Source organism: Engraulis encrasicolus, chromosome 16, assembly GCF_034702125.1.
Source record: "Engraulis encrasicolus isolate BLACKSEA-1 chromosome 16, IST_EnEncr_1.0, whole genome shotgun sequence".
NCBI lineage: Eukaryota > Metazoa > Chordata > Actinopteri > Clupeiformes > Engraulidae > Engraulis > Engraulis encrasicolus.
Window position 1 is genome coordinate 33,962,588 of NC_085872.1, and position 61,813 is coordinate 34,024,400.

The 61,813-nt window shown below is 42.1% G+C and overlaps 1 protein-coding gene and 1 long non-coding RNA gene across 4 annotated transcripts; one reads left to right on the top strand and one right to left on the bottom strand.

Annotated features, from left to right (window-relative positions):
- The first annotated feature begins 12,317 nt into the window (after positions 1 to 12,317).
- On the top strand, positions 12,318 to 14,248 carry foxl2b (forkhead box L2b). 2 transcript variants are annotated; one of them, XM_063220418.1, is made up of 2 exons: positions 12,318 to 12,500; positions 12,635 to 14,248. In XM_063220418.1, the coding sequence occupies exon 2, from the start codon at positions 12,640 to 12,642 to the stop codon at positions 13,531 to 13,533; it is 894 nt and encodes a 297-aa protein (XP_063076488.1). In that variant the 5' UTR covers positions 12,318 to 12,500; positions 12,635 to 12,639; the 3' UTR covers positions 13,534 to 14,248. The 2 variants fall into 2 exon arrangements, with proteins under 2 accessions (XP_063076488.1, XP_063076489.1); XM_063220419.1 differs by having other exon boundaries at positions 12,638 to 14,248.
- Positions 14,249 to 25,508: 11,260 nt separating this feature from the next.
- LOC134466526 (uncharacterized) lies at positions 25,509 to 57,502 on the bottom strand. Of its 2 annotated transcripts, none has more exons than XR_010038325.1 (3): positions 57,295 to 57,502; positions 30,291 to 30,361; positions 25,509 to 25,875 (listed from the first exon to the last, which is right to left on the bottom strand). It is a non-coding gene; the product is annotated as an uncharacterized LOC134466526 (long non-coding RNA). The 2 variants fall into 2 exon arrangements; XR_010038324.1 differs by having other exon boundaries at positions 57,290 to 57,502.
- Between the last annotated feature and the right edge of the window lie 4,311 nt (positions 57,503 to 61,813).

Consider the following 61,813-nt stretch of genomic DNA (forward strand, 5'->3'; position numbering starts at 1 on the left):
ATCCGCGGCAGCAGCACATACCTGAGATGTCAGCCGGGCGGTTCTGCCTGCCTGCTTCAGACAATGGGCCGAAACACCTGCAAGCCGGCGGGTCACGGGGGGCCAGGGTCAAGTCTAAAGCACAGGGGGCTCTGTACAGGCAACACAGGGATGGGCTCTAACAAACACCCCCCTCCTGAGTCTCCACAGGTGCACACCTCTATTGTGGCAGCCAGGGGGGTCACATCCCTTCTCCCACTCTCCTACCTGTCAGTTACCTGGGACCCTTTGATATGGGCAGCCCACTTCAGCTGCTTCCTGTGTCGGCTTAAAATTCCTCTCCGTGGGCCGCACTGTCAAGCATGGGAGGAAGACTTTAGAGAGAGGGGGCTTTAGAATGGAGAGCAGCAGACAAAAAAGAAATGTGTCTAGTCCAACTTGACAAAATGACACTGCGAGGGCTGAGGTATTGTTTAGCTAGCCACCTGAGGATTTAGGGAAAAGGACCTGTGTTCTAGATCGCTCCATATTGTTTTAGGTAACGAGCTGACGAGTGAACGATTCAAAAGTTCTGAAGCTCCCAAAGAAAAGGTTTGTATGTGTTTTGAGCTGTGCATCCTTATACCACCCCCTTGGGAACAGTACGATGAAGAAGCCTTCTGTCAGTGGCTACGTCAGGGCACAGTCAATACGATGAACCGATCCATAGACAAATCGCAAAACAATGGCACAGATCAGGTTTTATATGGTTTTGACAACTGGTGAAACTGTTTTTTTACATGACATCTGCCGTAATAGTAATAGAGTAATAGTCCATGTAATGGTGCTTGAATGGCCACGGAGTAAAACAGGCCGCTGGGCATCTCTCATATTTCAGCTGCTCTCGGACGGAGGAGGCTGTTTTGATCAGAACCAGAGCTCGGCTCATAGAAGCTTCAATTAAGCTCAAATGCACCGTGAGGTCCGCACTCTGGGCTAACTCTCGAGCCAACTTCACAAGATCCATCACGGGGTAACCACAAGCGATGGGTAAGCAGAGAAGGGGTGAGGAAGAACAGCGGGGTGGGAGAGGGGTGGTGGGGGGGTGGTGGTGAAAGAACGAGGAAAAACACACAAGAGAGAAAGTGAGACAGAGAAGACAGGAAAGTAAGGAGAGGGAGGGAGGATTCAAGAGGAAGGAACCAGGTGAAGAGGTTTAAAGGTGAAGGGCTGATTTTCTATCTTCCTCTTTTCTTTCTTTCTATCTACCCCCTGACACACAGACACACAAACACAGAGGGGGAGAGAGAGAGAGAGAGAGAGAGAGAGAGAGAGAGAGAGAGAGAGAGAGAGAGAGAGAGAGACAGACAGACAGACAGAGAGAAAGACAGACAGACAGACAGACAGACGGACAGACAGACAGACAGACAGAGACAGAGACTTCTTCTATATCGAGATCTTACTGTCAATCTCTGTCTCACATCTAAGACAGATGTTGTCTTGGCAGCATCCTTGATTGAGCTGACGGTCTTATATTAATCTCTATCAGCAAGTCAACACCTGATAGCTGCGCATGCCTCCTTCCCAGCAATGAAGATGGCCAGTTAGGCTCCTCTGACTTGGTCAGCGCCACTTCAGGTCACAACATGTTCATTGCGATATGGCAGAGAAAAGTGTGAGCTGCAACGGGTCTCCGATACACACACTCAGTCTGGTGCAGGAGTCTGAGAGAGTGAGTGCAGGGGTGTCGGCAGATTGACAGTTCAGGAAACTCTCAAGTGTTTGAGACACAGCCTGTTGTTTTAATGGCAACAGCCAGCTGAGGAAAGGTCTTTGATTGACCTGTTTGTTTGTTTTTGAAATCTTAGGGGATAATAACTGTTTTTCAGAAGAGGTTTGGGTGAAAGGCTATGGTGAAATGACATGGACACAAAGATAGATATTAGACACGTGTACATACTAAAGCCTATAATACTGTTTACGGAGTTATGGATAGGATTATAAAAATCAAATACAAATTCAAAGGCCCGTATTTTTGAATTATCACCCCACTGTAGATACATGTAAAAAAATACTCTTTATAGAAAAAGGATTTGTATTATGACTGTTTGCGTTCCTTGACAGTGTTAACAGTAGAATTTAGAGAATAAAATAAATGTTAGGAGAATAATTTCTTTGTGTAAGGAACCTGAGACTATTGTTTTGACAACACAATGGGTTAGAGTCAAGTAGAGTGAAGTATCTGAAACAATAGAGCATGTATTTCTCTGTGTGTGTGTGTGTGTGTGTGTGTGTGTGTGTGTGTGTGTGTGTGTGTGTGTGTGTGTGTGTGTGTGTGTGTGTGTGTGTGTGTGTGTGTGTGTGTGTGTGTGTGTGTGTGTGTGTGTCTTGTTTCATGTAATTGCCCTTAAAGTGGTTGTTTGAATCAATGTCTGAATGACCCTAACAACTAGTTGTTAAACCATATTTTCAACAGTTCTATGAGCCTTACATAGACGACACAATTTATTTATAAACAATATCTTACATAAATAAAACACTTGTGATAGACTACTTCTTCTCATTTCTGGGCAAAAAGCAACAGAGGAAGATTATCCCGTTTCCCATAGCTTTGCGGTGCACAGGGTGTAATAAGTAGCTGATAAAAAAGGCAAAAGCAACCCCAAACTGAAAAGAATTGTTATGTCTACCAAAGCTTATTTTACTAGAGAAGATAGGATGGCATGGCACTCGAGGGAGGATTGCGTTTTCTTACATAGGGAGTTGTCCTCACAAGTCTGTGTTCTCAGTGTTCTTAGCGTAACAGAATCATTACATAATTGAATAAATAAATAAAAACACAATATAATGTGTTGCTTTAATTCATGCATAGTGAATTTGAATTTTTCAAACATGTCATTTTCAACAAATACACCTAAAGATTTAATGGGAATCTATGTGAAAGAAAAAGCTGCAAAAAAACCCAGAGCACAGTCAAAAAAAAGGTTGTTAGGCAGATTCAATTTAGGGATATAAGTTTAACTGATAAATAAGAAAATAAAATATTTTAAGGTTTTAAAGGTGTCCCAACAATCACCTAATCTCCACATGACCTTAGCGGAGTCTGAATAATGTGTTCTTTATGGGTTCACAATGAACTCCCTCTACTTGGGGGTCTGGGTGTTCAAGGATAGATATCTCAAGGTACACGGGTAATTGCTCTCACCACAATAGATGGTGTGGGAGAGGCAGAGGGGGATGACTGTACAGGAACGGGCTGCTTTACCTTAATCTGCTCTTATCTGTTGGGGGAGACACAACAACAGGCTCCCCTCGCCTCGCCTGGCCGTGGTACCTGGAAGAGCGTTCCTTTGCCATGCATTGTGTCTGCCGGCCGGGGCTCATGGCCCACTTCACACCATGTGCAAAAATGACTGATGATCACCTGCAAGCATGCGGGCCGGGCAATGGCCATACCTTTTGCTGGTGAATTCTTTTTCTGTGTCTATGTTATCCTCTAATTCTCAACTTTCACCAACAGGCATATGCAAAGAAACGGTGTATATAACTATACTATATAGACCTAATAGACTATATTTTTAAACGTAGTTATTCAGACATAGCATGAAATGCATTTGTGGTATTCAAAGACTTTTTTAAAAAAAAATGTTTCTTCCAAAACACATCTATTGTGCAAATGGATTGACTTCTGCTGAAACAGAACTGCATATACCCCCTCTGACAAGAGTGACAGAGGGTCAGACATACAAACACACGTGCAGACAAGCATGTCTTCTTGCTTTCCCCTGCAGATGTACCTCCAATCCTATGGCTGTGTCATTGCTGCTCACCTGTAGCCTTCCCTGCCTGTCTGTCTGTTCATCTGTGCCCAATTAGCACGGCCAAGTCCTTAATCCCAGTGTTTGTTTGTGCTGCTGAGCCACGAGTGAGCCCACGTCACAGCCTCACACAGAGGATGGAGGAGACAGACGCAGAGACATAGACGGACACGGAGACGGGCTGGAGGGGTGGGGAGGGGTGGACGGGTGGAGGGGTGCGGAGGTGTTCAGGATTCAGAGGGTTGCTAGGGAATCCGACGCCTCTGTGTCTTGTTAACGACTATAGGTGTTTGTTGTCTTTACCTCTCTTTTTTCCTCTTTTCCGCTGCCTCCCTCCTCCACGCTCCCCGGGAGGTGTGCGGCATGGCGGGTGGGTTGGTGGGTGGCGTGGTGGAGAGAGAAAAGAGAGAGAGAGAGAGAGAAAGAGATTAGGACGAGGGAGAGGGAAGGAGACAGGGAGAGGGAGAGAGTGAAGGCCTGGCCGACGGGGTCCTGCGGTGAGCGCCGTGGCCTTTCCCTTAAATCAGGCACTTGTTTGTGTTTCCTCTTATTGAGAACACATTGGCCCGGGGCAGAGCTGGGAGGCTGGGAGGCTGGGGTCCCTCCTCTCCAGGGTCGCCCCCCCTGTCTCTTCCTCCCCTCCGAGCCCCGGCCACGTCGGGCCCAGCCGGGGGCCCCGTGCCCTGACCCCCCAGAGAAGGGTCCCGCTGCTCCCTGACCCTCTGCTGCCCCTGTTCGGGGGGCGACCTTCGCACCACCAACTTTGCTTTAACCTGGTTTTTGTGCTAAGCCTAGCCCCCCCCCCCCCCCTCCACCCCCTCCATCCCACCTCCACTCCACACCCTACACTCACCTCCCCACATGCTCACCTCATGGACCTGGTTACCAGCATGAGCACCAGCTCCTCCACAGGTAGCGGAGTGAGCAGGGAGCCTGGCGACAAGCAGCTGGGGGTTCAGACACACTCGCCCTGCGCCCTGCGCCCTGCGCCCTGCGCCCTGCTCATGCACAACACCCACCACAGCAGATATCCAAAAGGATGGATGTTTCCCTGTCTTAAGAAATGTGTATTCTGAATGTGTTCGTCATCGTTTTCAGCAAGCCTGTCGTTGCCATGAGGACCTGATATTTTCACAGAAGCACTGCTGTGTAGCCGCAATAATTTTCATACTCGGTTTCAATAAAGCCCTTGTTTCATTCTTGTGTAAGCCGAGCTTTAGTCTGAATGATTTTTTCCTTCTGTATCTTTGATAGTGGTACTGGATGTTCAAGGTGTAGTTTAAGGCATTCAAATTTGGGTCAGTGCATTAACAGCGTCTTGCAGAGTGAGGATGTGGAAACAGTGCTATTTTGGCAATTCAGCAGTTTCCCTCATTGTGCCTTTTGAACATGTACCTCAGCTCAATTATGACACCACGGTTTACCTCTTCATGTCATCCCATTTGAATGGAAAACTATTTGAAGAGGTATATGAAAATATTCATTTCCTTTTGCAATTGATGTTTTATTTTGAGTGCAGTGGTTTGATTGCAGTGATTTGATTGCAGTGATTACTTACACAGTAAAATTAAACAGAATCTACAGAATCTACGCACAGAGAGCAAAACAGCAAATCAGGCCAGCTTTGCACAAATGTAAGCCAGTTATCAACTTCTCATTTCGCAAAATAGGAGGACTAGTTACTCACAAAACATTATGGTAAAACTTTATTTTAGGGATACATCTAGCACTAATGCATACAATGTTCCTGTATAAGTAACTTATAAGGCATGTATAAAGCAAAATCAAACATTTGTTAGGCATGTATTCGCAAATGCCTTGTTCATGCACAATAAGGGATTTATTACCAATTTAACCTTAGTAAGGACCTAGTAGGCCTTAGCGTTTGCTTAGTACATGCCTTACAAGTTACTTATGCAGGCATTAACATTGTATGTATTAGTGCTTATAGATGTATCCCTAAAATAAAGTGTTACCAACATTATATAGATTTACCAGCATTAGACACAGAATTCTACATATTCCTGCTTCGCCACTCTCAAAACCAACAAATAAATGATTGAACAAAGTCATGAGGTGCCATGCCGTTTATGTGTAAAACTTCAAACTCATGATGGGAAGTATTTCTTCAGTGAAAGTAAGAGGAGTAGGGAGAGCAATGATGTGGGAGCTCATAGAGGAAGAGGAGCAGTACATCTTGAAGAGGATGAGAAGTGCAGACTGGAAGATAACCTAAAGAAACCATCAACTTTAGCAGCACGTGTGAGTGAGTAACACCGGAGGGCTATTTGTAACACCAATGAATACAAATGAAGACATTGATCTAAAATTAAGATGATGCACATTTTTTTCTAGGTTTTTCAACACAATAATTTAATCGGTTTCCATAGTTCTTTTTTTTGAAAATGTTATGTTTCCATTTCTGCAGACTACAACAAACAAACTTAAGAAAACCCTTGACTCTATTGACAGCAGTCAGTATTTTTTTCCATTAGATTTAAAAATAACAATACAGTTAGCAGTGACAATGTTTTGTTTGGTTTTGTGAACACTGCCATTGAGATAAGCTTTCTAAATCAAATGAACACAATAAAGTGTAAGTGTAATATATATATATATATATTCAAAACAATTGAGGCCTTGCTGTGGCCTAACAGCAGGGCACTGGGTTACTCCACCAGCGACCCGGGTTTGGTTCCGGCCCAGGTCATTTGCCGATCCTCCCCCATTTCTCTCTCCCACTTGCTTCCTGTCACCATCTCCAACTGTCCTATCAAATAAAAGCATACAAGCCCTGAAAATATATATTCATAAAAAACAAACAAAAAACAATTGAAAGCAGCAAAATCCTCACCAAATGGTCCTCATGTACTTAAAGATCTGCCATGTACGTTTTTGGAGCAAGCAATAAATGTAGGCCTATGTTTTCTTTTCAATGCAATGTAGTGCTCAGTATATTTATGGGCGAAAAGAAGAACTGAAGAACAAACGTGCATGTATACGTATATGCCCCATGGACATACTTCATATGAAGCCTTTATTAATTCTGAATGTGTGCATGTGTAGGTGTGTTTTTGAATGTGCGTTAATCCATGGATAATTGTATACATGTGCATGTGGATATGCACATGTGTGTGTATGTGTGTGTTAACGCGTGCGTGCGTGTGTGTGTGTGCGTGTGCGTGTGTGTGTGTGAGAGAGAGAGAGAGAGAGAGAGAGAGAGAGAGAGAGAGAGAGAGAGTGTGTGTGTGTGTGAATGAGAGAGAGAGAGAGAGGGAGTGGGGAGAGAGAGAGAGAGAGAGAGAGAGAGAGAGAGAGAGAGAGAGAGAGAGAGAGAGAGAGAGAGCGAGAACTTTATTGTGCTTGGTCTTTCATGTGTGCACTTAATTGTCTTTGCTCAGAAGCATGTGATGTGAGGAACCAGAACCAGAGCAAGGTGAGGAGGGAGAGAGTGCTGCTCAGCATGGCGTGGCTTTGCTCAGGAAGAGAGCAGTGCGGCACAACATAAACAGGACATCGCATCATCTGCCTGACACAAGGAACCCCTCAGCTCTGCCACAGAAAAGCCGGACACAGGAAGCCTCCCCATCCCTGCTGCATGAAGCTTCTCTCTCATGTTACACTCCCCTGTGAATCCAGACAAAAAACACACACTCTTTAAGTTGGGGTGACAGTGCTGATTTTTTTTTCAGTTGTCTTTTGCGATTTATTAGTCTTCGTATTTACCAATAGTGGAATCATGGTTAATTACCTTCAGTTTTTGCTAAATATTTATGCACAAGAACTAAGGTGACGCCATTCAGTATGCAAGAGCATTTTAGTGGTTCATCAGACAGAGTTTGGTTGAGTACCAAACATTCCTTTTGTCTCTGCATCTAACAGAGCTATCTGTCGGTTAACTGTCCTGGTCCACACTACTGGCCTGACCCAGACTGGTGCGCTTCAGCTCTTGCCACTTAGATGTCCAACTCAAACAAGCTCTCAGGTGGACTGGCTGCATTGGTGAGAGGTTACACACAGAAGTGAAATTGATTATATTCTGGTAAAATAGATTTAGCGATACCAAATCCAAACGTTCCACTGTCTGAGGCCTATAAAATGATCTAAAATATATTTAAAAAATACAATTACAAGCAGTAATTGTATTTGTGTGAAAACGGGACTGACAGGTGACACTGACATTTGGAACATTGTAATTGACAGGCTGATAAGCAAACAAAACTAACGCGAGTTCCTGAATTATCACTGATATTTTTTTTTTTGAACAATACAATGTCTTTCTTTTCTTTTGGAAAGAGCAGACCTCCAGTAACCTGGATGCCGTATTTTGGAACATTACTGTAAGTGAAACTTCGTGGAGCCGCCTTGTGAGTCAGACTTGATACTTGATGTATAGGGGTTATCTGAGATACATGCCACTTTTCGTAATCACTCTTCCTATCTTCAGAAAAATACCTAGGCTAATGAAATGAACAGCGTCCTTATTTACCTCTGCGCAGCTGCATGGTTGGCATAATATTTACAAATTAGTTTATAAGATATGACCATTTATCTATTTTAAGAAGGGTGATGTGGCAACTCATATGACATTTCCTCTTTATCAGTAAAAATGAAAAATACTTCAAATTTGCATATCACATTTTTAAAATCACATGCCTGCAGTTTTCATGAAACTGTGCAAGTTATCTGCATTTGGTGATCATGAATGAGCTGGCATTTGTCTGTGACTTTAAAAACAACAACATAATTCAAACTGGATAACACAAGATGTTCTGTTTACATATTACTGCACTGTAGCACAATCATAGCGACCACTTTGTATTCAGCACGCCTAAATACCTCTAACCTTTTTGTAATATTTGATTTTTGTCAATATTTGTTTTGTGCTTTCTGTGAAATTCTTACTTTATGCGCTAAGTTACTACAATACTTACTTTCTGTAATACCACGTAAAGTAGTGTCAAGCATGTTATTAAGGATAAATATTTAATATTGTTGTATTAAATAAGTTGCAATTTGCTATAACAGTTTCCAGAGGTAACGAGACCAATTATAAGTAGGGCCTATTGTAACTTAGTTGCAATAGTCATTAGGGCTACTATTTAATACTAAAACATTTTTTTAAATGAATACATGAATGAAAAGCCTTAATTTCAGTGCTATAGTTTGTGCAATTTTAATTATTAATGACAAATATAGCCATGATATTGCAATATAAACACTATAAAAACACCATAGCATGCTTAAGCAGATGACTCCAGAGGAGCTGGTTAGGTTAGGAGTGGCTGTCTGGGGACACTGGACTTGTCTCCATCAAAGGCTGCAGTGTCAACCATGGCGCTTCACCTGCTCTTCCAGCGAAACAAAAGAGTGCATGCTGGCCAAAAATAGCCGTGGTGAGAGCACTTCCTCCACAGCTCCAATAGTGGCCATCAAAGCCTTGTTTGTACGGCACCGTCTCCCCATGGGTGCTCGTCTATGATAAGGATCACACCTCCAACCTCACATTGCATATCTCAACACTATGGCCTGTATATGCTCTTGGAAATATAGTGCAATGGAAGGGCACTTCTGCTCGCCTGTTGACTTCTTCTTTACTGACCTCACCTGCATGGCTTTTTCAAAGTTTGAATAAAATAACGGACACTGCCTCAGCTTCTCCATTTTCTTACATTGCAATCAGATGACAAGGTATCTACTTATCTTTGAACGTAGGACATAGCCGTTATTACCTAAAACATGCAGAGCTGTGTTCATCTCTTCCAAATTTCACATTGAGTTCAAGGGGTCATGAATTAGCTCTTCCATTACCTCACTGACTTATCCAGATCACATGAGTTATCTGTTATCAGGAGGGTAATCAGGCACACTACCCAAAAAAGGGGTTTTCACCTAATACAAGCCTTGCATAATGAGCACAATGCAAAGAAATGCCAAAGAATCTACTGCATGCATTGCCGACTGTCGACTGACTATTGTGCGGCGGCAACGTTCACTGGGTCTGGGGTGCAATGCATTATAATAATTTGACAGGGGAGTTGTTAGGAAAATGCCTTAGAACTTCCCATAAGTTTCCTCAAGGTGATAAGAAAAGTAAACACGGCCTCTGTGCTGCAGACAAAAGCCCGGCCACCTTCAGGAAGAGCTGTGGAGCTCAGTGGGCTTTGTAATTTAAGGCAGGGGTCAGTGTGGGGCTTACAAAGTGAGGAAGCCCCCCACACACACATCCCACTCCACTCCTTCGGCATGAGGGGGACAGGACAGGTCAGCTCCTACTTAAATAAAGGTTGGGTCACAAGGCCCTGCTCTGAAGCACACTGGCACACACTCTGGACATGCATGACCTGGGTGAGGGTGAGAGTTTAACCGTTTGATCATTTCAATCTCGACAAGCTCCTTAACACTGATGATGACTAATCTGATGCCAGAGACACCTTCTTTATGTCCTGTCATGAATAAATATGGCCACTATCATGAGCAATGTAGGGCCTATAAAGGGTGATGGTTGCCTTCATATTTATGCATTGCAGATTCAATAAGTATATATATATATATATAATTATTTTTTAATGAGTTAAGTGGTGTTAAGCTCTGATACTTTAATGTCCTCCAAACAACATTTAGTGATATTTTATCTTTTTTTTCACTCATATATTTTCATGCAAATATTGTTTTGTCTTCAAGCATTTTAAAGGATCTGGAACCAAAGTTTTGGCTATGCATTTTGGTAATCACCACAACATAACTTATTATGTGCCATCTGTGATCAAAAATATAGGCCCCTAATATAGGCCTAGCCATATTTGATCTTGAAACAACAAAGAGTTACGCTATTTCCAAGGCGTGTTGGAAGATTTCCTCACAAACTTATTTTTCTTGTCTTAAATATTATTTTGAGTAGCCTATGATATGCCTGAAAAATGCCACTGTAATCAATGCATTAGTTGAAGGGTTAGTAAACAGCGCGTGTCGTCTGTCGTGGCATTGCAAACTAATGAAAGGATTCCAAGGGCGCTTTCTTCGGATTATTAAGAGCATCAGGTGAAAATAACATGCATATTCAGACCTGATGACCTAAAGTGCGTAGTCCTGCACATTCTTGCCCACCAACTCATAAACATCCTCATTTCAAAGAGTAAGGCAGGAAGTTTCTAAAGACTCACATCCGCGTTCATTTGATACATTTTCAAAGCTATAATTTAAAAAATATTGATTTGGGTAGGATGGTGCATTTGGCTCCCCATTTCTCCTCTTTAAGACAGCAATGCGCACGGTTATTTGTAATTGTAGGATAAGTAGCCTATCCAATATTAAATGTTTCTTTCTAATATAGATCCATATCTGCACGTGATGTTGTAGTACAAGCGATCCAAGAACAAACATTTCGTAAGTAGTTGACCGATGTATTTAAGGAGAAATAACATTACTCACTTCAGAACAAAAAGCCTATACCTGGCAGCCTGTTTAAGGTGGCAACATATTAATAAATACTCTTGGCTATATTATACGGCTTTTCGTAGATTTATAGGATAGGCTGGTGATAATTTAAACATGAAATGATAACACCAGCCTACTACAAAAAAATAGGGTTATTGATCTGTAATAAGCTAGTTTTGGGGCGTCTTTATATCCGATTGATGCTTTGTGAATAATTGTATCAACTTACCCCCCAACGATTCGAAATTCAGCAAGCAATGAATTATTTGTTATCGATACTGGCAGTGGCACGCACAGTCGAGAATCTATTTACGCGCGAGATTACGCGGGTGGTAATGGTGGAATTTTAAGAAGTGATTCCTACTCCTTTCCTTACAAAGTTGTCTAGAGCAGCTGGGTAATAGCTAGGAGGCGCGCGGCAGGTCGGCGATGAAGGCGTTGACACACATAACAATGCTGCTGCACCTGCGTGGGCTAGGGAAAAATGCCCTGCTGAAAACCCGGGGGAACAGCATGGGTGGCCAAGGAAACCTTACTCCTCCGCACCTTTTCTGATTCTAATGGTACTGTATGTTATGGAATTGCAATTAATATGTATGACTTAAAAATTAAGGAAAAGCATAGGCTATAGCATAAAGGGATCCGCAACAAGTAGGCTAAAGCCTCATGGAGCAAAATGTTAAAACTAGAATAATGGTGTAATGTCGTTGAATTAATCGGTCCAAGTGGAATGTTAAAGACAGCATCTCGACCATATCAGCTCCTGTTTAAATATGCTTGAATCCATTTACTCTATCAGTAGTTGTTACCTATAGCATAAAAACAAAAAACGTTCTTGCATACTCTATATATGTTAAAACACACCTACCTCAAAGTGCACACCGAAATGACAACGGGCATTACATTTTGAATTGAGAAGTAATTGCTAAAACATTTCGGGCGACGTAGTATTGGTCTAGGGGAAACTACTCTACCCTCTTCTATGAGAGCGACAGAAATGACGAAAGCGGAACCAAGCATCACACAAATTGGTGCGCATATATCCACTGGATACTTGAGCGAAGCTGACGAAGTCGTCAGAGTGCCTCAGGAGAGGATAACTAAGCCGGACCTTAAAAGTGGGAACTTTATTGACAACGTGCATTTCGGAGGTGCAAAAGACAGTCGAATGAGGGTCTTTTCTGGAGAGCAGAGAGGAATCATCATCACATGCGTCTGTTTATGGTGGCGCACATAACCGGTTTGTAGAAAGGCATGCAAAACGGAGACAAAAGCTCAAAATATAAGGTGGGTTGCGTAGGCTACTTGTGTTCTTTTGCTGCACGTTCCTCAAATCCTTCTTATAGCTGTTACTTAACAGATTGATGTATGTTTTTCTTTTTTGTTTGATGTTTTGTTTTGTATTGTTTGTTTTGTTTCAGAAGCGATGGCATCTTACCATAACCTAGAAGATGACGCAATGGCTTTGATGGTCCATGACACTAGTACAGTCAAAACCGAGGAGTTTATCAAAGAAGAACCGGCTCAAGAACAGAGTTCGGAGAAAGTGGACCCATCTCAGAAGCCCCCATATTCCTATGTCGCCCTCATCGCAATGGCTATTCGAGACAGCTCGGAGAAACGGCTCACCTTATCGGGCATCTATCAGTACATCATAAACAAGTTCCCTTTTTATGAAAAGAACAAGAAGGGCTGGCAAAACAGCATTCGACACAACTTGAGCTTGAACGAGTGTTTCATCAAAGTGCCCCGGGAAGGCGGAGGCGAAAGAAAGGGAAATTACTGGACCCTAGACCCAGCTTGCGAGGACATGTTCGAGAAAGGAAATTACAGAAGGCGGCGGCGAATGAAGCGACCGTTCAGACCTCCCGCGGCTCACTTTCAACCTGGAAAATCTCTCTTTGGTGGGGATGGATACAGCTACCTATCCCCTCCCAAGTACATCCAGTCTAGTTTCATGAATAACTCTTGGCCGCTCAGTCAACCGCCGGCGCCAATGTCCTATGCGTCTTGCCAGATGACGGGTGGCAATGTGAGTCCTATAAATGTCAAAGGGCTGTCAGCTCCATCGTACAATCCTTACTCTCGAATGCAGGCCATGGGTTTGCCGAATATGATGAACTCGTACAACACAATGAGTCACCACCAGCATCCTCACCAAGCCCAACAGTTGAGCGCCGCTACTGGTGCGCCATCCCCGGTTTCTTCCAATAACCCGGCGGGCCTGCAGTTTGCCTGTGCCCGTCAGCCTAGCGAGTTGTACTCGTACTGGGACCATGAGGCCAAGCACTCATCGCTGCACTCTCGGATTGACATATAAACGGAGTGTCTTCGAGGTAAATCCAAATCAATGTAAAGCATAATCGAGCGCAAACGTCTTGAACTTTCATCTAAGTATTTATATGTGACCTCGTAAGTTGATCGATTTCCAAAGTGGGCAACCTATAGAAATCAACATGCAACCAACATAGTGGAAGTCTTAAAATTACATTTCGCCTCGAAGAAGAGTCCAAGTAGCACATAGTTGAACGACAGAGAAGGCCTTTGCAGCCTGCATTTTGATAAAGGTCTGTTTCGCGATATGTCCTACTTGCCCCACAAAATATGAACAAAGGGTCCACTTTACAGTTTTACGCAAACAGGGTACAAAACCTGAAACCGCACACCTTCGTAGAATTATCCACGAGCAAATTGGTTTACACGAAAATGTTATGGTAATTGTCTGAATGTCAGTCTACCTCTAGGTTGTGTTTTTAAAATGCATGTCTGGCTTGTAGGCGAATCCAGACTATTTGAGATTTTAGCCTGTTGTTTGTTTAAAAATCAACTTTTCTCTTGATGGTAATGCAATGCGTTTTTTTCCTTTTCTGTTTTTTTGTTGTTGATGATGATGTTGTTGTTAGAACCCTTTAGTTCGCGACTGACGTATTGACTTGTTTTCTTTGTCAAATCAATTGTTGCTTTCTAAATTGTTGGGACCATGTTAAACCAGCACTTATTTTATAAATCGAAGTTCTTAATAAATGCGTTTTTTTCAATCGGAATTTTGTGGTATCGTTTTCAATGTAGCCTACTTCTTAAAATTCATGCACCGATTGACTAAATTAACTGTGTCAGACACTGTTATTCTGCCACTGATTATTTAAAATTACGAGCCTATTATTATTATTATTATTATTATTATTATTATTATTATTATTATTATTATTATTATTATTAGGCCTACTAATCATATCATCTGAACACCAAAGGCATTTTTCACAAACAAATAGGCCTGCACTGACATAAGGCTACAACATGTTGCTTTAATTTTGAATTAATTTGAATGTAACATTGTTTTCTGAATTTCTGTGCAATTGGTTTCTATTCTAATGTAGGCTTAGGTGTATCCTACCGGTAGGCTAATTGTTTTATCAAGTTACATAAGTCGTCAGTGTAATGTCACATATCATGCAATAATACTCCAGGTCGCGGTGTCACAGAGAAGGTCCTACATAGGAGAGGAGCAATATAGGCCTAATGCGAAAGACAGCCTGGTTGCAATGTGGTGCAAAATCCCAAATCAGCTTAGCCTACATTTCGATTGTATTATTTGCTTAAATAGTTGCTTAAATCCTTAAAATGTCCGTCTCAGATGTTTTTGGGCATCTTTGGCGCGTATTTGTGCTGCGACCGCGGTCGTTGCGCACGAGTAGGAAGTTGTTCTATACACCAGGTGTTTTGACATGTTCAACTGCGTAATGCGAAAATATACAATCAATCAATCAATCAATCAGTCTGTTAGGTTTGGTTTGACTTTCTAAATCTCTGTATTCCTAAGGGTTTACTCCAAAAACAACGAAAAAAGTTGAATGACAGGTCAGCAGCAGTAGGCCTAGCCTACTTGACAATTTTAAGTGTTTTATCGTCTTTTGCATCCACATATTGTAAGCTGTATACTAATTTCCTAACATGGTACCTGCTATGATGGTTTAACCCTCATTGCAATTTGGTCAATTTTTGAAATAATATCGACATACGCTGTAGAGGCTAAGCAATAAAATAGCTTAATGTGTGCGTAAAGGCGCATGCCAATGTTTGCGAAACACATTGCCTGTGCCAATGATCCGTCCATTTGATTTATGGTGTTTGTGTCAAAAAGAAAACTGCGTGCGGAGGCCATAACTGTCTTCGTATTTCCGTGCTCTTGCGGTAGACTACACGGTAACATCAGGTCGCGCTTGTTTCACTCTGGGGATTACGCGTAATCGGCTGTTGAAATATGGACCTTGCAATATGGCAACTAATTTAAGTTTGGACATTATAGGCCAACAATCTAAATAAGCATATGTAATATAAACAAGCATATGTAATATTTGGTAGATTTCTGAAATGCCATCGCAATGATTAGGCCTATCTTATTTATTTTGTAAGTGAATGGCATGGATGGGTCTAGGAAGGACACGTAGCCTATGGATTAGAACATCTTTCGAAAAACAAGGGTGCTAATTGTCTAGGCAAAGATACGTTTCCGATATGACACGTTAATACAATTAGGTGGTTAAATAATGGACAACAAGGTTTTAGAAATAATCTCTGTGTCTAACAGATAAGACATTCGGTGAATTTCAGGAGCGTTTATTGTAGCAACACATTTTCTACTGTTCCATCATTCAACATAGATTTCGCACTGATAATGTGTAATAGGCTACCTCTTTTGGCTAATAATAATATAGTAGGCCAAGCTCAGTTGAGAACAACTGTACTGTGGTAATCCACACTAAATGTAGCCCGAAAATGAGCCCAGTTAAAACAAACATATTGAGAGAAGTTAAACAAAAGGAACATAACAATAACAATATTTTAAGAGCCCCACAACTTTACAGCAAGGCCTACATTACCCTAGTCACTTCATGAAATGATTGACAATGTAATATTTTTTCATCACAGGCCGGAACTTTTATTTTATTTTATTTTTATGAAATAGGCCTACAGCCCTATTATTATCTATACTGGGACATGGAGACAAATTAACAGAAACTACATCATGCATAATTATTAAACGCACAATCTGAATCATCTAGATAGTGCCATTAGCTGTAAGCTTTTATATATTCAAGTTTACAAGAAAACATAAACCATGTCATTGATGCTAATAAAGCAAGCCCATGTGTGGGTCGGTTATAAGTTGAGGTGATTTTTGCATAAAGTACCTGTCAGTCTTAGACTACTTTTTCTCCTTTCCATCGTCTTTCATCAACCATACTGTTTTTACCATTCATCCATTCTCGCAAGTCAAGTAAAGCTTCTTTGCACAAAAATAGACCTGAAGTGTGCGAATTGTCTTCTTTTTATACAGAATTTTTTACTGAATCCTGCACCTTCTAAACAGATGAGCGGTGGCCTATCACAACTTAAGTTACCATTCATTGTAAAGCAAAAAAAAAGTGTCAGCTCTGTATTGGGAGCACATAGCAGGTCCCCTGAGACCTATGCAGTGTTTATGGACTGGCTGAGAGGGTCTGGCAAAGTCCATCATGTCTGAGCAAGATATATCCAACACGGCAACATCAGAGGGGTGATCGGATAGGGTAGCCGGGTATTTAAGTGGCGAGGGTTTTCTCTCATTGCTGGATTCCATTGCTTCTCAGATCTGAGGCACATGCCCATTTCTTTGCTCAGTTTTGAAACTTGTTCATGAAAATATGTCATGTTTGCATGCAGGAAATAACCCCTCTGTCTGAAACTCTCCTGTTTTGGTCTTTCACTTTGTTGGGGGGGGGGTCTCTGCACTGTTTGCTGCAGCCTAACCACTGTGTCGGAGTAGAACAGTAGGATTTTGGGTTTTCTATGGTAGCTAATGTAATAACCACAGCTTGCATCCATTACTCTTCACATACTGCAACTTCTGGCAAGGTTGCCTTGTCCTCAGCAAACTAACACTGTATATAGGCTAGGCCCATCATCTACGCCATGGTGTGCCTCTGACAATGAAATCACTGCATGTCTGTCACATCATCTGGCTTCTCCTGAAGATGATGCGCCAGATTTAGCAGGCGTGTGCAGGCTACAACAATACAGACAATGGTGTGTGATATAACTGTTCCGTCTAACTATCTAAATGCAGTGTTTCGGGGTGATAGCATTGCCTCTTACAATTGAATTCTTGACATTCTTGGACTTGTTTCTAATTTGGCGTCCCCAAGAGCTTCAAGCTGGACTCTTCCCTCTCCTCGTTCTCAGCACGCTGTTTGAGTTGGACTTTGCACATTTCACCTCAGCCCCATTCAAATGAAAGAATAGGGGTCATCATTATTTATAACACTGTAAACACCAATAGGAGCTCGAGAGAAAGGCAGAGTTTTGAGAAATCCGGCTATTGTCAAGAACCTGACAAAAGACATACACAAGAAAAAATCTCACTGAAATCAAACATGTTTGTTTAAACCAAAGCAATTAAGGCCACTACATGTGGTCAGCTCACAAATTCTGGTTCGGTGTCAACAGGCCACACATTTCTGTATCAGGTGATTGTCTCTGTGTGAAAGTCCTTTGAAGCAAGTATGAGTATGAGAGAACAGATTTGCTTCCTTCAGGCCGCAATGCTGAGTGAATATAAGACACTGCAGGGGCAGCATATGCACAGAGGCCTTAAGGAAGGAGAAACAGCAAAGGCTACCAATTAATCAATCAATAAATGACTCAAACTAACCTATCAATCAACCTATCAGTCAATCAATCCATCCCAGGAAAACCAGTATCTTCTAGCAATCCTCGAGCCATCTCTCCGTATCATTGTTCTCCCTTTATCTTTCTCAGTTCTGCAACTTATTACTGCTGGGTGCACTCTATATTTTTAGTTTACACTTCCTTATCCTCTTGCTGACTGCGTGGTGCACATGGGTATGATTTGCATCCTCTTAACCTCCTCCGCCTCGCTCTTTTCCCTTCCTGGCTCTCTCTGCCCCCTCTCCATCCCGCCGCCAGGGGGTAGCCCTGGGAGGCTCCAGATGAATGGTTGGGGTGAACAGCCAATGACAAGTGTCAAAAAGCATGTGCTACGGGCCAGGGCAGGCTGCGGGGCTGCGGGAGTGTGAGGTCTGTGCCGTGTCCCGGAGCCAGCCTGTCTCCCCCCCCCCTCATTTCAGCGATGGGGTTTTTCGGCCACAGCTTCTCTTTCTTGCATGCCACGCTGTGTACATTCTGTCCCCGTATTCCGATGTGTCGTTCTGATGACAATTTGTCACAGATTTGGACTACTCTTCTCAGTAAGGTTTTTTAAAATTTTATTCAAAACAAGTCAAATAGCTAGCGCTCCATGTTTTGGCCTCACTTTGATGAAAAACAAATATTTCAAGGATGCTAGTTCCCTCTGAAGTGCTGATTGCTTGTGGGGGTACTGGTTTGGATGTAAAACACACGGACGCACACACGAGAGAGAGAGAGAGAGAGAGAGAGAGAGAGAGAGAGAGAGAGAGAGAGAGAGAGAGAGAGAGAGAGAGAGAGAGAGAGAGAGAGAGAGAGAGAGAGAAACAGATGAGTGCCATCATGCATGGATATCAAGGGACAGAGAGATGAGACAGGGGGAAAGATATAGCTTTTCATTCTACTCTACAAACCCTGTGTCTGATACTGTGAATGTGGTTTAAAGAAATAAGTCATTATTTTACAAACTTGCGCAATTACAAACTTGCCTTTCATATCTAGACATAGAGATGAAATAGGACAAGCCGAACATGTTTTTTCTTTTTGAAAAGTGCTTACACATTTCCCAAACTGAAATGAAATTAAACATGTTGTGGTTGTGTGGCTGTGGTCACATTGATCATGGACAATAGCCACCAAAAACTTTTGGTTTTATAACATTTGTTGATCAATCATAAATTCACTGTGTTTGGCACAAGACGAGGCAAAAGCATGCAATTTCTATAATATAGGCTACCGTTCTCTGCACCTGCATGTGGCACATAGTTTAGATGTCAAGTGAAAACACTGTTAAAAATGTGTGCAGTGTGGTATTATTGTTTGTATTCTTTGTATTGTCAACAGTTGTCATGGGAAAAACACAAAAAAAATTCACTACAAAACTAGTCTATTTTTTCTGTCTTACTTTCAATAAAGATGATTTTTACAGACTAAGTGCATTCTCTGTTATAGTGTATGCCTTTGGTCTGGTATCTTCACATTCTGGTAGTTGGCCTATCTTTGGAAAAGCTGTGAAATGAACATTTCAAGTAGCCTACTTTCCCAGAAGTTATTTCTGTTCTCCTTTACTCAACATGTTTAATTAAATTGAGTGTTGGCCTTTGTATGTAATGTGCCAACTACATTTAAAAAAAAAAAAAAAAAAAAAAATACTGATAATTGTGTGAATATTTACCTTGTCATACGACCAACAAACACTCTTTTGCTATTTGAGCTAGGCTATAATAAAAAAAATACTGCGTAGTCACGAAAGGGAAAGAAGAACCCCATCACTGGGGACGTTTTTGGCAGAACAGCCAGATAATTTTTAATACCCTTAAGCAATAATGATGGCAATGTATATTCACTCTGTTTTCATCTCCTAAGACTCCCCCACCCTCCACCCTCCACCACCACACCACACCCTGACTCTCTCATCCATTTCCAATATCTAAGTCCAAATGTTACAAGCTATATCCCTGAACCACACACGAGCAGTCTGGGATTGATCTCTGCGCTTGTAATCAGTTCCAGAGAGTGGCACTCGCGTGCTAATTCTCACAGTAAGACATAGAGCGCCATCTGCTGGTTAAAATAGGCCAGTTACTGTAGTGCAAGTGTTGTCACAGTCAAATCCATCACATCATTCCTCTGCCCATTTTTGATTAATAATAGTTGTGAATGCAACTGATATTTTATTGATTAATGGAGCATAATGGGTTCAGCAAATCTAAATATGAATATAAATTATTTTAATAGCCAATGGCTTTTGGTTGCTGAACATTTCGCAGGGACCCCTTCTAAGATATTTTGTGGGCCCAACTCCATTAACGTGCACATTTCTATGCTGAACAGCAAACTCAGTATTTATCAACAATTATACTTAATGACCAGACATTATTTATAGCATTACGATGGCAGACTCCAGCAAGACATGTGTCAGAAGGGGGCCTCTACCAGTGCTACGCCCCTGCGGGTGGGTCTCAACACAAAGGGAGGAGTGGAAGAAGGCATGATGGTGTACTGGAGCTGTGCTTTTTCTTAATTTCTTTTTAAAAAGATTGACCTGAAGACCCTGTGCTGCAGCATTTACTGCAGGGGGGTTCTTTTCTGATTTATGCTCCCCATAAAGACCAAAACAAAGTTAATAAAGCTCCGAATGAGGGAATACAGTGTACTGTAAACATTTCATATAAAATTTTCCTAATTGTGTTTTTTATTAACTACATATTCCAGTCTTCATATCCACCTGCTTCTATTTTTTCCTGAAGTGGAAACGGTCAAAATCCAAGATGGCAGATATGCAGTTATTCTAACAATTGAACGCAATTGAAAGAAATGTGCCATAGGCCTACATGTTTTGAATTGGTGTTTTTCTATATCTCTTGGACCCCCTGAATACAAAACAATCCATTTTCCCCCTTAATATTTCGTATCAAATCCAAGGAATTGCTGAAACATATGGCAAAAATGGCATATTTGGTGTTTTAAGGTATCTAAAGCCATAGCTTTTTCTTGTAGGCCTATTTGTAATATTCATGATGGATACAGGACTATTCAGTCAGCTATTACCTTAATGCAAAAATGATTTAATCCGTTGTAAAAATTCAACTTGACATCTAAAAAAGCATTGAACACTTCTTTATAAGACCAGCTAATGTGTCTCATCCCAAATCTGAGCTGGCCCCTCTGATAATTTGTGTTTTTTTTTAGGACCCCCTCTGAATACAAAACAATCTGTTTCCATTTTCCCTTTAGTTTTTAGAAGCAAAAAATGGCCGACATTATAGCAAAATAAGGACATTTGGGGGTTTAAGGTCTATAAAACGATTATGTTATTATGCCAAGGCCTACTGGTAATATAGGCTACTGTATTGATAGGCACATAACTGTCATTACGTCATTACATTATCACAATGTTTATGTCATCTGTTGTCAAAATTCAACATGGCGTCTAATAACCCCTGAAATAGCAAATATCCTAAATGTCATCTATACCTTAACTGACCCCTTTTCCAATTCGTTTATTTACTTGTAGGCACTTGACACATTTCTCAATAGCCTAGCAGGAGGTGCAGATAGGATTTAAGACAGAAGTGGAGACCACTGTATAATCAAGTTGCCCAAGTCTCGGAGGAAGTGCGTCTGAAATTTGGGGTGACACACTTTACATCTTGTGCGCAAATGTTGGCTTGCAATTGTGCAAAAAGCAGGCCAGTTGCCTCCAACTAAACTCTCTAGTCTACACTGATCAGGAAGTAAAAGAAAATCCCATCAATTCAGTTCATAGAACAACTACCTAAAAGAATGGGTGCTTGGTATTTGTATTTAGTACTTGAGTTCTGGGTTCAAGAGGGTTCCTCTTCTTCACTACAAATGGCTTCAGGATGACTTGCCCTGAGGCCAACCGGATGAGCCATACAAGAGACCCACAGAGATGTGATCTCAATGGACGCTACTGGTGGGTGATGCATAATGTTAGACACCATGGAGGACATAAGTATGTTGAGAGTTATATGAGGGACGTTCAAAGTGTGAGAAGCATATGGGTTGGCTTACCGAAGGCAAGGCCATATCAGGGTGTGACCCATCGCTAGAGTTGTGGATATACTCTAACGGTCATGCCAAAGACCCTAGCTCTGTGAGGAGAGAGCATGGCAAGATTGTTGGCATTGGAGTAATGCAACATCCCGGATAGAACACAAGGTTCTCTTTCAGTCGTTCATTCGGCTGCTCTCCTGCGGGTTTACTCATCCTACTGAGTACAATGCCGCATCCCAGATAGAACATACAGTAAGCAGGGCTGGACTGGGGGAGAAATAGGGCCCGGGCACTTATGACTTAAAGGGCCCCCTCATAATTAGCGGTGCAGAACTGAATCACCGGTGGGCCCCGCACCCTTGTGGGCCCCTATTTTCAGAAATATTTATTAAATTAAAAAATATATATAGCCCTATATATATTTCTGAAAATAGGGCCCCAAAAGGGTGCAAAACCCACCGGGAAATGCCCGGTATGCCAGATGGCCAGTCCAGCCCTGACAGTAAGGTTTCATAGCCTTCAGATAAGATGAGGCCGACCCTGCTCAGAAGTAAAAAAAAAAAAATAAAAATAAAACACCAAATGGAGAAAAATCTATATGAAATGTTTTGCCAGACGATGTGTGGAGCTAAAATCTTTGGGTGGAGAACATTGGATGGCATCGCCAGGCTATGGATACAAGTACAGTACAGGCCAAAAGTATGGACTCACCTTCTCATTCATGCATTCTCTTTATTTTCGTGGATTTTCATTGTGTATTTCATGCAGGGCATCAAAACTGTTTTTGAACACATGGAGAATTACGTGCTTACCAAAAAATATAATTCTAACTGTTGTCCAACAGCAGTGTCAGCTGTCTATCCACCTGACGTCAACACGGCAGAACTGATGGCCCCACACATTTCAATAAGCTTATTTTTGTCTATTTCCAAATAAAAATGCCCAGTCAGTCATGTCCTCCAATAACTCACTAGAATTGTAGAAGTAGAATTTTGAGACCTTAACCTAGTTTTAAATAATTGCCAATACAAGCATTTTATAGACATTTTCTTGATCTGATATTGAGTCACAGCCAGTTACTTGGAGAGGTCAAACCTGTGTTGGAGGGAATCTGTTGTAGGGTTTTTCACCTTTACTTTTTTTGTCACTGTTTCACCTAGATAACCAGCTATGCTGTCCAAGTGACTCATTATCAGATCAAGAAAATCTCTCTTGTATTGCTTGTATCAATTAAAACGGACTCGACTGACTGGGTATTTTTACTTGAAAATAGACAGAAAAATAAGCTTGTTGAAACATATGAGGCCCTCAGTTTTGCTGTGTTGACGTCACTGTTTGGCATTTTTTGATATTTTTTAAATAATTGTTATTATTTTTTATATTTTTTCATTCAACATTGAAGTCCTCCAATAACTCACTAGAATTGTAGAACTAGAATTTTGAGACCTAAAACCTAATTTTAAACACTTGCCAGTACAAGCATTTCACAGACATTTTCTTGATCTGATATTGAGTCATAGCCAGTTAATTGGAGAGGTCAAACCTGTGTTGGAGGGAATATCTGGCAGGGTTTTTCACTTTTACTTTTACTTTTTTGTCACTGTTTCAACCAGCTATGCTGTCCAAGCGACTCATTATCATATCAAGAAAATCTCTCTTGTATTGCTTGTATCAATTAAAAATGACTGACTGGGTATTTTTACTTGAAATTAGACAGAAAAATAAGCTTGTTGAAACATGTGAGGCCCTCAGTTTTGCTGTGTTGACGTCACTTTGGCATTTTTTGATATTTTTAAAATAATTGTTTTTATTTTTTATATATTTTCATTTTTTTGTTACGCGAAACATTATACATGTGTTCATTCACAGTTTTGATGCCCTCCCTGAAAATGTACTAAGTTCTGTAAATAGCCACAAGAGATAGAGAATTAATTAAATGAGAAGGTGAGTCCTTTTGGCCTGTACTGTATGTGTTTGAGTAAAACAAACATTATTGTTTCATTCTGAATTTCGAATGACAATACCCATTTGCACCGACAGGCAGCAATGCCCAGCTACCTGTATAATCCTCATTTGGAGCATTTATGTTCTTAAATTACAAATGGTCTAAAGAACACAAAAGATGCAATGTTTTCGGACCTAAAAAAGGTAAATAAAACAAGATGATATTCACTTTAAAACAACATAAAAGTAATGTTTTAACTTAGGAAGAGTTCAAAAATCAATATTTGGTGGAATAACCCTGTTTTTTCACAGCTTTCATGCGGCATGCTCTCCACCTTTACATTGTTCTTGGACGACTTAATTTTCCTCCCTGTGCAAAAAGTCAAGTTGCTGAGTTTTATTTGATGGCTTGCGACCATTCCTCTTCCACTTGCTCTCATTTCAAAAGTTTTCAACGGCAGGCATGGAGATTGAGCTAGCCATCACAGGGTCTTCATCTGGTCCTCCATCCTCACACTAATTAATAAAGCTGCATGGCTTGGAGTATATTGTCCTGCTGAAACTGCTGAGACAGCCCTCAGGGTTGGGGGACGATGTCAGAGTAAAGGGAAGCCAGTTTTATTCCAACTTTGTATGTGGCTTCAGTAACAGACCTTTCCCAAAGATGAAGCTGACCGATTTCAGCCTTGCTGAAGCATTCTCAGATCATCACTTATTCTCTACCAAATTGCACAGCAGGTACAAGAGACACTGAGGTTTGTAGATCTCTCCAGGTATCTACAGTAGCTAACCATTGGATGACCAGGTGTTGGATTTGATGTAAAATTTGGCCCAAGGATTGGTGATCTGAGGGTGCTTCAGCAAAGCTTGAATTGAGCAGATTCATCTCTTCGAACGTCGCATCCCTGAAGCCACATACAAAGTTATCTTGGGCTTTACTTCTGTTCTGACAATGCCCCTGAACACTGAGGACTGTTTTTTTTAGAGAGAGAGAGAATAACAATGCTCCAGCCACTCAGCTTGGCCAATGAAGCTGTGGATGGAGGACCACCAGATCAATATCCTGACACGGCCAGCCCAAACTGCGGGCCCTAACCCCTTGAAAACCTCTGGAATGTGATCAAGAGGAAACTGGATGGTCACAACAAGCCATCAACCCAAACTCAGCAACTTGAATTCTTGCACCAGGCCTGGATAAAAGTCATCCAAGAAAAATATGAAAAACATACCAAAACGCATGAAAGCTGTGACTAAAAATCAGGCTTATTGCACCAAATATTGATTACTGAATTCTTCCTATGTTAATAGATCACTATTTTGTTGTTTTTAAGTTAATATCATCTTGTTTTCTTTGCCTTTTTTGAAGTCTGGAAACATTGCACATTATGTGATTTTGAATAAATGCCCTAAATGACAAATAAATGCTGTAAATGACAATATTTTCTTTTGAAATTCATAAGAAATTTAGTCTGTAGTTTATAGAATAAAATACTAATGCTTGAAAAAGGTAACAATAGCAAGACACTCTCCTCTATCGTTAAACTTTGACTTTTTTCGCACACCTCAGCTGGCAGGTGCGTCGGAGATGGCCCATGGGTCACTCAGCAAACAACTTAAAGAAACTCCCGCACACTGACCATTTCGCTGTTCTTTCTTTAATAAACGACGTTTCGGTACTATACCTTCATCAAGAACTCTCCTCTATCAAAAATAAAAAAAACCTTTTATTACATGGCTTGGTTACAGAAACCTTTAAAAAACTCCAACATGTTTCGGTCCTCTAGCCTTCCTCAGGGAGTCAGACAGTTCTCAAACAGAAGAAAGAGGTTTTTTAAAAGTAGGTTAAGGGGGTGGCGCTGTGGCGCAGCGTGCTAAGCCCCCCACATTTGGGCTTGCATGCCCACCCATGGGGAGTCCGGCCGGGGTCATTTCCCAATCTTCCCCTGTCTCTCTGTCCCATTCGCTTCCTGTCACCATCTTCGACTGTCCTGTCAAAATAAAGGCATAAAAGCCCCTAAAAAAATATTTTAAAAAAAAAAAAAAAAACGTTAACCTATGAGAAACCTCGACATTGCAGGTGAGGTGAGCTGCTCAGGTAAAAGGTGTCATATATAAAACCTCCAGCAGGTGTCCTCCTTACTAATCTCAATGGGAAATAAAATCATTGGCTAATTCAGAGTATCCCGTGTTGAAGTTAATAAGCATTGTGTGCAGCAACTTCAGAAAAAAATGAAACTGGAATAACAAAGGAAGAGAAAAAGGTATATAAAAATAGTAGAGAAAGGCTCCCACATCGAAATAAAATCAGAGAAACACACTGAAATCAAGGTCCTCATTCAGTTCTAGATATTTTGTGGCTTGTAATTTATAAATCCAAAATGTCTCCCTCTGGTTCAGCTGTCTATGTGGGATATGATCAATAATAGTGTTTGCTTTACTTTAACACATACCCATCCACAGTAAAATCAGAAAAACTGAACATTTCGAAGTGGTCTCTCAATTTTTTCAGTGGTGGTATTTTACATGTCTTAAGGCAAAAGAAACTCTGAAGTGTTCAAGTTAAATAGTTAGACATAATGAACCTAATAGGCCTACATAGGCCTATGTGGTATTTTCGCATTTGTCTTAAACTGAAAACAGGTCACGCTGACATAAGAAAATAAATTGGTATAATGTATTACTAGGATTCATAAAGGAGCATCACATGGGGGCCCGTGAAATAAGCACACTTTCAAGTGAAGACCTTAGAATTAATGCCAGTCTGTTTGCCCCATTGTTTGTTTAACAAAATTCAAACCATCAAAAGACATACTCTAGTAGCCCCAATAAAGTCTTCCAACATTTAAAAGTAGCTCTGGTCCTAAGGAGACAGTTTATAAGTACCACGGTCACCAGGGCTTGACATTAACTTTTTCGCTTGCCGGCCACTGTGGCTAGTAGTTTTCCAGAGTCACTAGCCATCCAGCTATTCTACTAGCCACAATTATTTTATCATGACACTGTACATTTAATCTCAAAAGATGAGGTGCAACAAGATGAGTGCATGGGTTTCTACATGGAAATAAAACCAACAAATAGAAGAGATTTTCCTTGAACTTACCATTAATTGATACTCTAGGGGCAAAGTGCAGAATATACTGTATGCTATTCTGATATGTCATACCATAGAATAAGCTACCTGCCAAATTGGCTAGTGACACTGAAATTGTTACCAGACACAGACAAGTTTTACCAGCATTTGGCCGGTTGGCAGGTGCCAGTGTCAAGCCCTGACGGTCACCACTGTCAAAACCAGCAGCCAAAGCAATGGAGCCAAAGCAATGGAGCCATGGGCTTGATGTAGTGTCCACACATGACACTAGAGGGCAACCTATACCATCGGAAAAACATGGGTCCTTTTGAATGGAAGTGAAACGCGTAGGCATTGTAGCCAAATAAAAAGTAAAAATTGTAACCTTGACTGCCTCAGAATTTCTCTACCTGGACCATGGAACACAGTACATTGTGGAATTGTGTCCATAAGAGGAACTTTCCAAAACATCCTTTTTTTGTCCAGTAGGGCAAAAGGGCAGGTGCTTTAGCACCATCACGTCCCTATCTGTGCACACCTATGTGCAGGGAAACCTAGAGGGGGGGACACAGGGGTCATTTGTCCCGGGCCCAGGAAGAGAGGGGGCCCAGAATTGGATCCTCATTACATAATTGTATGTATTAGGTTTGGGGCCCTTTCAGATGCCTTTTCCTGGGCCCAGCCAAATCTGTCAGCAGCCCTGCCTACAGTGTGTGTGTGTGTGTGTGTGTGTGTGTGTGTGTGTGTGTGTGTGTGTGTGTGTGTGTGTGTGTGTGTGTGTGTGTGTGTGTGTGTGTGTGTGTGTGTGTGTGTATGTGTGTGTGTGTGTGTGTGTGTAAAGAGATTTGATGGTGACAGTTGCGTTCATATAAGGAAAATGAGATTTTTTTTCTTGTCACATGGGAGAGACATCTTGCTACAAAATATCTGGGGCTCTGACGCAGTTCACAGCATACTTGTGAGCTTGGTGAGAGTGGGCAACAGGAATCCCAGAAGACGCCAGCGTAAAACGTGTCACCATCTGCGTCAGATGGCAGGTTTCTTCCCGAGCATCACGCAAACACTTCCCCTATGTGGGAATGTACATCCATTTCTGTTGCAGGGTGTAACACGTCGCCTAAGAATTTCGAGTCGTGGACATGGTGGCTTCCATTTTACTATACAATATTGTTCACCTCTCGTTATGTGCTCAGTATCGTCTACGCTATCTGGCGTTAATGGTGTGCATTTCATTTTAATATACTGTAAGTGTGAAAAATCTCCATCAGGCCTTGTCTGTTCACTTTGCCCTGTGTGGTTATATTTTATTTCCCCATGTTTTTTTTGTTGATTTTTTTCAGGATAAAATCTCAGGACGGATCCAAGCTTTAATTCCCCTCGAAAAATGAGATGTAATGTATACATACACGTACGACTGTGTATGTAAATCAGTCACTGATGAATGCCTTCTCTAACCAGGTGGAAAGGAGTACTCCCCCTCATGACCAACCGCGGTATCCATCACCTTGCTGTGTGTGTGTGTGTGTGTGTGTGTGTGTGTGTGTGTGTGTGTGTGTGTGTGTGTGTGTGTGTGTGTGTGTGTGTGTGTGTGTGTGTGTGTGTGTGTGTGTGTGTGTGCGTGCGTGCATGCGTATCCGTACATGTGTTGGGGGTGTTTTTTGGTTGAATCACTTCCGATTGCTCATCAGCAAGTGGGAGGTAGCAGGGTAGTTGTTGGGAGGTGCTAGGAGAGGAATGGTGTCTAGCCAGGCATATGGCACAGCAGATATAGGCTTCTATTGGTATGCCCATATGTGGAACTGGCACAAAGGTGAGACAGATATAATAACTATTGAAATGGACAAGGGTCAGTGACAAATAAGAAGTGTTGGGAGTAACTCATTACAAAAGAAATTCATTACTGTAATAGATTACTTTTTGCTGTAATGCAATAGATTTTAACGTAAAGAAGCTATTCCTGAACTTGCTTTTTAAAGGGATATGCCACTATTTTGGGGCTTAATACAGTTAAAATCGTTGGTTGGGGTTTATAAAGGTGGTAAAGTGTCTTATTTTTAATTGTAAGCGTTGTCTTGCTTTAAGACAAGTTAAAAGAGGGAATATGTCGCTAAGCTAGTGAAAGTCAATGGATCCTTGTAGCATGCTACACGGGTCCATTGACTTTCACTAGCTTAGCGACATGCTCCCTCTTTTAACTTGTCTTAAAGCAAGACAACGGCTTACATGAAAAATAAGACACTTTACCACCTTTATAAACCCTGACCAACGATTTTAACTGTATTAAGCCCCAAAATAGTGGCATACGCCTTTAATATGCATGCTGCCGAAACACTTCCTGGATGGGAGGTGACAGAATCATGACTCATGAGTTGGATTTACACTGTAAATGTCTAGATCCATCCAACAAAACGGCTTCTCAAATGTCCATTGCTCCACATTGACAATTTAGGAGCACAAGTGACTAAATTCTTCAAATTACTGTGAAAATGATATTCCATTTCTTGTAGTCATTGTTAAACAAGACAAATGTAGGATTATGCAAAACTAATCTACAGCATGCTTTGTTAAGAACTGACCCTGTTTTGATATGGTTGAAATTTGCAGTGCAAAGTTTTCACCGGGACACCACATTGACATTTTACCATTATACCCTCATTATTCCATCAAAGTTGATCAAATCAAAATAAATTATTAAAAAGATATTATTATTATTTTGTTGGTGGGGCAGCGGACATAAGTGGGGGGCATGTTTTTGATTACCTGAATTGCCTTCCTTATGATGGGATTGGAAATGTAATATGACAACAGGCTCAAAAGTTTATATCATGGCCCTGCCGTGGCCTAACGGTAGGGCACTGGGTTGCAACGTTGGCGACCCGGGTTCAATTCCAGCTCGGGTCATTTGCCGATCCTTCCCAGTCTCTCTCTCCCTACTCGTTTCCTTTCTCTAAAAAGCCCTAAAAAGGTCCTCCACACCGAAAGAATGATGAATTGTGTATTCCGTTTCCGAGCAACCCCGTTGTTGTGTGCAAGGTCCTTGAACTACTCAAGGTCAAACACAATTCTGAGCGAAGGGGGCAGAGTGAAAAGTGCCATCGAAACAGCAGTGGTCAGGTAAATACCGGAATCTAGCAACTGTGACACTGAGAGACAGTGACGTAAATCAGTGCAATCCATTTAAATTTCACAGACAGCAGGCCTTCAGTTGTCGAAGGTTAATAAATGTAAATGTCCACTTATTAAAGCTCATGTTAAAAGGTTAAAACACACAATGGTCCTTCTCGGAAGAGGGCACCATCAGCATGAAAGAGATAGATGAGAGGAATAAATATTAATCAGCCAGACAGGATGTAGCTTACCGTATCGTATGTGGCCTACCATGCAATGGCCTTTCTCTCCCCGTGTCTCTGTCCCCCTTTATGGACATCATCTAATAAGAGAGCAAAACAATAGCGTTCATTTCACCCCAGTGCTGAATGAATCCCTGTCCAATAGCGATTTATAGCAAAACCAAAATATCATAAATGCCCCTAACTAAAATAAGCAGGTGTCAGTGATGAAGTACTTATAGTTTTTCTGTCTGTAAGCAGGAAGGTCTTCTGTGCCATCAGTGACTTATCAATGGAGCTGTTCTGTAATGTTTGTATTCACTTGAAAACCCTCATTCATTCATTTATTCATTCATTCATAATATTTCTACAAACTAAATGCTGTTTGTAGATTTTAAGTTGAATTCAATTGATGCTACAACATTATTTTGGTTTTGCTTAATAAATCATGAACTAGAAAATAACACAGAGCCGCAAATAATTTCCGAGAATGTGTACAACAAATCTGATTGACTGATGGGAACAGAGGGAATCTTCTCGCATGTCTGTCCAAGGGCATGGACCCTTCACTTGTTTACCACCACACATGCTTAAAGTGATACTGTCCCATTTTGGAAATAAGCCTATTTGACAATACCCCTTGAGTTAATAATAGGGTTTTACCATTCTCCTGTATTTTCAACTGTTCTCTGGGTATGGCAGTGCAGATTTTACCTTCATGCTAGCAGTTAACATTGAGACTCAATGTTAACTGCTAGCTTGGAGGTAAAATTTGCACTGCCATAGCTACAAAACAGCTGAAAGTACAGGAAAGCAGTAAAATCCTATTATTTAACTCAAGGGGAGGTGTCAAATAAGCTTATTTCCAAAAATGGGACAGTATCACTTTAACACCATTTAAAGCCAATTTGTTTATCTTGGTCTCATCAGACCACACGACATGGTTCCAGTGATCCATATCCTTGGTCTGTTCATCTCTCTTGAGACCAAGATTAAAAAAAAAACTTTAGATGGCGTCAAGGATGTGTGGTGGTAAACAAGTGAGTTTTACAAAAAAAAGTGCATCATCTGGCTAGTCTACCATGGTTGTGGGACTGACATCGTTTGGGGATGTATGAATGCCGATAACATTGGAAATCTGAATTACACCTAAAGAAGCATGCATGCCAACATGCACTGTGACTACTGAAGCAGATCATGATGCTCTCTGTAGGATTTCATTCAAAACTCACACCCATCTATTTTAGCAAGGTGCAGACTCAAAATGTAAAATTTCAATGTAAAGAAAGGTTGAAATATACACCGATGGCCTCCCTTTTAATCCCTTTTCATTTCGAAATGAAGAAAATAATGTAGTTGCTGCCAAAGGTGGTTCTACAAAGTATTAAGCAAAGGCTGTGAATACTTATATTTAATGAATACTTAATTTTAATAAATTTTCAAACACTCTCAAGAACTCTTTGTTTCACATGGTCATAATGGGGTATTTATGTTACGGACGGACGGACGGACGGACGGATGGATGGACGCATGGATGGATCAGCTGTTCTTGTTTGTTGACCTGGTGTCCCACACTTCACTCTTCAATATACCCGTAGATACCCATGCTACGTTTTGGTGTTAACTCACCAGTTTAATTCTAACTCACCAGAAATAAAACCCCATTCATTTTCAATGGGGTTTCATTTCTGGTGATTTAGAATTAAACTGGTGAGTTAGCGACAAAACGTGGCATGGAAATCTACAGGGTATATTGAAGAGTGAAGTGTGGGACACCAGGTCAGCAAACAAGAACAGCTGACAGCAAAGCATCAAGGATATCTGGCCTTTCATTACTCCCATGCACTGTTTCTGCCATTGACTTCAATGTTAAACGCATCATGGCCGTTATTAAGACAGAGAGAGTCCTAACCAAGTATTGAACATTGCATGTTATGTAGAAAGTACCACATTTCAACTGATTTGATGTGCACTGATGTGAAACGAATTTTGATGAAGAAAATTGTGATTTTATTACAATATTGTAATGATGCAAATTCCCCAATTCATGAGTTTTTTGAGCTGAAAGACCAAAATATGTAAAAATAAACAATTTAATAATTGGAATAGTTAAAAAACTGGGGCATGAATCTATAATCCATGACAGTTTAACATTATTGATGGAATTATGGAAATAAATCAACTTTTTCACGCTATTCTAATAAAGTGGCCTGGAGCTGTAAGGGAAACACTGAGCCCATTTATATGCACACCAATAAACCGTTTATAATCAGGTTTCAGGTTACCTGTTTATTCAAGTGCTCATATAAACAGAGTTTATAATAATCGGTTTATTGCAGTAATCAGTTCATGAGAAATCTGATTCACACAGGTAGGTTTTTGGCTTACAAACTGATTTCTCAAAAAACACCTTAAATAGGTTATTCTTGGGTTACTATTATTTACTCACTATTTTAGAATAGAAAGTAGTCAATCACAAGCTTTGAATTCCTGGTTAGTGTCACAAACGTGGGTGGAACACATGCAACTGCAATTGTAAACAGCAATTAACAGTTTACATTACCACAATAATCAGGTTATTGGAATAAACAGGTTATTGGAGTAAACAGCCTCAATGTTATGCACTATAGTGAGCCTTGTGCTCCCTGATGTCATGTGCCAGCTTATCATTCATGCTATGAAATGGAAGCACCTTTTCCTCTCTGAAAAGAAACTGAAATAGTCCCTGACCTGCTAATGAACACAGCATATGTGAACAGACTACAGTATTAGTATTGTAATAGTATTTTTTTCCAAAAATTCATCAGATATTTTTAACTCGCTTGTTGAAATGAAAAAGTGTTGAACGTTGGTCCCCTTCAAAGGGTTGGCCTCCAAAATGTAATCAGTGCATGTTCTCATTATGGAACATTACCACACAAGATTTGGGCCAAATTTGTCCACCCACTCAAAAGCTATTGTGCATGACCATGCCGTGGCTTAACGGTGGGGCACTCGTCTGCTGCGCGGCCGACCCGAGTTCAATTGCGGCCCGGGTCCTTTGCCGACCCTTCCTCGTCTCCCTCTCTCCCAGACGTTTCCTGTGTCTCTCTCAAAACCGTCCTTTCACTACTAAAGTGTAAAAGTGAAAAGTGTCAAATGTAAAAGACCAATCAGATATTGTGCAAACAAAAAGTCTTTGACCAACAGACAAGGACTTACGGACCCACAGACTACGTAACGCATGGCAGGAACAACCAGAGAACAGCATGCCTCTGGTCAGGTACCTTCAGTGAGTAGAGGCATAGTACACATTTCCATCTAAGAGTATTCTTAATAATTGGAGACATCAATAGTGCAGAGGGACTGTCTGGCATTTATGGTGGCAGATGATCCCAGTGAAGACACTAGAGACCTCATTCATCGTCAAATGCATGCGTCTGTGTCAGTGCACATGTGCGCATGTGTGACAGAAAGCAGGGGACTGAGTGAGAAAGGAGAGAGGAAAAGACATGACATGGCCTAAAGGATTTAAAGGTCAGTCACGTCATGGAGACACCTTGTAATTTGGGATTAATCACTGGAGCTGTTTGCTTGCCTGAAATCCTGCTCTCACTTACTGGTCTATGCCCACCATCATTTCCTTTTCATCAAGATGCAGTGCCAGTTCATCATTTACTCCTGTGCTCCTTTAGCTGAAGGCACGCTTGGTATTTTCCATGACACACATGCTAGAAAGAGCCAGTCTGAATGGGGCAGACAGTTCATTGCTTACAAGACATCTGAGAGACAGCTGAATGGGAACAGGATTTCATTCACAGAAAAAAATGTGACCAGCATAATGCTGACCTTGCCTGTAGGGAGATTGTTTTTTTTTGCCCTTCTAACACAGCTTTCTTCTCATATTCAGAACAAATACACAGGCTATTTTTAGTGGGTTTTGTGTTTCTAACAAATATTCAAAACATTCTGTTTTACTTTAGAAGCCCTTAAACAGCGAAAGTCCATAAATAGGAAAGGCACAGCTACCTCACCACATTAGGAGGGCTGCCAAACTGGAGGGAGAGGCAGTCACACAGTGTTCTATTCTAACGGGAAGTCGGCCGCAGACATAAGGCATTCCAGGCCAAACTGCTGAGTTTCCTCTTGTCTAATATTGTAAAAGTGAACTATGATGTAATGTGGGAAGTTCAAGTAGACTTCGGGCCCAGCCCACAAGTCCAGCCCATCCCAATGGTGATACAAAAACGCCTTTCAACTACTGACATGACAGAAATAACAGCTGCAGAACACTAGGAGAAGACTCCTAAATGCCTGAATAGGACAGTAATGTCTAGCCTATTCATTGTGCTTAGATTTTTTTTTTAAAATGTCAATGACAAAGGCGCATCAACAATCACAACTGATTGTTAAATAACCTGAGATGACCACTTTGAAGTTTATTAATTGTAGGCATACAAAAAAAATGTGCAAATTGGAATGGCTGTGAACCCAACATGAATGGCAAAGAGATTACTGTATTCCACAGCAATGTCAGGATTTGGGAAACTCACTCACTGCTTTTTAAAAATCAAAATTTCCTCCAATACAACAATTTCATTCAGTCCAATTTTTCCAGACAGAACCAAGGCCAGTAACCATACTGTACAATTGAAGACGATCCTGCCTTTATGTCCACAAAACAACCAACCAAAGGCAGTGTTTTTCAGGCAAAGGCTGAATAGAGCGACGCAACATAGATAAAGGGGGGCAAGTTCGAGGCCGATTAGTCACCAGGGCAATTTCAGTGCCAAAGCAGTGTGGTGACAGAAGTGGTGAGCCAAGGCCAAAAAGCAATAAGGGAGCCGAGACTGTCCAAAATGAATGACTAGAAGGTTTTGTCATAGCCGACCAATAGGATTTCAGTCCGACAAAACTGTGGAACCATGACATCACTGCTGCATCTGGGCCGAGTTCATCAGGAGGGCTTGACTTCAGGAGACATTAAAAGGAAGGGAATGGCCAAAATACCACTGACAATAATGAAAGAAAGGGGCAAATGTAATGTTTTTAAATATATTACTTTCTTATACTGTTTACATTCCTGCTCACAGTAGATCATTTACAGCTCCCGATTTTCTAAATTCTAAAAATGCTTATTAAGGATAATGAACATTGATTGACGCCTGCTAAGCAGTCACTTCTACAACTACATACTGGGTGGAGCCCACCTGACATTGAATACTTTTACATGAGATATTTAATTCGGAATTAACTACCGGTACATTTAATTCTGAAAAAAGCTTAATTCCGCTTTGAAAACGTCATGTAAACACCTCTTAATTCGGAATTAAAGGAAAGATCAAAGTAAACTCGATGGAAGTATTTAATTCTAAAATATTAATTCGGATTTAAAAGCATCATGTAAACGCAGTGACCGAGATGAAAACATGGTAAATAGGGAGGCAGGCGGTGTCCTTTCTTTACGTATATGCAAAGAATCCCACAGAGGCGCTTCCCTTCTATTCCAGAAAAGTGTGTGGAGGGAGCTGGGACATGACAGGTTGTAATCAAAGATGAATCTTCTGTTTTGGATAGGGTTCAAAAGTTTAGATTAAATCTGCTTCCATGATCTATATCACACAGATACATTTGTTTGCTAGATAAAACATGGTGGCCCATAAGCAGCACATTTGCATTCATTCAAATTAAAACTAGGCCTATGCAGTCGTCTCCGACTGCTAAAGGTATATCCCCAAAACATGATGCTTCCAGTCCCCCATCATTCCCACCACTTCTGTCCACCTATTTATAAACTTAGTTATATATAGGCCTACATAGATCAGTGTCGTGCATCAGCTTAAAACCAAACAACTATTGTGAAAACAAAACTAAACCATTTGGGGCAAATCCACCCACCCGGTCCGACGCTATGGGCCAAACAAAAGTTCGGCCATCTTGAATTCAGCCATCTTGAAAGTGTTGGCCGCCAAAATCAAATCAGTTCATGAAGCTACCCTAGAGCATTAACGCACCGAATCTGGGACAAATCTATCGATCTGTTGAAAAGTTTGCGTCAACAAGAAACACATTACGCGGCGGCGGATGCGCACAAAAAACATTACATCCCCAATTCTCCAAGCTTCTGGGATATAAATAATAATATGACACACAAAGTAATGGTAAAACAGAGGGTATATTTTGGGGGCTCTAGTTTCTGTCGGGGGCCATTCTTCACCTTCTCCTTCACCATCATCATCACAAATGGCTCTATGTGGAAGCATCTTTCCACTGGAGGAAAAACTGCATTTTCAAGCATTTAGAATAATACCCAAAGTACTTTCAAGACACTTAAGCCTTGGCCTTAGTCCCTATAAAAAGTCTACAGACCCCTTTTCAAATGCTAGTTCAAATGTTACGTAAAAAATTATAGAAATAATACTTTTCCCACTTAAATCTAAACTATTATCCTGTACAATGGAATTAAAAATCAAACTCAAACTTAAAAGAGAAATAAGAGAAAATAAAAAACTTCAATTAGCATGGTTGCATAAATATGCACACCCTTAATCTAATACTTTGTTGCAGCGCCTTTGTCTTCTATTACAGCACTAACTCAGCCTTTTTTGTGTGAGAGTCTATCAGCATGTTGACGTGACGATATTTGTCCTCTCATCTTTGCAAAAGCACTCCAAATCTAACAGATAGCAAACGCATCTTGTCTGCACAGTCCTCCTCAGATCGCCCATCAGATGCTCCATGGGATACAGGTCTGAACTCTATCTGGACCATTCCAAAACCTCATTCTTGCCCATAGCAGACCTATTCCAGGAAGCACATATGCTTACTGGCCACATGCATACCGACATCACACACACTCTTCATCATTGAATACCAGCCATTACCCTCAAGTAGGCATTTCAGAGTTTCTTGCTTCAACCACAACAGACTTAAACATGCCTTCATACATCAATCTATTATTTTGCTAAATCAGTTGTAAGACGGCATAATGTTATCACTCCATGTTGGTAATATCTTCAAGTTATGTGGGTTGTATGTAATGTATGCATGTATGTCTGTATATAGGCCAGTGTCCTCTGTTTTTGTCAGTTGTGCAATAGTCTTGTGATGTGATGTTATGGGTATGTCCTGTCTTAAATGAGTCTTGCTCAGGGATGCAAAATGAATTTCAGTGAAAACTGACAATTAAGTGTAATAGTATCGCATCGTATCATATCTTATTCTGGTGAAGCCATTCTTTTGCTGATTTAGGTGTGTGCCTAAGGTAATTGACGTTCTGAAAGATTAAGTTCCTCTGCATGCTCACCTTTCTACCAGGGGGAGCGAAGGTTTTGTGCCTATACCTAGGCCCCTGTGGAACTGTTCATAATTCCCTCCTCCCTGACTAAAGCCGCAGTTCCAGCTGAAGAACAACAATCACATAGCATGATGCTGCCACCACCATGCTTCACTTTACGCGTGGTGTTATCTTGGCGATGTAGTGTTATTTTTGTGCCAAAAATGCCTTTTGGAATTAGAGTGCAGCAATAATGAGTACACCCCTTTTGAAAAGTGACATTTTGAACAATATTTTAATATACAAGTTACTAAAAATGCTCATAGAGTAAGTGAAATACAACATCTTTTGACCTTACGACAGAAAAGTAAGGTCAATAGGGTAACTTAAATGACATATTTGTCCATTTTTGTGAAATTATGGTGGTGCAAAAGTGAGCACACCCCTGTGTTAAACTCCTAGAGAGTGTCTGAGAAGAGGCCATTGGCCAAAAACATCTCAAAATTGAAAGGGATTAAAAGTGAGATCATCGGTGTGCATTTCATCATTGTGTTACATTGAACTTTTACATTTTGAGTCTGTGCCTGGCTAAGCTAGATGTGTGTGAGACTTGAATGAAATCCTATAGTATACTATAGACTAGAGAGTATCATGCTTCAGTAGTCACAGTACATGTTGACAAGCATGTTTCTTTTGGTGAAATTCAGCTTCCTGCTGTTGATGGCATCCATACAGCTTCAAACCATTTCAGTCCCACCACCATGCTTGACTTTAAGCATGGGGCACGTTTCTTTGTACAAATCATTTTTTACCACCACACATGCTTGAAACCATCTAAAGCAACTTTGTTTATCTTGGCGTCATTAGATCACAGGACATGGTTCCAGTAAACCATATCCTTAGTTTGTTTGGCTCTGATGAGACCTTGATGAACAATTTTGCATTAGATGGTGTCAAGCGTGGTGGTAAGCGATTCGCACAAAGAGAAGTGCCCCATGCTAGTCAAGCATAGTAGTAGGAGTGGCATGGCTTGGGGCTGTGCACTGTATGGTGCACTGTATGTCCAAAATGTTCAACTTTGGTTTCATCAGACAACTAGAAGCACTCAGAGCGCAGGCCTCCGCCAAGGAAGCTGTTTGATAGAACATTTGTGGAGTCCCCGCAATTCACTTTCTGGTCACTAGGGGCATCTAGATATATAGGCCAGCAATGGTGAATCTTTTATAAAATTCTGGTTCTGGTTTGTGATCCGGATAACCACCAGAATTGAATCAGTTGTTCCTTGGGTCATTGCTAACAACTCCACAAAGTTTCGCCCAAATCAGTTGATTAGTTTTTGAGTTATCCTGCTGTTAGAATCTTTTAAAACGTCCTGGTTCCGATTCGTAATCCGGACCACCACCAGAATCACTTGTTCCTTGGGTCATTATCAACAACTCCACAAAGTTTCGTCCAAATCCGTTTATTAGTTTTTGAGTTATGCTGCTGACAAACAAACAAACAAACAAACAAACAAACAACAAACAACCTTGGCGGAGGTAATAACACACACATGCATTTGGGAGATTACAGAAGTCTCTTTGCAAAATGTACTCCACCAAGGTTGAACGTTTTGGACATAAATTCAAAGGGTATGTTGGGCGCAAACCACCAACCAAATAACACCCTACCTAAAGTGAAGTATGGTGTTGGAAGCATTGTGCTTTTGTGCCATTTTTCTTCAGCTGTAACTGGGGCCTTCATTAGGGAGGAGGGAAGTATGAACATTTGTACAGGGGCCATGGAAGTGGCACAAAACCTTTGACCCCGTGGTAGCCTATAAAGGTGAAGATGCAGAGGAACTAATCTTTCAGAATGACAATTACACTAAGCACACGCCTAAATCAACAAAAGAATGACTTTACCAGAATAAGACTGAGGTTTTGGAATGGCCCAGACAGAGTTCAGACCTGTATCCCATCGGACATCAGTTGGGTAATCTGAGGAGGACTGTGCACAGGAGATACAGTACACTCGCAATCTGTCTGATTTGGAGGGCTTTTGCAAAGAGGTGTGAGCTAATATTGCCACATCAACATATGCCATGCTGAATTTATTTGTCTTTCTGTCATTTTTTGCATCACAAAAACCTGATATTTGAACAGGGGTGTGTAGACTTTTGACAGCCACTGGACATCACAAGTATCTCTTAACATGACAAGCCATCTCAAGGCAAAATAAATTGTGTTTGATGTTAACTTTTAAAAATATTCAGGGTGTCAACATTTTCGGATCCATCGTATCTTGTTGTGTATGCAAAATTAATTATGTTTTGCTGGATGTAATGTTAATGGAGGTAATGTTCCAAGTGTTTTCTGCTGGCTACATATGATTTGGTGAAGCACAATCACAATTCCTGACTATTGACATGTTACCTGACCAGGGCCGGTTCTAGAGCAAAATTACCAGGGGGGGCCGAGGTGGGGCCATTATTTTTTCAGGGGGGCACATACATCGGCAAAGGAGATACATTTTTTATGTTTTATGAATATATACTATACAAAAATGTATATCATGTCACAGTCATTGGCTGTTCATCACAGGGGTCACAACAGGGGCCAGGAGGAAATCTACAGGGGCCCTGGCCCACCCTGGCCCCTGTCTAGAACCGCCCATGAACCTGACCTGGAATATTGTTCACCGTCTTCATGTTGGTATTTATCTTGAGCATTTTATCAATAAAAACTTAACATGAACTTCAATACCTTTTTTGCTGCTTCACCTGGGATATAAACCTCGGACAGGGGTTCCCAAACAGGGGTTACCGTGACAAGGCCTCCCCCATATATCGGATGATTCCAGCCAAGGCCCCCCTCACATGTGTCGTGCCAGACATTTCTATTTTCTATGCACCTCCTTTCACAATCATATTCTAGGTCTACACTGTGTGCAGAATTATTAGGCAAACATGTTTTTTGACCATATTGTCCATTATATGCATATTTTCCGCCACCAACCTCTATGGACATGAACACCTATTGGATTTAAGCATTCCAGGTCATGCATATTGGTATAATAAGAGACAGTGTGATCGGAGGGGCCCAATACCCTATATCAGGGCAAAATTAGTGTGCATAATTATTAGGCAACTTTGTTTTCCTCTGGGAAAATAGGCCACAAAGGAGATCTAACAAACTCTGAAAAGTCTATAAACAATTTTGAAGTCTTCCCGAGGGATGTGGTTGTCTTGAAATTGCCCAGATATTGGTCATATCCGTCTAATGCACCGTTACGAAGTCATCAGTGTCACATGCATTGTGCTCACAAAATAACTGCCGGATTGAGAGGAATTGAAGGTCAAACTATCACAAAATGATTACCCTGCAGTGCTGCTATATCCCAGAACTGAAGTGTGTCCACAAGAACATTGTATTCAGCACTCAGAGACATGACCAAGGTAAAACAGGTTGAAACCTGAAGACCACTCAACAAGAAATGCAGTCAATACTGGGTCAAGAAAGGTCTTTAGACAATTTTGTCTATGGTTTTATGAACTTGTGAAAGTGATTGTTAATGGACCAGATCGATGAGCCCATGGCTAGATCGGCAATGTGCACACTCAGATGAGTTCCTGAGTTCTACTCAAATGCCAGCAGAATACTGCATAAATACCATTGTCTTCTTGAAAGTTGCAAACTTTTCCCTCACAGATCCAGCTATGGGCTCATCCACCCTGTCTGTCAATAGTCACTTTCACCAGTCCATAATACCTTTAAAAACTCTGTCCTAGGGTATTTCTTGACCCAGTCTTGACTTAATTAACTTGTTAAATGGTTGTCTGGTGTCATCCCTTCTTACCTTTGCTATGTCTCTGAGTGCTCAACAACCTGTTCTTCTGGACACCTGATGTAAGTTTGCATTCTAGAATATGATAGCAATGCAGGGTAATAATTTTCTTGTAGTTTCACCTTAAATTCTTCAAATTTTTGGCAGTGACATTTCATGTGAGACAGATGACTTTGCAACGGTGCATTTGATACTTCTGTGCTAACGTTACCAACGTCTTGCCAATTTCAAGAGAGCCACATCCCTCTGGAAGACTTCAAAATTGTTTATAGACTTTTCAGAGTTTGTTAGATCTATTTTGTGGCCCATTTTCCCAGGAGAAAGCAAAGTTGCCTAATAATTATGCACACCGGATATTGGGTGTTGGGCTCCTTTGATCACACCCCCATCTTATTATACACATATGCATGATCTGGAATGCTTAAATCCAATAGGTTTTCATGTTCATAAAGGTTGGTGGCAGAAAATACGCATAAAATGGACAATATGGTCAAAAAACATGTTTGCCTAATAATTCTGCACACAGTGTATGAGGCAGGGCTAATAGGATATATAGAATAATAATGATAATAGTAGTAATGTTCAGAGATACAATAAATTATGATGTTGAGAATATTGATTAGTTATTTTGCTTAATAAATTATTCACTTGGTAGAGCTATGAGCCCGGCCCGGCCCCCGATCTCCCTCCTCACGATTTGATTGGCTGGTCCACTTTGGATTTTCAGCGTCGCCAGGGGTTACCAGGGGTTGACCAGGGGTTACTAGACTGCCCCCAGGAGAAAATTCAATTTGCGGCTGCTAGGGGCGTCTAGATTTCTAGGGATCTATTGCCCTGGCTCCACACTTCTAGCAGAGGACAAGAAATAATAGTAATTTGAAAAAACAACAGGATTTCTGCAGCTTCCCTGCAGTATAAATTTAACAAGAGCCAACTAAGAGTCCGTTTACATAAATTCATTTCACCATTTCATTGTGTAAGCGTCTTGCAAACTATTTACGTTTACAAACAAAGTTTCTGTCCTCTCAATAAAAACCTACTCTGTTTACAAAGAAACGTGGATCTGATGATTCACTAGTCTGTGCTAATTGAAGTGAGGCACTCCTGTTTGTTTTCATGCATAAACGGCATGACGTGTGCCATGTGCGTTACGCCCTTTTTTGGGTGAAAACATTAGGGGGAAAGCCAATGCAAGCCAAACAGCCGTGTCTGAAGCATGAACTGTGTTCATTTAGGCTAGCCGATGTAGTATGCAAGTTAGAGACATTTGGTTTGTTTTCCCCCAAAAAGGGGCGTAACGCACATTCACGAGCAAAGTACCCGGACGGCTGTTCATCCGTATCTTCCCAGCACTCAAGTCACATGACCAACAATACCAGCCCAGCAAATCAGGGAGGAGCACGTCATATGATTTTGTCCAACCAAGACGAGCAGCTATGCTCAGCACTGCGGATCCTCATTTCTCAACGTTTCTCACTGCTAAATCAGAATCGTATTCGAATGAATACGTGGGCTCTGGCATCTTTGCATTCTTCCACCTATGAAGTCGTTTTCCAGTATTTCAATGTAAATGGACAGTGCAATCTGCAATAGAAATGCGATAGAAGCAGATTAATGTAAATCTACTCTAAATACTTTTTTCAAAATATGGCTGTGTGTAAGTAGCCTCGCGAGCCATCCTACGTACTTCCGCCAAAGGATTGGCTCCACTACTGTAGTCTGGCCGTGCTTCTCTGTGGAGTGCTTGCAGCAGTAGAATTTTGATTGCAACGCCCCCCCAGAAAACAGCCAATAATCGAATACGCCCCCCACGTGGGGACGAAAGGGGGAGAACGCTCGTGACAATGACGTACACATCTGCGCCAGAGCCATTGGTCTGCGCTATGTTGTTGTTGAGTAACTGCCAGCGATTGGGTGAGAGGTGTCCAATAATTTCAAACTATAACTGAGTGCAAACTTCCTGCTTTCTACAATCGCTTCAGAGCAAACAAATGCCAGACCATAAATACGAAATGAAATGGTAGTATTATGGGATGGTCAGGACCAGGCTAGTGTGTAAGGGGTGTCACGGTATGAAAATGAATTATAACCACAATTGTCATGGTTTTCGATATTATCACAGTAATTTTGAAATGTTGTGTTGAATAAGTTTAGAAAGCATTGATAGTCCTACATAAACTCAAATAGTTCCAATGAGGTGCAAGGAGTGCCCGTTGTATTCAAAAATTAACAAGAGTCATCCGGTGTGAAATGGTTTAACAGCCTGTAGCCGGGCTCAGCATCTTAACATTTAATTTCACACTCCTGCTCCTTTAAATCAACTGCTTTTGATGGATTTAATTTTCACAGGTATTATGGCAAGCTTGCAATCGGAAACTCCGGCCCCAGTATCGGTAGATGCGGTGTCTGGGGTGTTGTTGATGGTACATGCTGACTGTGTCACTGTGCTTGCGTTGGTGGCTTGTGGTAGCGAGTGTGGTCTGACAGGGCCTTCAATGTGCAGGATAGTGGGGTGTTTTTTCTGACACATCTGACATGTCAGGCGCCTGGTGCATCCACTGCTCACATGGCCTTTGGTGAGACAGGCAAAGCACATTCCATGTTTCTTCAGATATTCAACCTTGTCCTTGTGCTGTTGTAGCGCCATCTGGTGGCATGATTCCATCGTATGATCTCCTTTGCAGAAGAGGCATGGTTTTGAATAGGCCGCTTGTGAATGCTTCTGTTGGAGGCAATCAGATGTGTTTCCCCCTCTAGGGGTTGCTGCGGGCGCCACTGGGACGACGGTGGTTGCGAAGCTTTTCTTTGGTGAGGGCCATTTTTGTCCAGTTGGTTTTGCTGCTCTACTAACTGAGTCCTGAATGGTTCCAAAAACTGGATCTAATAGTACTTTGGCTTGCTTTTCAAGAAATTCCACCATGTTATGGAATCTGGCCCGGCGTTTTGTCTGTTCCTGTAGCTCACATGCTTTGCTTCTCCATCGTTCCTCAGCTTGTAGGGTAACTTTGACAAAATCAACTGTAGGTTGGAGGGCGTGTCGAGCTCAGACATATCGGGCAGGCCGCTAATTATGTTGCAACAGTTTCTCAGGTATAATGCATAACTGTAAAGTTCTTTACCATCTTCTGGCTTAATAGCATTCCAATTTAGAGCTTTCTGAATGTAAGCAGTGCTGAGGCGGTAAGGGTCACCAAAATGTTCATCAAGGAGTTGCCTTGCCTCTGCATAACCTAATTGAGCATTCATGTGTAGGCAGCTTTGGACCAATTCTTTAGGCTGGCCAGTTGTGTACTGTTCAAGGAAAAACAGTCGTTCTTGGTGATTAGCTGTCATTTGTTCAATGCGGTTCTCAAATGCGTGGATAAAAAGGTAAGTAGCTAATAAGATCGCCATTGAATGTTGGTAATTTCCTGGTGGGAAGAGAAGTTTGTATCTGGTGCTGAATGATCAGACTGGCAAGCTCACTTTGAGCATTCACAGGATTGCTTGACTGTCATTTGGCTGTGGGACTAATGGTTGAGTGACAGGTGGGGTATTGGGCTGCCCCATTCTGTGGCTACTGAGTGAAGGCCGATTTACAGTAATTATGGCTGGTGCTTGTGATAGCAATGGAGTTTGTGTCGTTCTTTGTCGAGGCGCTGTCCTTGGTACTGGCGTTGGCTGTTGTATTGGTATTTGTGGTGTTGTTTGTCCAGTTGTTGATACAGCAGTTTCAGTAGGCATGTTGTGTGTTTGGCTTGTTATTTTCATGTGCGTTTGTTTTGCTTCCTCCTTCATCATTCTCTGCAGTGGTGTTTTGGGAATTGCTCCCAGTCGTGTAAATTCAACAGGTGATTGATCTTCCATCATAACTGATTTATCCGGGTGACTCTCGGTATAGGCGTTCATTGCGTCACCTTGCAGTGGCTGCAAAATGTCATGCGAATATTGCAGCTGTTCAGTTGACGCCATTTCAAAACTTTCATAAACTTGTAATTTTGCATCAGCTTCTGATAATTGTATGTCAAGATCAAGCTGCTCCATTTTTCTCTGAAGTTGCTCCTTTGCCTTTTGGAGCTCATGTTGTAATTTCATGCCACGCGATTTGGCTTCAAGCGCTGCCTTTTCTGCGGCCGCCTTTGCGCGCAGGGAGGAGACAGCCGAGACCTTCGACGTTTTTGACCCAGTTTTGGAGACACTGTCTTCTGGGTTAATTTCCGGTTGTGCATCGGACTTTCCTTTTTTCCATTCATCAATTTCAGTACAGAAACTGTCAAACACTGCCATCTTAGGCTCGTACCATTCGGTCTTATCCTTTTCCTTTTCTTCCTCAGTCATACACTCTTGGACAGATACATGCGCGTCATAGAACTCATTCATCGCTCTTCGTAATTCATCAAATCTTTCATTGATCGTTTCATCATCTGCATGAGTCTGACTTCATACAACTGCCTGAAGTCTTCACACAGGACAGAATCCCAGTTTGCCATGGAAACATTACGAAAGAAGAAGACATACAAAAATGGGCTTACCTGAAAGATGTTCAACTCCCCGCCATTGATGCAGATATCGGTCTGCTGATCGGAGCTAATGCCCCGTGGGCACTGGAGCCTTGGAGTGTCATACATAGCCAAGGAGATGGTCCTGCCGCTGTGAAATGCCGCTTGGGGTGGTTCGTCCAGGGTCCGTTGAATGGTGGTGCACCTACAGATGAACAATGTGTCTCCACAAACAGAATTTCTGTGGCAAGATTGGAGGAGCTTCTCGTCAGGCAGTACAATCAAGACTTCCCTGAGAGAACATGCCAAGAGCAGACAGAACTTTCATTCGATGACAAGAGATTCCTAAAAATTGCAGATGAATCTGCAGAAAGACGGACATTACGAAATGAGACTACCTTTCCGTAATGAGAACCTTGTTATGCCAAACAATAAACCGGTGGCTGAGCTGCGAGCTGCTACCCTACAGAACAAGCTCAAAAGGAATGAGGACTTTCGCACTGACTACACCACATTCATGAACACTATGCTCAACAGTGGATATGCTGAGAAGGTGCCAGTTGATCAACTGTCCAGGTCTGATGGCAGAGTGTGGTACATACCACACCATGCGGTATACCATAAGAATAAGAACAAAATCAGAGTGGTATTTGACTGCACAGCATCGTTTCAGGGTACCTCATTGAACGTCCAGTTACTCCAAGGCCCTGACCTGACCAACACTCTCCTCGGGGTCATCCTCAGATTCAGACAGGAGCAGGTTGCCATGATGGCCGATATCGAGAGCATGTTCCACCAAGTCAGAGTTCCCAGCAATGATGTGGACTTCTTGCGGTTCCTGTGGTGGCCCAATGGCGACGTACATCAGCCCCTTGCCGAGTACAGGATGGTGGTACATCTCTTCGGCGCAGTCTCGTCACCTAGCTGCGCCAACTACGCCCTAAAGAGAACTGCCAAGGACAATGAGGGAGTGATGAATCCAGAGGTGTTGGAGACCATAAGGAGGAACTTTTATGTCGATGATCTGCTGAAATCGGTGGCATCGGAAGAACAGGCCGTACGCCTTATTCGTGACCTGAAGACAACCTGTGCAACAGGAGGGTTCAGATTGACGAAGTGGGTGAGCAGCAGCCAATCCGTGCTTGCTTCAATCCCAGTGGAAGACAGAGCTTCCAAGGAGATCAAGGACGTCAATCTGGAGAAGAGTGAGACACCTCTAGAGCGCGCCCTCGGTATCCAGTGGAACATCAGCTCGGACACCCTATGCTTCAAGATCTCACGAAAGCAGCAGCCATGTACACGCAGAGGCATCCTCTCCATTGTCAACTCCCTGTATGACCCCCTTGGCTTCCTGACACCCATGGTTCTCCCAGCCAAGAGAATCATCCAAGAACTTTGCAGATCCAACCTTGGCTGGGACTCAGAGATTCCAGTCTCCTTCGCCAAGAGATGGGAGACCTGGGTCGGAGAGCTGAGCCAGCTGGAAGATCTAAACATCAGCAGATGCTACATACCCAAGGACTTCTCCAATGCGTACCAAGCACAGCTACACCAATTCTGTGATGCCAGTGAGGTAGGGTACGGCACAGTGAGCTACTTGAGACTGACAGACTCCAGAGGTCTCACCCATGTGGCATTTATTATGGGGAAAGGAAGAGTAGCGCCACTGAAGCCTGTTACCATCCCCAGACTAGAGCTGGCAGCAGCGGTCCTGGCAGTGCGCATCAACAGCATGTTGGAGAAAGAACTTGAACTCACACTAGAGGCACCAGTCTATTGGACAGACAGCACTACAGTCATAAAAATACATTCTGAATGACACCAGTCGCTTTCAGACATACGTAGCCAACAGAGTGGCCACCATCAGAGACCTCTCAGAAAAGTCCCAATGGCACTATGTAAGCAGCAGTCTTAACCCCGCCGACGACGCCTCACGTGGCCTGACTACTGAATCATTCCTGAAGTGTGAAAGATGGCTGAATGGACCTGACTTTCTGAAGCAGCCTCAACACTCTTGGCCAAAACTTCCTGAGACAGCTCTCTCTCTTTCTGATGATGACCTGGAAATTAAGAAGACTGTTGCAGTCCTCAGTACAGCAGCAGATAAGGTATACGATTCATGTCATCAAGTTCATAGAGCACTTCTCCTCCTGGAACCACCTGAAGAGAGCTACTGCAAGGATGCTCCAGTTCAAAGAATTCCTAAAGCAGTTGATCAAGGGAAAAGGAGACGTGACACACACCGGCCAAAAGACACACGACAACAGAAAAAGTACAGAACACAAAAGAAAAAGTATACTTACCTGCCAAAATCTGTCCATTGACGATCTTGCACGTGCTGAAAAGAGTCTGCTCCAATATGTCCAGAAGTGTCACTTCTCAGAAGAGATCTCACTGCTGGAGAAAGGCAAAACACCTGTTAAGAAGGGCAGCAGACTGTGCAAGCTTGACCCCATCCTTGTTGACGGAGTGCTACGAGTAGGAGGGAGATTGAGCAAGACAGCCATGCCGGAAGAATTCATACATCCTGCAATTCTACCTAAAGCCTGCCATGTAACCAAACTGCTCATCAGACATGCTCACCTCTCAACGGGCCATGGTGGACGGAATGAGACGCTGGCCAAACTCCGCCAAAGATTCTGGATACTCCAGGCCAATGCAGCTACAAGGCGTACCATAGGGAAATGCATCTTCTGCCGCTGCTGGCACACTCCACCTGCCACACAGAAGATGGCAGACCGTTAAATGCCGTTAAACCGCACCTTGCCAGACCACCCTCCATTCACTTATGTCGGAGTTGACTACTTCGGCCCTATAGAGGCGAAGCGAGGCAGAGCGAAGGTGAAAAGGTACGGAGTCTTGTTCAATTGCCTTGTAAGCAGAGCTGTCCACCTGGAACTAGCACATTCCTTGGACACTGACTCATGCATTGCTGCCATCCGACGCTTCATGTGTAGAAGGGGCCAGGTCAAGGAGATTATGTCGGATAACGGCACAAACTTTGTAGCCGCAGAACGTGAGCTGAGAGACTCCCTTGCAATTCTGAATCATAGCAAGATCCAACGAGACCTATCCTACGAGGGGATCAAGTGGTCTTTCAATCCCCCGTTCGGGCCGCACCATGGTGGCGCATGGGAAAGACTCATCAGAACCATCAAGAGAGTCCTTTACTCCATCGTTAGGCAGCAAGTGTTGGATGACGAGAGCCTGCAGACGGTTTTCTGTGAAGTAGAAACGATTCTGAACGATCGACCTATCACTGGAGTTTCCAACGACGTGAATGATCCAGAACCTCTTACACCAAACCACCTGCTCCAACTAAAGGGTAAACCCCTGCTGCCACCAGGAGTGTTTGCGAAGGAAGACTGCTATGCCAAAAGAAGATGGCGACAGGTCCAGTACTTAGCTGACTTGTTCCTCTAATGCAAGAAAGACAGAAATGGAACCTGGTGAAGAGGAACCTCAAGCCGGGCGACCTAGTCTTAATCATGGACGAAACTTCACCACGAAACTCATGGCCAAAAGGAAGGATAACAGAGGTAATCTCCGACAGCAGAGGACACGTCCGACGGGTCAAGTTACGAACAGGAAGCAACGTCCTGGAAAGACCCATCACGAAGCTGTGCCTTCTTATGGAGGCCTGACCTCTCTACTCTTTTTGAAGTTTCATATTTTTGCCCCTTTTTGAGGATTATATTTTTGTTTTGAAGAACATCATTTTTGTTTTTTCCGCCTTTCGAAGATGAGAATAATTTTTTTGAGTTTTTTGCCTTTCTAAGATGACTTTTTGATTTTTCTGCAGATATGGACTATGATGTACGCATATATACTTAATGGACTCTAAACTCTTAAGATCCTGAATTATATTTGATGGCTCCATTCGTATTTCTGTAATTGTCAGATAGTGTAGACAATTAGGGGCCGGGATGTTGGAGCCATTTTGCTATTTTTTCTATATTTTCTATTTTCCTCACTTTATGGTGATATTTAGCTATTTAGATTTATGTCTACATAATGATAATGATTAACTGCGCAATATTTAGTATATTTACTATGAATTTGGGAGCGTCACTGGTGCTTGGGCTATAGTGGGCTCTGATTGGCTGTTCCTCCCTACTCTCGCCTATCTAACCGGAGCACAGGTGGCTCAGTAATGAATTGGATTTCTGATGGCGGGTGTAGGAAGGGAAACAGTTTTTTGACGTGTCATTTCGACTTATTTACTTAGTTTGAGAATAAACAAGATCTGTAATGTGAAGAGACCTGAAAGAAAATAAATTTGAACACTGAGAAGTAAGAACGCACGTCTGAACTTAACTGGACCTCTCCCGTCAAAGCGACTCCAGCTGAGGCAGCCAGGAGGCCGCTACAATTAGTCAAAAAACTCCTTTAAGGCCGCAAAACCGAAATCTTTTATTTAAAGGCACAATACATCAATTGTTTGTCATTCTTAAAGGGATACTGTGCAAGAAATGGTCAAAAAAGGTACTGCAACTATGCTGCTCATTGAAACTGGGCTGCCAATTGCCAAATTTGATCTTTACATAAAAGTTTACTAAGAAATAAACAAATATTTTCTAGTGTGGTCCAAGTACAGTCATTTTTGCAGCTAAAAATGGCTATTTTTGGAAATTCAAAATGGCGGACCATGGAGAAGATCCCCCTTTTCATGTATGAAAAGTGCCATTTTTCCAGTCATAGTGAATACTTACAATTTGATGGTGGTGGTAAGTATTCATGAAAAAGGTAACATTAGTGAATGGGCAGCATGAATCCTGGAAATAAACAACTAAAAATCTCACACAGTGTCCCTTTAAATTATGAGGAGGAAATGGTCACAGTTTGTACTTTTCATTCTATCACAAATTAATTTGTTCAGCAATTCACTATGATTCCAGCATTGACATAAAGTGTTAGGCGAAAAAGAGTGCCTCTGTGGCAACATCAGCAGACTTGGATGGGAGGTCAGTAGGGCTCACGGTGTCACGTGTATGGTACGGTTAAACGTAACGGTACGTTTTTTTTTTTATTCAAGCGGTAATTATTGTCAGCACTTTTTACTTTTTGGTTATTGTGACACCCCTAGTGTATGTATTGGTGGCTTGGTGACAGCAAACAAAAGTATGAAGAGGCACTGAGCATCTCACACACTCCATGAAAACTAGAGCTGACTGGCGTCAGACTGATAACACGTCAGACTCCGGTGAAGTACTCATCGCTGGTGGCCAGTCCTATATTTATGATGTGCCACATATTAAAACAGAGTGGATGATCCCACTTAATTCAGTGAGTCACAAGGATTTCTGCCACAGCGAACTCTCCGGAGTGCTTCCGCCAAGCGGCTGTGGAGCGCCCACGTCCGTGTCTGTTTGCCCGAATAGCTGCCAGCATTTCCTGCCCAGAGAGAAGAGGCTGTGATCGTCAGGGGGATAGGCAACCTCTCCTGACACCCTGCTCAACGGAAATAGAACCAATGCTCATCCAGCTGAATAATGTCTTAAACACCACTTTGTCTGACTGGATGCCTGAACAGTGCACTTTTCATATAAGTTGAGCGTCTAGGAGATCTGTGATGATTTTAAAAAGCTACTGAGTTAGGTACCATGCACTGAGCCAAGATACACAGTGCAGAAAACACAAGATTTAACACAAAACTCATCCTCGCTGAAATGTCATTTGAAATTAGCCGCGGCGATTACTGTACATCACACAAATGAGAAATGCAGCAAATATAATGTATCTCAACATTCTCACGCATATGTGATTGTAAAAGGCATTTGTTGTTTGTTTTTTGGATCACCGCCGTGTGTGGATGTGTGGATGTCTGTCTTTGTGTGCGCGCACGTGTGGGCAAGTGTGTGTGCGGCGCGCCTCTGACTTCACACTGCAGATTCCAGCCCATCTGCTGCCTAGAATGCATAAATAAATGTGTCTATGACAATATTTCAGCTCGTTGCCAACTCGATTCCTCTCCGTTTCCTCCAGAACACAGGCTTTTTCATTTTAATTTTGAGGTTCAGACCACAATACAGTATAAACAGAGCATATTTGTGTGTCAGAGGAGGAAGAAAATATTTTTGCTTCTAATTTGCCATGAACAATGGGGCCTAGCAAATGTCAAATGAATGAAGACAACAGAATCATCGTATTAACATAACATTTTCAACCAGCACACCACTTTTGTTTTAACTTATGTAACATATACATGTTTTTTTGTTTATAAACACGGTGTTGTGAGGAGGGGCAAGACACTGGCAGCCAACCACGTGAGCTAATTTTTTGACAGACATCGGTTTCCAACACACACACACACACGCGCATGCTTTAATTGCATGTTTGGTCGAGGCACAAGACATCAGCTGACAATGCTGATGGTGTGTGGATGATTTACACAACGACAGGTGTTGGCCATTCTTGTAGCCTTATACAGTTATGGCGCTAATGAAACACAATGACGCAACCAAAATCTGGCACTACCCAACAGTTAAACACACCCACACACTCAACGACAGGATGCACTAACAATTGCCAACTATGTGGGATAGCGGCTTAAAATTGCTCCAGATATAGGCTACTGTATATCGGAGTTCTCATGACCACATTCATGAAATCAAGTCAAATTAAAAAACAAAAACAAATTAATTTGTTATAACCTAACAAATATATTAACTCAGTCACACATTATTTACTTTAGTTTATGCCATGCACGCTATATGGAAAATTCACTGCTAATGACTGAAATACATGGTGTAATTCATTTCCTTGTGGCCAAGTATAATTTGTCAAGTGATTAGAGCTCTTCTTTCCAACATGCCACCTTTGCAGAGATGTAATTGTACACTAGGCCAGTTTAGTGCCTTATTGGGGGCTGCCCCTTGCACTGGTGAGGCATAAATGCAATTTTGTTGACTGCAGTGTGCAGTGAACACTTGTGTGCTGTGGAGTGCTGTGTCACAATGACAATGGGAGTTGGAGTTTCCCAGTTGGGCTTTCTTCACTTAAATATGGCTTGGCACTCCACTCACAAACAAAACAAAAAACACAGAAACACTAACAAAAACTGGCACTGTCAAGGAACTAAAGCACCCCAAAAGCTATATACTAAGCAAGGATGCAGTAACAATTTGCAACCACGTGGGATGGGTGCTTGTCAGTCACATGGTTGCTTTCAGAAAACTGAATTTCAGCAGACTTGAGATTAGGTATAAATCTCTTAACTTAACCAATTAACAGTAACAGTTTTGGCATCTTTTACTCCAGGAGTATTCCTCTGGGGAATTCTTTCCCAGTTTGTGCTAAACTAACATGCATGGTCTTGTTAGAAAGGTACGACTCTGGCGTATGTCACTAAATAGTCAAAAGACCAATTTAATGTACCGTGACATATACTTCTAAATAAAACACTAAAATTCTTGGGAAAAAATGAGGAGAAACTGAATGTTAATCCAAATAAATGTGAGTGTAGCCCACTGTGAAAGCAATTCTCCCGCTGAAACACAACATAAAACCTGCCTCAAGCCTTAGAAAAAGTCCAGCACAAAGGACCCACTTGATATCAATGAAAACGCGTAAAGACATGCACCGCCAAAACCACGTCCGGAGCTCCCATAGACTCCCATTCATTCGGGGGTTCCGAAATAGGCAAGGTCGTGGAGGGGTCCACTGAAAACGCGTAAAAACATGCACAGCCAAAACCGCCTCCGGAGGTCCCATTGATGGCCATTCATTGAGGGGTCGGAAAAAGGCAAGTTCGCGGAGGGGTTTCTTCTAATTTTCAGGAGCGGGCTTTTCAGGACAAAAAAGTCTCACTCTGTGGATGTCTCACTCCTAACGAGTCTAACACATGACATGGCCGATCAAGAACACACTTTTTCGACGGAGGTCTGGTCCTCATCCTGGAGGTCAGCAGAACTGGAAGTTTTGAGGTTTTCACAGAGGTGTTGCGGCGGTCAAGTCCAGGCAAAGTGGCTCTCAGTCGGGCAGCAACTAAGGCTTAGTGTAAGTGAAAGTTTCCCCCCCCCCTTCAGCAGAACTGACCATCACCTGGTAGTATTTGGGTTTCACCGAAGTGTTGCAGCAGCCAAGCCGGGAAAAGTGTCTCTCGGTCGGGCAGGCTACTAGCCCACACCTCCTGGGAGGTAATTTACTGACCTGATTCCCCGTTTCCCTGGCCTTTTATTTGCCAGTACTTGTAGCAGTTCCATGTGGTGCATAATAGTGGTGCCTTCTGCTTACACTGCACACACTGTTGCCGCCCCTCTGTTCCATCTTCCCCGAAGTGAGAGGGCATATGCAGCGCAACAGGTGCTGGTGGTGGTGCCTGTGGAGGGTGGTCAATTTCCCCCTGCCCAGCATCCTGGAGCTGCAGAACCAGGTTCTCCCTGAAGGCCGTCAGAGACAAGGGCTTTGCTCCCCTGGATTTCATCACTTCTTTGAGGAGGATGAATGTGTTCACTATGGCGATGGTAATGAAGTGGTAGAGGAAAGGTCGGTACCATCTCCTCATCTTGTGCAGAATGGAGTAGTAGCCTATCAGGGCATCTGAGAGGTCCACTCCGCCCATGTTCATGTTCTTCACCCTCCGCTGTATGGTGTTGCCGTTGCTGTGGGCTTGGTGAATGCTGGAGCACATCCGAACTGTACCGGTGTCTTTCCATTGTACGGACACCAAGCTCCCCTCCCGTATCCAACGTATCGTACCCCTTGGGTGGCGACTGGTGATGGCACCGGCTTGGTGCTTGGGGAAACTGATCCTCTGCTCGCGAATGGTACCACAGGCCCACTGTGGTTCTCATCATCCGGCAGTTGCTGGAACAGCATTGGGCTTGTATAACAATTGTACAAAGAGCTCAAGTTGTACACAGTACCCAAAACTGGAGAGGATACTAGCTCCATGACGACATTGTAGCTCAGATCTTTTCCAGATCCTGCTAGGTTTTTACCCTCATAAACCATGAAGTCCCAGGTGTAGCCAGATCGAGAGTCTGCCAGCACAAACAGCTTGTAGTCCCATTTCGATGGCTTATCTTTACAGTATTGGCGGATTCCTATTCTGGATTCCTATTCCATGCATTCGTCGATGGCGATGTTCTGGCCTGGCTGGAAGTTGGCCATGCAGTTCTGCCGGATATCGTTGTACAGGGGCTTTATCTTCTGAAGTCGGTCGACCCCAGGGCTGCCTTTCCCATCCGCATTGAGCTCGTCCTCTTCAGGGTCAGACAGGTGAAGATTGGTGGAAATTTGTCTGAATTTACGTCCAGACATGGTTGAGCCGGCCCATGGGAAGCTATACAATGCTGACCTCCTCCAGTAGTCTGTAAGGGGTGGTGCGTGAACAAGGCCCATGTAAATGATCAGCGATGGGTAGCTGAACATATCTGCCATGGTCAGTTCTTCCCAATCCAGCGCATGCTTCCGTCTCCCAAATTTGATGGTGTTTTTGAGGACCGTTTGTAAAACTGCCTCAGAGATGAATAGGCGGAAGAGATCCAAGATGCTATCATTTCCCCAAACAATAACTCGAGGACCAGGCGTACGAGTTGGCAACTTTCTCCCCCTTCCTCGTGGCCGGCCTACTCCTCTTCCTCTGTCTCTACCCCTGCTACTGCTGGGAGGCCTCCCTCGAGGCCTGCCTACTCCTCTCCCACCAATCCTCTTCGCTGGAGGTGCATTTTCATCTCTGAAATAGAATGTCAGTCAGTGACAAAGCACCGAGCCTTTCAAAAAATGTTACCCCGTCCGAGAAGCCTTTGGGCCAACTGTCTAGTTGTGGGTCAGACCCAGCCATCGCCAGTCAACGATAGCCACTGTAATACACATTGGTACTTACGTTTCCGAGTCAGAAGGTCTAGGGAAGCGTTCTCCAGATCTGAATTCACTTCAGAGTCTGAATTGCTTCCAGCCTCCCATTCAGTCTCTGTTTCGTCTCCGTCGACGGAGCTTGTTCTTTCGGCACTCACCTCAGCGGTGGTGTGCATTCTTTTCCGAGGGTTTTGTGACATTATGCCGACATTAGTCAACTTTTTTCACTGAATCACGCCAGAAAAACATGGCAACGCTCGGGCAGCTTGTACACTTTTACACAGCAGCTGCAATCACAAGCTGCACCTGGTAAGTACCTGGAACTGCAAGCTGATTGTACAGTTTCTATCCGCCGGCGGGTGGCAGCGTGTACAATGATCAGTGTTGTAAAAATACTTCACTACTGTACTTAAAGGGACACTGTGTGAGATGTTTAGTTGTTTATTTCCAGAATTCATGCTGCCCATTCACCAATGTTACCTTTTTCATGAACATTTAACACCACCATCAAATTCTAATTATTCATTATGACTGGAAAAATTGCACTTTTCATACATGAAAAGCGGGATCTTCTCCATGGTCCGCCATTTTGAATTTCCAAAAATAGCCAGATTTGGCAATAGGCAGCCCAGTTTCAATGAGCAGCATAGTTGCAGTACCTTTTTTGTCCATTTCCTGCACAGTGTCCCTTTAAGTATATTTTGGCGCATCAGTCCGCGCTCCTGCACTTCACAATCTGGTGCATCACGGGAAAGGACTTGGTAAATGCAGGGAAAGAAAGGAATCACCGGAGCATCTTCAGATGTGGAAATTAACTTGTTTTATTGGTGATTCCTTTCTTTCCCTATATTTTGGAGTACTTTGTACTTTTCTCAAGTATTATTTTTTTGGAAAACTTTCACTTTCACTTTACACTACATTTCCGGACTAAATTGTATACTTTTACTCCTACATTTTTAATGTTCAGTTAATTACTCGTTAGAGAGAAAAAAAGAGAAAAACGCAGAGTTTTGACCCCACTTACTGCAACGAAGTCAGGACATGATGCCTGGGTTCCGGGCGTATGTCATCACGCGTAGTAGTCAAGTTTATTTTCTGTCTAAACCTTGTCTAAATTTAGTGTTTTGAACTTTTGAAACTTTACCAAAATGCAAAAAATGTCTTTCAAACTGCATTTGCCTTGTTTACTTTTTACTTGTACTTTTCATTACATTACTTGATTATATTATTTTTTTTACAGTACTTGGCATACTTAAGTACAAGAAGTTTCAGATACTTTAAGACTTTTACTCAAGTAGCATTTCAGTCAGTGACTTTTACTTTTTTCTAAAGTCATATTTTAGAGGGGTACCCATACTTTTACTTGAGTATATGATTTCAGTACTTTATAGAATAAAGTGACAATGATACACCTGCAGCTGCAAACCCCAGCTCTGCACCTGGCAATTACCTGGAACTCATTTGGTTGGGCTGGGCAGCCTGTATCTATTTATTTCTTAGGGGTGAGACTCGATTAACATTTTTAATCGCATTGATCTATAGGCTTTGAAATTAATTAATCGAATTAATCACATTTTAATCGCATCTAAATATCTGACTGGAGAACAGTGAAAAATATATTTTTTCACATGGAATTTGAATAATTACAATAAATAAGCTGATAGGCTGACCTGACCTGAGATGAGCTCCTCCCGACCTGCCTCGTCTTCGGACTCGACCCCAGTCATAATTAAGGACAGCTGACAAACATTCATGGCATCCTATCACTGTTCCACACTCCAGCCCTGGCGGTAGTGGCATTGCACTTTACTTTGATGCCTCAAGTACTGACCTCACGGCCATGCCATACTACGCTGTGATGACGTCTGTAATCACTCTTCTCTCAAGTCCCCAGATAGCAGATATTTTGGCTTTGTTTTGGCAGATATCTGCAATTTATGGCCTCCTTTTGGCAAGCCATAAGCTTTTGGCAAAATTTTGGCATGGTTATGGTTGACCTGGGCGCCAGTGAATTGGGGCGTTCCTCTGGAAAGCAAAAAAAACAAGATTTGGCTAAAATATGGGTTGCTTATGGCTTCCCACAACACATTAAAACGCGCGGACTGTGAATGAATGAGTTATGGCCAGGTTATGGCATGTGTCAGGTTAATCTGAACCTCGGGTGGAGAGCGGGACAGCAACGTTCTACATTGGTGCGCTTATGGCAATCCAAAAGACTGCCAAAATCAACTGTCAAGAGAAACTCGTGCTTGCCTCACTTCAGTTTCCCCAGCGCCAGTGTGTGTCAGACTTCAGTTTATGCAGGTAAGTGCAGTTGACACGTTTTTATATTAAATACAACCGCCGATGACTTAAGAGATGAGGCATTTTGTGTTATCGGTTTTCATGTTGATTTCATAGGTCTGTGACCGTCGGTTTCCGTGTTATGCGCTGAAACTTTGATACCCTTTTAACAGGAGCTAAAATACAAACGTCTGTGACACACAACTGTGACATTTAATCTTAGTTGCTACCCTCATACTCAGTAACGGTTGATTAAGTGTTGTTCTGTGGTTGAAATTCACTTTCAGATATCAATGCCAAGGGAATTTCAATCAAAGAACAACAACACTAGCAATTCCAGCTAACTGGCCAACGACAGCTAACAAAAGCCGGGAGCTAGCTAACTCAGGCATGGAGCATCTTCTACCTATTGGCACAAAGCAGAGCACTATCTAGCAATATCTGTCTGTCACGGAAAGTGTTGGACTCACTGTAATTCTAGCCTACTACTGAAGCAATCGAGTGAATCTGCTTTTTTCTACATTGTCTTTTCAGATGTGCTGCTGCTGAAGGCAGTCACCCGGTGGAGGAACTTGTTTTTTGACAGGCATAGCGTATTACTACAGGTTGGTTCCACAATTTATTAACCTCTCTCTCTGGTCTAATCTTCGTTCGTTGTGAAAGTCCTTGCTTTTAATGTAACTGCTTTTAAGTATACGTCTGTATTGGGTAATGCAATGGTCGGTTTGTGTTTAAGCGCTGGCTATTTAACATGATCAGTTGTTAAGGCAGTGTGTATTGTTCAGCTATCAACAACAGGGGGTATCCCGTATACAGAAATGTGGCCCATGTAGGCCTATGTAATCTTGCTCTAACATTTGTAATAGGCTACCTCAACACAGAGAGTAGCTTACTAGAGGTGTCAAAGGTAAAAGTAGAAGTGAATTCATGGTGAAATGTAAACAAACGCCTGCCCCCAGACCAGGATCTCGGAAAAGACTGAATAAGGGGGAAAAAACACCTCAGATAGGCCTACTGACAAGTAGTGGGAGCATTACTAATTGGCAGAAAGCTTTAACAATGGCACATGATATAACATAGTGACCCGTCTGTTTCACCAGTTATTCTACTGTAGGCACACCCAATGAGATAGATAGCCTACTGCTTTGTTGTTATTGAAAAACCTAAAAGCTAGGTTAAAAAAAAACTCCAATTTGACAAGTACTCTGATCTTAGAATCAGTGGGCTATATACTCAAGTGCAAGTTATATGTTTTGGCAGGGTTTTGTTTGATTGAGTATTGTTTTTTTTCCTATTCTTTTTCTCCCTTTTACTTTTGACAATTCCGTAGATGGTTGTACAATCTACTGTAGCCTCCTACTCATGTCATTTAAAATGTATAAAATATGAAATAACATCTACATTCTCTCTTCAGATGCTGTGCTGCGAACGGACACTGCAGTCACCTGTGGGAGGGGTCAATCAAATCGGATCTCAAAAACAGGTACCAAATTTTACACCCCTCCCCCCTCTCCCGTCTATTACTCTATTAATCAAGTGCATTTGTGCCGCCACTTGGCCAGGACACCCTTGTTAAAAGAGATTTTTAATCTCAACAGATTTATTTTCCTGGTTAAATAAAGGTTAAATAAAAGAAGAAAAAAAATGTAATGCCACTGTTTTCAAAGTTACTTTTGCATGTAGTAATTCAATTTGGTTTATCTTTTTATTCTTTCCTAGATGTCGCGAATCTGATCTGATCTACCTACCTCTATGTGGCAATAGAGTACCTGCTTTTACTGGCCAGGGGACCAAGATGAAAACAAGAGGCCTGTACCCAGACATCCAAGCACCCATCAAGTCACCCAGTCCTCCACCACCTGCTGTGCAGCTATACACCATCAAATCCAGCCACTTGCCCACCCTAACCAGTCACAGCATTTGGAGGCAATAAAGTATAATGAAATGTATTTAATTGTCTTGTTTTTTTTTTTTCTAGATGCATAAATATTCCAGTTTCATTGTTGAAAATCACGCATTTATTAAATGTGCGATTTTCAACAATAAAACAGGAATATTTAGTGATCCCAAATGTAGCCATAATGGGGCCAAATGTCACTTATTTGTCTTATACGTTTCTCTGTATACCGGTACTTACATTTTAAGTATACAGGGAAACTTATAAGACAAATAAGTGACATTTGGCCCCATTATGGCTACATTTGGGATCAATTATGGGTACATTATGGCAGTATTTAGGGTCATTTATGGCTGTTCTGGGAGAGTTATGGGTACATTATGGCTGAATTATGGGTACATTATGGCAGTATTTAGGCTCATTTATGGCAGTTCTGGGACAGTTATGGGTACTTTATGGCTGCATTTTGGCTGAAGGGTGGGGTCTGGAATTCCTTTTGGGGCCTTTAAGGCTGTACGTGGAAATCCCAAATAGGTTTTGGGTGAACTTTGGTCAATTTATGGCTGGGTTTGGTTGGTTTTGGCATGCCAAATTTGGGCCACTTTTGGCCCGGGGACTCAAACCGAAGCCAGCCAAAAGGCCAAGACACAATTTGGCCCAAAACTCTGCCAAAAACATTTTGCTATCTGGGTCTCATTGGTTTCCACCTAAACAGGAGAAAAAAATACCCACATTTTAAAATATCCTGCTATGTGGAAACAGCACCGACTGCAAACCTTTGTACGAAGACCCACTGTGCTCCTGCAATATTGGCTGCAGGTGCACTTGGTTGGCTCACCCACTTACACCCTGATAACCTCTGTCCAGAACGGTAGGCCTTTTCAGGGACTATCAGGTGTTGTGATTGAGCCAATTAGCCCATTAGAACCCTGCCAATCAAGTGCCCAGCTGGAGCCAATAGTGAGGAGGACTGAGGAGGACCTTATGGCTCTCTGAGGTGCTGTTTCCACGTAACTGGATATTTTTTTAGCAGGGCATTTTTTCTCCTGGTTAGGTGTAAACGCAACATGTGGATAAAATAAATCCTCCATTGTAACAAATGCTTTTCAGCCCCCTAAACAGGATATTTTTTTCTCCTGCTTTTTATACCTGGATTTTTAAATATCTGCTACGTGGAAACGGAAGGCCAAAATCAAAGCAAAACCAATGCAACCAGGAGAAAAAAATATCCACATATAAAAATATCCAGCTACGTGGAAACAGCAATTAGGAACCCTTTAGAGGGGGGGCAATCACCATTCAGACACACCGCCATTCCGACAGTAGGCTAACAAGATTGCAACGCCTGATGTCCCCGCACCTTGTATGCCTTGTGCTAGGTATTGTTTTAGCTTATAACCCCCCTTTAGCATGTGTTGTTTGGCAAACACTCGTACATCATCTTTGATGTCTTTTTGACATTGTTGCAAGTGTGTACAAGCGCGTGAACTAACCCCATTGACATTTGAAACAATCTTGCAAAACACAAGTGCAAAGGAGTGGAGAAAATGAGTGCAGCAACTGGTGCAGACTCATAGGCTACATGCCCGTTTTTTCCCCCCTGAAATGGGCCAAAATACAATAAGAAGTCAATGTCAGAATGGCGGTGTGTCGGAATAGCAGAGTGTAACCCTTTAGAAAACCTTGGGGTTCCTCAAAGAACCTAGGGGGTTCCCACAGTATTAACTCAGGGTTATTTGACGAAGCATTCAATTTCAAAGTGTAGGGCCTACACTGTGAAATTGAATGCTTCGTCAAAGAACCCTGAAGGCCTGTGTTCCCTAGATTATGTAAGCACTGCGTGATCTTGATATGCTAGGCTAGCAGGGGTGGTGAACCCAACATTTTCATTCAAGGGGCCACTTCAAATTTTAGGGCCGTAGCCTACACAAACCATAATTCCTGCACTTTAGGCCTAAATTGAAGGCAGCCACCCCACCTTCACTACGTCCTCTGAAAATATAACTTGTATTGC

Excerpts from the sequence above, each read along its gene's own strand:
- foxl2b (XM_063220418.1), top strand. The coding sequence starts at position 12,640 with ATGGCATCTTACCATAACCTAGAAGATGACGCAATGGCTTTGATGGTC.